Below are 72,089 nucleotides of genomic sequence, written 5' to 3'. Positions count from 1 at the left end.
TGATTTGGTAAAATGCTATGCCCAAGATTACTATCCGAGTGCCGGCGGTGGGGTGGTTCAAATAGCCTCGGCTATCGCCTCATTTTGTCCGGTCGTGATGGTCAAGTGGATTAAGGCGTCTTGTACATACCAGTTGCGTTGCTTCTGGGAGTATGGGTTCGAGTCACTTCTGGGGTGTGAGTTTTCAGTTGCATATTGTCCTGGGGACCATTCAGGCTTGTTCGCATATATATATATATATATATATATATATATATATATATATATATATATATATATGTATATATATATATATATATATATATATATATATATATATATATATATATATATATATACATATATATATATATATATATATATATATATATATATATATATATATATATATATATATATATATGAATATATATATATATATATATATATATATATATATATATATATATATATATATATATATATATGCGAACAAGCCTGAATGGTCCCATTCTGAATGGGACCATTCAGGCTTGTTCGCATTTGTGTTCCTCATGTGTGCCCCAAAGAATGAGGTGATTTGGTAAAATGCTATGCCCAAGATTACTATCCGAGTGCCGGCGGTGGGGTGGTTCAAATAGCCTCGGCTATCGCCTCATTTTGTCCGGTCGTGATGGTCAAGTGGATTAAGGCGTCTTGTACATACCAGTTGCGTTGCTTCTGGGAGTATGGGTTCGAGTCACTTCTGGGGTGTGAGTTTTCAGTTGCATATTGTCCTGGGGACCATTCAGGCTTGTTCGCATATATATATATATATATATATATATATATATATATATATATATATATATATATATATATATATGTATATATATATATATATATATATATATATATATATATATATATATATATATACATATATATATATATATATATATATATATATATATATATATATATATATATATATGAATATATATATATATATATATATATATATATATATATATATCTGGTTCAGATATATATATATCTGATATATATATATATATATATATATATATATATATATATATATATATATATATATATATATATATATATATATATATATATATATATATATATATATATATATCTGGTTCCTGGACGATGGCACCCTGGCAGGGGCACAGGAGTCCCTGCTAGAAGATCTACAGCTGGTGAAATCTAAGGGAGAGGAGTTAGGACTCACCCTAAACCCATTAAAGTGTGAAATCATCTCATCTAGCCAACCAACCATAGATGCAGTGCGAACCATATTGCCAGGAGCCCAAGTGATCGCTCCCACCGACATTGTGCTGCTAGGGGCACCTCTGGGCTCGAGCACCATTGAGGTAGTCCTCGAAGAAAAGCTGAACGACCTGAGGAGGATGGAGGGAAGAATAGGGGATTTGGACGCCCACGATGCTCTGTACCTTCTCACAAGGTGCCTGGCTTTGCCCAGACTGACCTATTTCCTAAGGTGTGCTCCCTCCTTCGACAGCCCCAAATTAACAGAATATGACACACTCCTAAGGTCACTAACCGTGAAAGTGTTAAATCTCTCCCTGCAAGATGACCAATGGGACCAAGCAACGCTCCCAGTTAGACTCGGGGGGATAGGTATTCGCAAGGCGACACAGTTAGCATTGCCGGCATTCTTATCCTGACCAGTGCAACAGGTGAATTAGTTAAGGAAATACTACCGGAACACCTAAGAGACTTCATTGGGATTCATGATCCCAAATTCGCGGAAGGAGCCGGTCAGTGGGACACTCTTGTCAACTCTCATCCTCGACCGACTTTTTCAAATGACTGCAAACAGTCCAAATGGGATAGCCCCATAGTGGAGAACATCGCCACATCATTGCTGGAGGCAGCTTCCAGGAAGGACAAAGCGCGTCTTCTAGCTGTGCAAGCTCCCCATGCCGGGGACTTCCTGTTGGCAGTCCCTAATTCCGCCTTGGGCACCCACCTGGACCATCGGACCCTAAGTATTGGTGTTGCTCTGCGCCTTGCCGCCCCTATCTCCACCGAGCACCGGTGTATTTGCGGCCATGCACGGGTAGACCAATACGGCAGCCATGGTCTCATCTGTCGTAAGACACAGGGAAAGATTGCCAGACATGAAGCAGTCAATGACATCATCAAGAGAAGTTTGGCTTCAGCTGGGTGCCCAGCACAAAGGGAACCTCAGTTGTGCAGGCCTGACAACAGCCAAAAACGCCCAGATGGAGTCACCCTGCAGCCGTGGAGGGAAGGTAAACAGGTCGTGTGGGACTACATGTGTGCATCCACATTGGCTGATACCTATCTACCTTACAGCGCAGCTGAGGGAGGCGGGGCGGCCACCTTCAGGGAGACCCAGAAAACTAACAAGTACAGGGACCTAGAACGTTGTTACAGGTTCGTGCCAATAGGCTCTGAGACTCTGGGCGCCTGGGGTAAATGTGCACTTAAGTTCCTGAAGGAGCTGGGCGAGGAACTCATTGGGAAGACTAGAGACCCAAGAGCAGCCAGTTTTATGTTCCAGCGCCTCAGTGTCGCTGTTCAGAGGGGAAATGCGTGTTGTATCTTGGGTACGCACCCGACCCCCGAGGAACTGGACGAGGTCTTCGAACACTGATTGGTATATTGTTATATTGTTATATAAGTGTGTGTTTTCTGTAAACTGTAACATTGCAATAAAATCAAATAAAAAAAAATAATAGGGTTGGTAGGAGAGGAAAAGATTAAAGTATTCAGTGAGAATCCACAAGGTCTTCTCTGAACACTATTTATTTTCTTCTTCGAGGATGTGGGTCCCTTTAATTAAACCAGTGGTGGTACCCCTATATATATATATATATATATATATATATATATATATATATATATATATATATATATATATATATATTTAAATATAAATATATATATATATATATATATATATATATATATATATATATATATATATATATATATATATATATGTCGTACCTAGTAGCCAGAACTCACTTTTCAGCCTACTATGCAAGGCCCGATTTGCCTAATAAGCCAAGTTTTACTGAATTAATATATTTTCTCTAATTTTTTTCTTATGAAATGATAAAGCTACCCATTTCATTATGTATGAGGTCAATTTTTTTTTATTGGAGTTAAAGTTAACGTAGATATATGACCGAACCTAACCAACCCTACATAACCTAACCTAACCTATCTTTATAGGTTAGGTTAGGTTAGGTAGCCGAAAACGTTAGGTTAGGTTAGGTTAGGTAGGTTAGGTTGTCGAAAAAACATTAATTCATGAAAACTAGGCTTATTAGGCAAATCGGGCCTTGCATAGTAGGCTGAGAAGTGAGTTCTGGCTACTAGGTACGACATATATATATATATATATATATATATATATATATATATATATATATATATATATATATATATATATGTCGTACCTAATAGCCAGAACGCACTTCTCAGCCTACTATTCAAGGCCCGATTTGCCTAATAAGCCAAGTTTTCATGAATTAATGTTTTTTCGTCTACCTAACCTACCTAACCTAACCTAACCAAGCTTTTTTTGGCTACCTAACCTAACCTTACCAATAAATATAGGTTAGGTTAGGTTAGGTAGGGTTGGTTAGGTTCGGTCATATATCTACGTTAATTTTAACTCCAATAAAAAAAAATTGACCTCATACATAGAGAAAAGGGTTGCTTTATCATTTCATAAGAAAAAAATTATAGTAAATATATTAATTCAGGAAAACTTGGCTTATTAGGCAAATCGGGCCTTGAATAGTAGGCTGAGAAGTGAGTTCTGGCTACTAGGTACGACATATATATATATATATATATATATATATATATGTCGTACCTAGTAGCCAGAACTCCCTTTTTGGCCTACTATTCAAGGCCCGATTTGCCTAATAAGCCAAGTTTTCCTGAATTAATATATTTTTTCTAATTTTTTTCTTATGAAATGATAAAGCTACCCATTTCATTATGTATGAGGTCAATTTTTTTTTATTGGAGTTAAAATTAACGTAGATATATGACCGAACCTAACCAACCCTACCTAACCTAACCTAACCTATCTTTATAGGTTAGGTTTAGTTAGGTAGCCGAAAATGTTAGGTTAGGTTAGGTTAGGTAGGTTAGGTAGTGGAAAAAATATTATTTCATGAAAACTTGGCTTATTAGGCAAATCGGGCCTTGCATAGTTGGCTGAGAAGTGCGTTCTGGCTATTAGGTACGACATATATATATTTATTTAAATATAAATATATATATATATATATATATATATATATATATATATATATATATATATATATATATAGGGGTACCACCACTGGTATATATATATATAATATATATATATATATATATATATATATATATATATATATATATATATATATATATATATATATATATATATATATATATATATATATATATATATATATATATGTCGTACCTAGTAGCCAGAACGCACTTCTCCGCCTACAATGCAAGGCCCGATTTGCCTAATAAGCCAAGTTTTCATGAATTAATGTTTTTTCGACTACCTAACCTACCTAACCTAACCTAACTTTTTCGGCTACCGAACCTAACCTAACCTATAAAGATAGGTTAGGTTAGGTTAGGTAGGGTTGGTTAGGTTCAGGCATATATCTACATTAATTTTAACTCCAATAAAAGTAAATTGACCTCATACATAATGAAATGAGTAGCTTTATCATTTCATAAGAAAAAAGATAGAGAAAATATATTAATTCAGGGAAACTTGGCTTATTAGGCAAATCGGGCCTTGCTTAGCCTACTAAGCCAAGTTTCCCTGAATTAATATATTTTCTCTATTTTTTTTTCTTATGAAATGATAAAGCTACTCATTTCATTATGTATGAAGTCAATTTACTTTTATTGGAGTTAAAATTAATGTAGATATATGACTGAACCTAACCAACCCTACCTAACCTAACCTAACCTATCTTTATAGGTTAGGTTAGGTTCGGTAGCCGAAAAAGTTAGGTTAGGTTAGGTAGTCGAAAAAACATTAATTCATGAAAACTTGGCTTATTAGGCAATTCGGGCCTTGCATAGTAGGCTGAGAAGTGCGTTCTGGCTACTAGGTACGACATATATATATATATATATATATATATATATATGTCGTACCTAGTAGCCAGAACGTACTTCTCAGCCTACTATGCAAGGCCCGATTTGCCTAATAAGCCAAGTTTTCATGAATTAATTGTTTTTCGACTACCTAACCTACCTAACCTAACCTAACCTAACTTTTTCGGCTACCTAACCAAACCTAACCTATAAAGATAGGTTAGGTTAGGTTAGGTAGGGTTGGTTAGGTTCGGTCATATATCTACGTTAATTTTAACTCCAATAAAAAAAATTGACCTCATACATAATGAAATGGGTAGCTTTATCATTTCATAAGAAAAAAATTAGAAAAAATATAATAATTCAGGAAAACTTGGCTTATTAGGCAAATCGGGCCTTGAATAGTAGGCCAAAAAGTGAGTTCTGGCTACTAGGTACGACATATATATATATATATATATATATATATATATATATATATATGTCGTACCTAGTAGCCAGAACTCACTTCTCAGCCTACTATGCAAGGCCCGATTTGCCTAATAAGCCAAGTTTTCATGAATTAATGTTTTTTTGTCTACCTAACCTACCTAACCTAACCTAACCTAGCTTTTTTTGGCTACCTAACCTAACCTTACCTATATATATAGGTTAGGTTAGGTTAGGTAGGGTTGGTTAGGTTCGGTCATATATCTACGTTAATTTTAACTTCAATAAAAAAAAATTGACCTCATACATAGTGAAAAGGGTAGCTTTATCATTTCATAAGAAAAAAATTATAGTAAATATATTAATTCAGGAAAACTTGGCTTATTAGGCAAATCGGGCCTTGAATAGTAGGCTGAGAAGTGAGTTCTGGCTACTAGGTACGACATATATATATATATATATATATATATATATATATATATATATATATATATATATATATATATATATATATGTCGTACCTAGTAGCCAGAACTCACTTCTCAGCCTACTATTCAAGGCCCGATTTGCCTAATAAGCCAAGTTTTCCTGAATTAATATATTTACTATAATTTTTTTCTTATGAAATGATAAAGCAACCCTTTTCTCTATGTATGAGGTCAATTTTTTTTTATTGGAGTTAAAATTAACGTAGATATATGACCGAACCTAACCAACCCTACCTAACCTAACCTAACCTATATTTATAGGTAAGGTTAGGTTAGGTAGCCAAAAAAAGCTAGGTTAGGTTAGGTAGGCTAAAAGCTAGGTACCTAACCTACCTAACCTAACCTAACCTAGCTTTTTTTGGCTACCTAGCCTAACCTTACCTATAAATATAGGTTAGGTTAGGTTAGGTAGGGTTGGTTAGGTTCGGTCATATATCTACGTTAATTTTAACTCCAATAAAAAAAAATTAACCTCATACATAGAAAAAAGGGTTGCTTTATCATTTCATAAGAAAAAAATTATAGTAAATATATTAATTCAGGAAAACTTGGCTTAATAGGCAAATCGGGCCTTGAATAGTAGGCTGAGAAGTGAGTTCTGGCTACTAGGTACGACACATATATATATATATATATATATATATATATATATATATATATATATATATATATATATATATATATATATATATATATGTCGTACCTAATAGCCAGAACGCACTTCTCAGCCTACTATTCAAGGCCCGATTTGCCTAATAAGCCAAGTTTTCATGAATTAATGTTTTTTCGTCTACCTAACCTACCTAACCTAACCTAACCTAGCTTTTTTTGGCTACCTAACCTAACCTTACCTATAAATATAGGTTAGGTTAGGTTAGGTAGGGTTGGTTAGGTTCGGTCATATATCTACGTTAATTTTAACTCAAATAAAAAAAAATTGACCTCATACATAGAGAAAAGGGTTGCTTTATCATTTCATAATAAAAAAATTATAGTAAATATATTAATTCAGGAAAACTTGGCTTATTAGGCAAATCGGGCCTTGAATAGTAGGCTGAGAAGTGAGTTCTGGCTACTAGGTACGACATATATATATATATATATATATATATATATATATATATATATATATATATATATATATATATATATATATATATATATATATATATTATTAAATATGACCGAAAAAGTAAGATTAATAATTCTAACACGAATTTTCTCAATCTTTCGTACATTTCGTTTCACTGTTGGAGGTAAATCAAAAATCAATTCTCCAAAATTCATTTTTATTTCTAGTCTGACGCGACACGAGCGCGTTTCGTAAAACTGATTACATTTTCAAAGACTTTAGTTCACAAATACACAACTGAATAGAACTTACGCATCTCCGATTTTATATCTACATTTGAGTGAGGTGGAAGGGGTGATGTGGCCCCTTCCACCTATATATATATATATATATATATATATATATATATATATATATATATATATATATATATATATATATATATATATATATATATATATATGTCGTACCTAATAGCCAGAACGCACTTCTCAGCCTACTATTCAAGGCCCGATTTGCCTAATAAGCCAAGTTTTCATGAATTAATGTTTTTTCGTCTACCTAACCTACCTAACCTAACCTAACCTAGCTTTTTTTGGCTACCTAACCTAACCTTACCTATAAATATAGGTTAGGTTAGGTTAGGTAGGGTTGGTTAGGTTCGGTCATATATCTACGTTAATTTTAACTCCAATAACAAAAAATTGACCTCATACATAGAGAAAAGGGTTGCTTTATCATTTCATAAGAAAAAAATTATAGTAAATATATTAATTCAGGAAAATTTGGCTAGCTAGGCAAATCGGGCCTTGAATAGTAGGCTGAGAAGTGAGTTCTGGCTACTAGGTACGACATATATATATATATATATATATGTCGTACCTAGTAGCCAGAACGCACTTCTATGCCTACTATGCAAGGCCCGATTTGCCTAATAAGCCAAGTTTTCATGAATTAATTGTTTTTCGACTACCTAACCTACCTAACCTAACCTAACCTAACTTTTTCGGCTACCTAACCTAACCTAACCTATAAAGATAGGTTAGGTTAGGTTAGGTAGGGTTGGTTAGGTTCGGTCATATATCTACGTTAATTTTACCTCCAATAAAAATTGACCTCATACGTAATGAAATGGATAGCTTTATCATTTCACAATAAAAAAATTAGAGGAAATATATTAATTCAGGAAAACTTGGCTTATTAGGCAAATCGGGCCTTGCATAGTAGGCCGAGAAGTGCGTTCTGTAGCCAGAACGCACTTCTCAGCCTATTATGCAAGGCCCGATTTGCCTAATAAGCCAAGTTTTCCAGAATTAATACATTTTCTCTATTTTTTTCTTGTGAAATGATAAAGCTACCCATTTCATTATGTATGAGGTCAATTTTTTTTATTGGAGTTAAAAGTAACGTAGATATATGACTGAACCTAACCAACCCTACCTAACCTAACCTAACCTATCTTTATAGGTTAGGTTAGGTTAGGTAGCAGAAAAAGTTAGGTTAGGTTAGATTAGGTAGGTTAGGTAGTCGAAAAAACATTAATTCATGAAAACTTGGCTTATTAACTTAACTTATGTGCTTATGCTTATGCTTATGAAAACTTATGTGCTTTAATATACTGTACCTACAATTTTCTCTCATCTTTTTTTTCATTTCATGTAATCTGTTATCATTTTTTGTCTATAATTTTGCAAGTATTTACCTCCTTAAAATTTTCTTAGATTAAGGACCTGCCCGAAACGCTGCGCGTGCTAGTGGCTTTACAAGACTGTAATTACCATATTTGTATCCTCACATTCCTTATGTACATTCTTGTATATGCATAAATAAAAATAATAAATAAATTAGGCCCCAGTTAGGTTAGGCTCAGTGCCTGAGCCTAACCTAACTTAATCTAACTTTGTCTAAGGTGTTGTCTCTGCCTTACCATTTACCTAATGTTCTCTCATTTATATAATTTCCTAAATAATCCATCAAGTCTCCATGCACTTATGCAATCATCTACCTCAGTTTCATTGTAAAATTTTACTCATAAATCTAATCTTACCCTATTCCATTTAAATTGTAAATTTAATTGTATTGATCTATGTCATTTATTGAAATCAATTATTGATCTCATTTTGTTCTTTTAATTAAGTTCATTCTAATTATAGGTTAAAACTAAGCTAATTAAAATTTATTATCTTTAAGATTATTTTACTTTACAATTATCATTTATCAAATTTTTTTTATATATTCATCTTGACAGTCTCTACTGATTTGTTTGCTCTCTCCACCAAACTTGTGTATCCTCCATGGCTATCTAGTGACCTTTATTCTACCTCTAATTGTTTCAATTCTTTTGTTTACTTGCATTTATTGTTGTGTTTTGCAATAATTATTCTCTAATTTTAGCAGACTCAATACTTTGTAAGCTCTTATTGTATTGTTTTATTATTATATTGTTGTGTTTTGCTATAATTACTTTTTATTTTACAGCAGTTTTAGTTTTCATCTGTTCCTGAAATTGCTTATCTTATTGTATCGTGACATTATCTTATCTATATGCTTACTGATATTGATCCAGATCGAAATCTTCTGTCCCATATCCACACAAATCAGCACATTGAGCATCATTATTGCAGGTATTACACAGCAAATCTTGCAAAAAACAAACTCCTAAATAGCACCTGCTTATCAGTTTACAACCAAAATGTTAGGTCACTTGGTAAACATTTTGATGATATAAATGCACTTCTTACAGCACTAGGTACTAAATTATCTTTCATCATTTTAACAGAAACTTGGCTAAGTAATGACTATACCCAACTCTACAATTTAGCTGGTTATAAAGCCATTCATAACTGCAGGCCTAATAAAAAAGGTGGCGGTACAGCAATATATTACAAAGATACCTTCACTTGCAATAGTGTCATTAGTGATAGAGACGACTATTGTGAATATACCTTTGCCAAGTTCTCCAGTAAATCCCTTAAATCCTCCCTGATAATCGGTGCCATCTATAGATTTCCTAATACCAACATAGCTTTATTCTCTGACAATGTAAGGAATCTTATCATAAATAACAATCTCAACAAAAATCACATCATTCTGGGAGGTGATTTCAATATTGACCTGGGTCTTCAAAACAACCCTCAAGTTGACTATTTCCGTAACAGCATGCACTCCTGTATGCTAATCCCCACAATCACCAAGCCCACCCGAGTCACTCAAACATCTGCCACTACCCTGGATCACCTATGGACTAATATAACAGCTCCCCTTACTTCTGGGGTAATTTATGACAGAACAACTGACCACTATCCTACTTTCTTCATAGCAAATATTGACACATCACCACCAGAAACCAAAAAACTTTCATTCAGGCTACATAGTGAATCAGCTTTAGGCAATCTCTCTAATGCACTCCACAATATTAACTGGGACTCTGAATTTAATAATTCACAGGATATAAACTCATCAACTAACCTCTTTCTCTCCAAAACTCTAAGCCTCTACAACACTCACTGTCCCCTCCTTACCAAACAAGTAACTGATAAAAGAAAAAATAACCCGTGGCCCACAAGTGGCATAATTAAATCAATCAACAAAAAACATGAATACGAAAAGAAATTTAGGAGTGGCCTAGTTGCAATGGAAGTAGTTAAGAGGTACTCGTCAGTGCTTACCAGTATCATAAGAAAAGCAAAACTTTCATATTATGAGACTAGATTCAAAGAAGCAAATGGCAACATGAAAAGCACATGGAATACCATCTCTAACATCCTGGGAACTAAACAACACTCCCACAACCAGATAACACTCTCTAAGGATGGCCTTACACTGTCATCTGACTTAGAAATGGCGAATGAATTTAATACCTTCTTTTCATCGATTGGTGCTAACCTTGCAAGTAAAATCCTACAGACTCAGACACATATCAACACATATCTCTCAGGCAGCTATCCAAACTCTCTTCTCCTCTCACCAGTCAGCCCGTCAGATGTTGTGTCCATCATACACTCACTAAAACCAAAGCAGGGAACATCAGTGAAATCCCATCCATTGTATACAAGAGCACCTCCCATGCCCTTGCGCCACCTATAGCTCTGCTGTTCAACAAATCCCTTGAGTGTCATACCTTCCCTGATATCCTTAAAAAAGCAAGAGTAACGCCAGTTCATAAAGGAGGTAATCCGTCAGACATAAACAACTATAGACCAATATCGAACCTACCCATACTATCAAAAATATTTGAAAAAATTATCTACAAACAGCTCTACTCCTATCTCGTAAAATTCGAAATTTTTAGCCCCTGTCAGTTTGGATTCCGCCCTCAAAAGAGTACCAACGATGCAATTATTAGTCTCCTTGATATAATTTACTCAGCTCTTGACAAAAATGAGTTTCCAATTGGACTCTTCATTGACCTGAGAAAGGCCTTTGATACTGTTAATCACGATTACCTCTTAAGTAAACTCCATCATTATGGAATCCGAGGCCATGCACTGGACTATATCCAATCCTATCTTAGTGATAGACACCAATGTGTAGCCATCAATAATATAATCTCTCCCATTCTACCAATAACTGTTGGAGTGCCACAGGGCAGCATCTTGGGACCTCTTCTTTTTCTTATATACATTAATGATCTGCCTAATGTCTCTAACATTCTGAAACCTATTTTGTTTGCTGATGATACTACCCTCATCTACTCCTACCTCAACCCACATACACTAAATGGTGTTGTTAATAATGAACTAAAAAAAGTCCACTTATGGATGTCAACCAACAAACTAACACTTAACATAGAAAAGACCTACTACATCCTATTTAGAAGCAAATCTACAAATGCAATTCAGCTTCAGATTGACAATGTAAACATTAGCAATGAAAATGATGGAAAGTTTCTTGGCATATTCCTAGACAAGAGACTCAACTTCAGTACCCACATACAACACATAACTAAGAAAGTCTCTAAAACAGTTGGTATACTCTCCAAAATCAGATATTATGTTCCTAACTCTGCTCTCATCTCTCTATATTATGCACTAATCTATCCCTATCTCAACTATGCATGAGTTGCATATCTCAACTATATCTGTGCATGGGGTTCAACCACTGCAAACCACCTCAAGTCCATCATCATCCAGCAAAAATCTGCTATCAGAATAATATCAAATTCTGCTTTTAGACAACACACAGCCCCCTTGTTTGACTCCCTAAACATGCTAAACATAATCTCACTCCACAAATTCTCTTGTGTTAACTACATTTACAAAACCCTGTTCTTAAATGCAAATCCTTGTCTGAAACTCTTCTTGGACAGATGTAATAGGACCCATTATCACCACACCAGAAATAAATATCTCTTTGATATCCCCAGAGTTAAACTTAATCTGTGTAAACACTCTATGCAAATAAAGGGACCCAGTTTATGGAACTCACTCCCTACTGAATTGAAAAGCTGTCCAACTTTTACATCATTCAAAATCAATACTAAAAAGTACCTAATTTCATCTTCATAGTTTTTCACTTTTTGCCTTAAAATTGCACTGTATCAATTGCTACCCAATCTCCCAATCTTTATGTTCCCAATTTGAACATCTTTACCATTGTGATTATTGCTGTTTTCTTATATGTGCTGCCAATCTGTTGTATGGTGTTTATAAATCTTGTTTATCTGTATCTTTTGCTATCCAGTCTCCCAATCTTTATGTACCCAATCTGAATATGTTTACCATTGTGATCATTGCTGTCTTATATGTGCTGTCAATCTGCTGTATGGTGTCTATTAACCTTGTTTAAATTACTAATCAAGCTGTCAATGTAATTAATCAGAGCTTTAATATAACAATGTGCTTTAATATACTTACTTATCTCTCTCATCTCATTTTTCTCTTGTAATGTATCTTTATCATTTATGAATTCTGATTGAAATTACCTACTTAAAATTATCTGCTAGATTAAGGACCTGCCCGAAACGCTGTGCGTACTAGTGGCTTTACAAGAATGTAAATACTGTACTATCCAATGTATTCTCACAAACCCAATGTACCTTCTTGTATATATATAAATAAATAAATATATATATATATATATATATGTCGTACCTAGTAGCCAGAACGCACTTCTCAGCCTACTATGCAAGGCCCGATTTGCCTAATAAGCCAAGTTTTCATCAATTAATTATTTTTCGACTACCTAAGCTACCTAACCTAACCTAACCTAACTTTTTCGACTACCTAACCTAACCTAACCTATAAAGATAGGTTAGGTTAGGTTAGGTAGGGTTGGTTCGGTTCGGTCATATATCTACGTTAATTTTAACTCCAACAAAAAAAATTGACCTCATTCATAATTAAATGGGTAGCTTTATTATTTCGTAAGATAAAAATTAGAGAAAATATATTAATTCAGGAAAACTTGGCTTATTAGGCAAATCAGGCCTTGCATAGTAGGCTGAGAAGTGCGTTCTGGCTACTAGGTACGACATATATATATATATATATATATATATATATATATATATATATATATATATATATATATATATATATATATATATATATATATATATATATATATATATATATATATATATGTCGTACCTAATAGCCAGAACGCACTTCTCAGCCTACTATTCAAGGCCCGATTTGCCTAATAAGCCAAGTTTTCATGAATTAATGTTTTTTCGTCTACCTAACCTACCTAACCTAACCTAACCTAGCTTTTTTTGGCTACCTAACCTAACCTTACCTATAAATATAGGTTAGGTTAGGTTAGGTAGGGTTGGTTAGGTTCGGTCATATATCTACGTTAATTTTAACTCCAATAACTAAAAATTTACCTCATACATAGAGAAAAGGGTTGCTTTATCATTTCATAAGAAAAAAATTATAGTAAATATATTAATTCAGGAAAACTTGGCTTATTAGGCAAATCGGGCCTTGAATAGTAGGCTGAGAAGTGAGTTCAGGCTACTAGGTACGACATATATATATATATATATATATATATATATATATATATATATATATATATATATATATATATATATATATATATGTATATATATATATATATATATATATATATATATATATATATATATATATATATATATATATATATATATATATATATATATGTCGTACCTAATAGCCAGAACGCACTTCTCAGCCTACTATTCAAGGCCCGATTTGCCTAATAAGCCAAGTTTTCATGAATTAATGTTTTTTCGTCTACCTAACCTAACCTAACCTAGCTTTTTTTGGCTACCTAACCTAACCTTACCTATAAATATAGGTTAGGTTAGGTTAGGTAGGGTTGGTTAGGTTCGGTCATATATCTACGTTAATTTTAACTCCAATAAAAAAAAATTGACCTCATACATAGAGAAAAGGGTAGCTTTATCATTTCATAAGAAAAAAACTATAGTAAATATATTAATTCAGGAAAACTTGGCTTATTAGGCAAATCGGGCCTTGAATAGTAGGCTGAGAAGTGAGTTCTGGCTACTAGGTACGACATATATATATATATATATATATATATATATATATATATATATATATATATATATATATATATATATATATATATATATATATATATATATATATATATATATATATATATATATATATTGTGACGATAATCTCTTTCAAGAGAGATTGAGCCTGCTCTTCCCTACAACATTTACGTCATTCAAGTACAAGATACTATATTGAAGATACGTCCACCTGTATCGCCAAACGTTTTGCCCAGGAAGCAAAGCGTACCTTGCACCACCAGACACACCGGCTCCCGCCCGCCGTCAAACCAGCAAACTACTCATTCTCCGCCTGCCTGTTCCTGATTGGCTGGTGTGTCGTTGCACCTGCACTCACGCCACTACCTGAGTTGACGTCTGGGCCAGCACACGCCGTACTCCTCAGAATATCTCTGTGCTCTTTGGAGTTGACATCTCTCTCTAGTAGACAAAGCTCTGGCTGTCGTGTACTAAGGGAGGTGGCAGCTTGAAGCCAGTATTCTCAGCACCTGATTTGATTTACCACTATTATTACGTGCACTTTATTTTGTCTTAGAGTAAATTTTTACTGCCATTAATTATTCATGTTGTTTTGTTTGTTGATTTGTTTTGAATTTTACGTAAGCCAAGAGATTGTCTTTATTCATATCTTGTTTTCTAGAGTAATTAAAATTTCATTGTTTATACTTTGTGTTTTGTGTGTCTTCCCATTACCTTACCACAGACAAACGGGCAAACGATCTTTTTTTTTCTCTGTAAGTGTGACGAGGCCTTGCCCCCAGCTATTGAACAGCCGAACATCAACACTCCAATACTTTACCGTCACATTTCATGGGGGCCTGTCCACGGAGCTTCACTCAGGTACTGGTACCAGATCGTAAATTTGTGGTAAGCGTACTTGGCTTTGGTAAAGTAGCTTCTCACTATTTTCAATATTCAATTTTATTTTCATATGGTGCTGTGTGTAATTGTGCATTACGAGAGTAGCATATGGTGAAGGTGAGACAACTTTGGATTACGTGGTGACTGTAGGCCTCAGTCATTCTCTTAATTGGTCATCTCTCCCTCCGTGTTATTACTCGTGTTTACCATCTTTTGTCCCTAGGATATTTCTCATATTTTCGGCAGATCATCATATTGGTACCCTGGTACTGTGGTCTGTCCCCGGGTCAAGAGCATCTAATCTTCTGCAATCCGACGGTAGGAGGATAAAGAGGGCCATAGTTCCTCTCGCACGAACTTTAGTTGCTGAATTGGGACCTCAGCAGCAGTTCTCGTCACCAGTTGACTCCTCGCACCCCTACACGTCGGTCAGAGATGATGATATTTACATTGGTAGGGAATTAGCCTTCTTTTTCAGAGCACAAAAGTTCGCTAATTCTGTAAGTATCATATTTCATTTCAGTGGGAAAAACTTGCTTATGTCCTATAGAGACTCGGCAAGGTATGCTTACATTCTTGGACTACCTAAATTCACTTTTGAGGCAATTCACTGTTTCATTTGTCTTAGAAACTCAGTTTCGCTTATTTAATAGGATTTTCTTGCCCTTATCCTCTTACATTGAGTACCGGGTACAAGATTTCCTGCGATCTTGATTTATTAATCATTTACCATCTTTAAATTAACATTAATTGTTAACGATTCCACAGGATAGGTACCAGTTGCCACGTTGTCCTGTTTCTGACATTCACCATATCACAACAGTATATTCGTTGTGCATTTATTTGCTAATTTCACCATGTTTCGTCTCCAAGCTTTCCGTGCAGATCCAGCAGGTGAAATAGGGACCTTAAGTCGTGCCAAGAGGACTGAATTACAAACTCTTGCACATGAGTATCAACTAGAAGTTCCCTACCAAGCCAACAAAAATGAACTACATAACCTGTTACTGGATCATCTCTTAGAGGAAGGTAAGATTAACTCTGAAACTCACGAAACTTACTTTATTGCAGATAAACCTGATTTGGCAACTCTGAAACTCAAACTAGAGCTTGCCAAGATCGAACGAGAACAGCAACGAGAAGCAGCTGCCATACAAAAAGAAGCTCTACAAATAAAAAGAACGAGAAGCTGCCATGAGGAAAGAAGAACAGGAACGTGAGATTGCAACACTCCGTGAACGTGAGCGAATACAGCTTGAAACAAAACAACGCCACCTGGAGATGCAACGCGAGCATGACAAACAACAAGCTGCTATGGCTATGGAATGTCGTCAACAAGAATTCGCGTTGGAAACTACACACCTCGCTCAACGCCAGCAAGCTACCGCCAGTGTTCCTGTCAGTTTCAATATCTCACATGCAAGTAAGTTAATGCCACCATTCGTAGAGACAGAAGTTGATGTATTTTTCACCACCTTTGAGACCCTTGCTAATCAACTTAGTTGGCCTGCCGACCAATGGGCAACCCTTCTCAGAGTACGTCTCACAGGTAGAGCTGCAGTTACACTCAGTACTTTGGCGTCTGAGAATGACTACCAGACTCTGAAACAAGCAGTGTTGGACGCCTACCTTCTCTCCACCGAAAGCTATCGAAGAAAATTCCAGGGGCTCTGGCTGCCAGTAGCTGTTTGTCGCTGACTGGTGGTGGTTGCTCGTTGGTGTGGGGCGCCAGCTGACTGGGGCAGAGGTCAGCAATATGGCGGCGGCTGGTGGTGGCCGCATCCGCCGTGTGAATACGGCTCGGCTGGAGTTCTCTGCGCCGGTGGATTGGAAACTTGTGGCGGCTGCGCTTTTGGATGTCCTGAAGGTGGATATTAAGGATCTCCTCGGTCTCGAGAAATTTTCTCCCACTCGCGTGGCGGTGACGTGGCAAACGTCACCTGGATACGAGCGGTTTGTGGGGTGTTGGAACGAGCGGACGACTCTCCTTCCTCATTCGGCTGTGTCTGTGACTGTCTCTGATCCGTGGGGTCCGCTGACCTTTGTAAGCGTGCACGGCGTACCTGTTGCGTTTCCTGAGGTGGAGCTTTCTTCTGTGTTTGCGAGGTATGGTACGGTGTTGCGTCATCGGTTCAACTTGTTTAGTGCCTAGCGGCTGCGGGGCCTCCGTCTGGGTATTCGCACGCTGCATATGCGCCTCAAGGAGTCCATCCCCTCTAAGGTTATGTGCTGTGGTCTTCTGCTCCGAGTTTTCTATCCAGGGCAGGCCCGCACGTGCTTCCGCTGTGGGGAGGAGGGCCATGACACTGCCCAGTGTGAGGTTCCTCGATTGGAGACTGCTTCTGTGTTCAGTGTGGGGGATTTTCCCCCCCTCCGTGAGAATGGTGCATCCCTGAACGGTCCTCGGCATGGGGGTGTGACTAGTGGGGCACCTGTGACTGTTGTGACTAGTGGTGCACCTGTGACTGTTGTGCCTGGTGGTGCACCTGCGACTGTTGTGCCTGGTGGTGCACCTGCGACTGTTGTGCCCGGTGGTGCACCTGCGACTGCTGTGCCTGGTGGTGCACCTGCGACTGCTGTGCCTGGTGGTGCACCTGCGACTGCTGTGCCTGGTGGTGCACCTGCGACTGCTGTGCCTGGTGGTGCACCTGCGACTGCTGTGCCTGGTGGTGCACCTGCGACTGCTGTGCCTGGTGGTGCACCTGCGACTGTTGTGCCTGGTGGTGCACCTGCGACTGCTGTGCCTGGTGGTGCACCTGTGACTGTTGTACCTGGTGGTGCACCTGCGACTGTTGTGCGACGACACGCAGATGGTCTCTGCGTGTCGTCGACGTCTTCGTCTTCCTCGTCTCCTGCTGCTGCATCTGGCCCTGCGCCTTCGCCGGGTGTTTCGGCTGAGCTGGGTGCTGGGGGGGGGGGGCTGCGGAGCGTCCTGTTGTGTGCAGCCTGGTTCCCCCTGCGGTTGAGGCTGCTGCCGTCATGCGACGGGCATCGGTTCGCACGGCTTGTGAAGCCCGTGGTTCTGGGTCAGCCTCTGGCTCTGAGGATGTGCGGCCAGAGCCCAAACGGTCCCGGCGATCTTCTACTGCTTGGGCTGATGTGGGGGATTTCGACGCCGGTGGATCTTGAGGCGATGATGTGGTAGATCGCGAAGCACCCGGATCCAAGTCGATGGTGGTTGCTGACGTCCATGTGCCTGCTGATGACGACGATTGTGCATATGATTCACCTCATGTTCTTTTTTCTGCAGAAAGTTCTCCGCAGTGGGGGGTGGTCGCTCCTACGGACGTAGGTGGTGAGGGTGCTGGTGCGGGCCGCGACCTTGTGTTGTTGCTGAGGAAGGATGTTCGGCGTGGGGGGCCCCTGCAGGTGACACGTCCGGTGGTTGCCGCGGAGCCCTGTGGAACTGCCAAGGAGGCTGCTAGTGCGTTGTCCGTTGCCCGGCCCCGTGGGGGAAAGCCCCTACCAATCGTCTTGGCCTCCGGCGTAGCGTATGATAGGAAGAATAACCCTTTGTCGTTTTACTTTGTTGACCGCGTGCAGCCTGTTCCGTGGTGCCCCTCGACCGTCTGGGTTCCGCAGGCTCGGTGTTTTGTTGTGGGTGTGCCGGACTTGATGCCTGATTCTCGTACGGCCCATGCTCACCCTGTTCCGGACAACATCATGTTGCTTTGGGAGGCGTATTGTATTCGTTTCCCGGCGGCGGAGTGGCCGGAGAAGTATGAGCAATCTGAGTAGTTTGTGTGATTGCTGTGTGTCTAGTGTATGCATGGGACCTGTGGTATGTTCTGCTATACGTTTTATTTCTTGTGCGCCCTTCAGGCCGGTGTTATTTTTAGTTTTCTCAATGTCCCTGTTTATTGTGTTCCTTACATGTTTTAACATACTTTGTGTGTAGCTATACCTTTTACTGCTTCTCTGTTCCTTTGATTAAGTAATATGTGCCCCTCTGGCTATGATGTTTGCCCTAGTGTGTTCTGTGCTTGTGCCTCTTCTTTTATTTCTTGCACCGAAAGTGGTTAGTTGTGCATGTTATTGTTTATTGTTTGTGTTGTTCTTGTGCCATGTATGGCTTATGTTTCTGTTTCTTGGCTTGTTGTATATTTTATGATTTTATAATTTTGTATTTTTATGTTTGTCTTTTTTTGTTATTTGTTCTCCTTATGCTTTCCCTGTGTGTTATGATGTTTGTTTGTTTTGTTTTATGTGTTATTGTGTTTTGTGTATTGCTAGTCTGTTTACACTATTTTCTCTTGTGTTCTGTTGATGTTTGTTGTTTTTGTACTGTGCTGTCGGTCCTTCTGGCCGGTGGTTTTTTGTTTTGCTTATTTTGTTTATTCTTTTTTTTTATTGTATTTATTGCCTTATACTTGCATGCTTGCATGTAAAAATAAAATTAAAAAAAAAAAAACTTCCCAGATGTCTTGACAGAGTACCACCAGTCTTCCTCTCCCAAGGCCCGTCAGCCCTTACACGTGGCTCTTGGATCACGCCACCTGGGAAACAATCATAATGGTGGTTAGAGTGAACTGGTTCCCGTTATGACGACATCAGCGCCACCTGGACGGCCGTCGCTCCATATATATATATATATATATATATATATATATATATATATATATATATATATATATATATATATATATATATATATATATATATATATATATATATATATATTAGTATATTTTGGTAGCAGTCTTTCCTGTAGACATATATTATTAAATATGACCGAAATAGTAAGATTAATAATTCTAACACGAATTTTCTCAATCTTTCGTACATTACACTTCACTGTTGGAGGTAAATCAAAAATTAATTCTCCAAAATTCATTTTTATTTCTAGTCTGACGCGACACGGGCGCGTTTCGTAAAACTTATTACATTTTCAAAGACTTTAGTTCACAAATACACAACTGATTAGAACTTACGTATCTCTGACTTTATATCTACATTTGAGTGAGGTGGTAGGGGTGATGTGGCATTAACACAAGACAGAACAAGAGGGGATATTAATAGGGTATTAAAAGTATCAACATGTTGATACTTGACGTCAACGTCAAGAACAAGAAGCTGAACTTCAACGTCAACGTCAAGAACAAGAAGCTGAACTACAACGTCAACGTCAAGAACAAGAAGCTGAACTACAACGTCAACGTCAAGAACAAGAAGCTGACTTACGTCGTCGAAGAGAAGTAGAACTACTGCAAATCCTAGCTGAAATGCTTCAACTCAAGAAACAACTAGAGGAGGATGGAGTTGGCGTCACGTTATGCTTGGAACAAGGTAGATCAGACACCGCGCTCGAGTTCCGCCGCCAGGAGTTAGAACTTTAAAGTACCCACCTCTCTCAGCGCCGTGAAGCAGAAGCCAACTTACCAGTATGTTTTAAGCCTACAAATTGTATTAATATGATGCCGCCTTTTGTAGAGGCAGAAGTAGACTCATTTTTTGTGTCATTCGAGGCCTTGGCCACCCAGTTACAATGGCCTAGGAATCAATGGTCTATATTTCTCAGGTCCCACCTTACAGGAAGAGCTGTCTTAACCCTCATTACTCTTGCAAGCGAGACTGACTACGATGTACTCAAACAAGCAGTCCTTGACGCCTATTTACTTTCCACTGAGAGCTACCGACGACGCTTCAACGTTCAGGTTACAGAATTAACTTTTTAAAAACCTTTGCTCCAAAACGTTATATCATGACATTTAAAATACGTTTTATTAAAATGTTATGGCCTCACGTTTTAAAGTCGCCTTTACAAATTCTCAAAATACGTATTTGAAACGTAATTTAAAACGTGTCCAAAACAATGAAATGTCGTTTTTAGGACGTTTTGAGAACGGGAAAATGTTTAGTGGGAAGAGGCTGAATAAGCCCGGGAATGTGAACGAGAACAACGCCAGCTACAAGAAGAAAAAGCTGAAATACAACGTGCGCGTTAACAAGAACAATTCTGGCTCTACGAACAAAAAGCTGAATTACAACGTGCATGTGAACAAGAACGACTCCAGACCCTGCAACATGAAGCTGAACGTCAACAAGCTGACCTGCAACGCCAACGTCAAGAACAAGAAGCTGACTTACAACATCAACGTGAAGAACAAGAAGCTGAACTACAACGTCAAGAACAAGAAGCTGACTTACAACGTCAAGAACAAGAAGCTGAACTACACCGTCAACGTCAAGAACAAGAAGCTGACTTAACAACGTCAACGTCAAGAACAAGAAGCTGAACTACAACGTCAACGTCAAGAACAAGAAGCTGAACTACAACGTCAACGTCAAGAACAAGAAGCTGACTTAACAACGTCAACGTCAAGAACAAGAAGCTGAACAACAACGTCAACGCCAAGAACAAGAAGCTGAACTACAACGTCAACGTGAAGAACAAGAAGCTGACTTACGTCGTCGAAGAGAAGTAGAACTACTGCAAATCCTAGCTGAAGAGCTTCAACTCAAGAGACAACAAGAGGAGGATGGAGTTGGCATCACGTTTTGCTTGGAACAAGGTAGATCAGACACCGCGCTCTAGTTCCGGCACCAGGAGTTAGAACTTGAAAGTACCCACCTCTCTCAGCGCCGTGAAGCAGAAGCCAACTTACCAGTATGTTTTAAGCCTACAAATTGTATTAATATGATGCCGCCTTTTGTGGAGGCAGAAGTAGACTCAATTTTTGTGTCATTCGAGGCCTTGGCCACCCAGTTACAATGGCTTAGGAATCAATGGTCTATACTTCTCAGGTCACACCTTACAGGAAGAGCTGTCTTAACCCTCATTACTCTTGCAAACGAGACTGACTACGATGTACTCAAGCAAGCAGTCCTTGACGCCTATTTACTTTCCACTGAGAGCTACCGACGACGCTTCAACTTTCAGGTTACAGAATTAACTTTTTAAAAACCTTTGTTCCAAAACGTTATATCATGACAATTAAAATACGTTTTATTAAAACGTTATGGTCTCACGTTTTAAAGTCGTCTTTACAAATTCTGAAAATACGTATTTTAAACGTAATTTAAAACGTGTCCAAAAAACGAAATGTCGTTTTTAGGACGTTTTGAAAACGGGAAAATGTTTAGTGGGAAGAGGCTGAATTAGGCCGGGAATGTGAACGAGAACAACGCCAGCTACAAGAAGAAAAAGCTGAAATACAACGTGCACGTTAACAAGAACAATTCTGGTTCTACGAACAAAAAGCTGAATTAGAACGTGCATGTGAACAAGAACGACTCCAGACCCTGCAACATGAAGCTGAACGTCAACAAGCTGACCTGCAACGCCAACGTCAAGAACAAGAAGATGAACTACAACGTCAACGTCAAGAACAAGAAGCTGACTTACAACATCAACATCAAGAACAAGAAGCTGAACTACAACGTCAAGAACAAGAAGCTGACTTACAACGTCAGCGTCAAGAACAAGAAGCTGAACTACAACGTCAACGTCAAGGACAAGTAGCTGAACTACAACGTCAACGTCAAGAACAAGAAGCTGAACTACAACGTGAACGTCAAGAAAAAGAAGCTGACGTACGTCGTCGAAGAGAAGTAGATCTGATGCAAATCCTAGCTGAAGAGCTTCAACTCAAGAGACAACAAGAGGAGGATGGAGTTGGCATCACGTTATGCTTGGAACAAGGTAGATCAGACACTGCACTCGAGTTCCCTCGCCAGGAGTTAGAACTTGAAAGTACCCACCTCTCTCAGCACCGTGAAGCAGAAGCCAACTTACCAGTATGTTTTAAGCCTACAAATTGTATTAATATGATGCCGCCTTTTGTGGAGGCAGAAGTAGACTCATTTTGTGTGTGTTTCGAGGCCTTGGCCACCCAGTTACAATGGCTTAGGAATCAATGGTCTATACTTCTCAGGTCCTACATTACAGGAAGTCTGTCTTAACCCTCGTTACTCTTGCAAACGAGACTGACTACGATGTACTCAAGCAAGCAGTCCTTGACGCCTATCTACTTTCCACTGAGAGCTACCGACGACGCTTCAACGTTCAGGTTACAGAATTAACTTTTTAAAAACCTTTGTTCCAAAACGTTATATCATGACATTTAAAATACGTTTTATTAAAACGTTATGGCCTCACATTTTAAAGTCGTTTTTACAAATTCTGAAAATACGTATTTTAAACGTAATTTAAAACGTGTTCAAAACAATGAAATGTCGTTTTTAGGACGTTTTGAAAAAGGGAAAATGTTTAGTGGGAAAAGCCTGAATAAGCCCGGGAATGTGAACGAGAACAATGCCAGCTACAAGAAGAAAAAGCTGATATACAACGTGTGCGTTAACAAGAACAATTCTAGCTCTATGAACAAAAAGTTGAATTAGAACGTGCATGTGAACAAGAACGACTCCAGACCCTGCAACATGAAGCTGAACGTCAACAAGCTGACCTGCAACGCCAACGTCAAGAACAAGAAGCTGAACTACAACGTCAACGTCAAGAACAAGAAGCTGACTTACAACATGAACGTCAAGAACAAGAAGCTGAACTACAACGTCAAGAACAAGAAGCTGACTTACAACGTCAACGTCAAGAACAAGAAGCTGAACTACAACGTCAACGCCAAGAACAAGAAGCTGACTTACAACGTCAACGTCAAGAACAAGAAGCTGAACTACAACGCCAACGTCAAGAACATGAAGCTGACTTACAACGTCAACGTCAGGAACAAGAAGCTGAACAACAACGTCAACGCCAAGAACAAGAAGCTGAACTACAACGTCAACGTCAAGAACAAGAAGCTGACCTACGTCGTCGAAGAGAAAGAGAACTACTGCAAATCATAGCTGAAGAGCTTCAACTCAAGAGACAACAAGAGGAGGATAGCGTTGCATCACGTTATGCTTGGAACAAGGTAGATCAGACACCGCGCTCGAGTTCCGGCGCCAGGAGTTAGAACTTGAAAGTACCCACCTCTCTCAGTGCCGTGAAGCAGAAGCCAACTTACCAGTATGTTTTAAGCCTACAAATTGTATTAATATGATGCCGCCTTTTGTGGAGGCAGAAGTAGACTCATTTTTTGTGTCATTCGAGGCCTTGGCCACCCCTTTACAATGGCTTAGGAATCAATGGTCTATACTTCTCAGGTCACACCTTACAGGAAGAACTGTCTTAACCCTCGTTACTCTTGCAAACGAGACTGACTACGATGTACTCAAGCAAGCAGTCCTTGACGCCTATTTACTTTCCACTGAGAGCTACCGACGACGCTTCAACGTTCAGGTTACAAAATTAACGTTTTAAAAACCTTTGCTCCAACATGTATCATGACATTTAAAATACCTTTTATTAAAACGTTATGGCCTCATTTTTTAAAGTCGTCTTTACAAATTCTCAAAATATGCATTTTAAACGTAATTTAAAACGTGTCCAAAACAATGAAATGTCGTTTTTAGGACGTTTTGAAAACGGGAAACTGTTTAGTGGGAACAGGCTGAATTAGCCCGGGAATGTGAACGAGAACAACGCCAGCTACAAGAAGAAAAAGCTGAAATACAACGTGTGCGTTAACAAGAACAATTCTGGCTCTACGAACAAGAAGTTGAATTAGAACGTGCATGTGAACAAGAACGACTGCAGACCCTGCAACATGAAGCTGAACGTCAACAAGCTGACCTGCAACGCCAACGTCAAGAACAAGAAGCTGAACTACAACGCCAACGTCAAGAACAAGAAGCTGACTTACAACGTCAACGTCAGGAACAAGAAGCTGAACAACAACGTCAACGCCAAGAACAAGAAGCTGAACTACAACGTCAACGTCAAGAACAAGAAGCTGACCTACGTCGTCGAAGAGAAGGAGAACTACTGCAAATCCTAGCTGAAGAGCTTCAACTCAAGAGACAACAAGAGGAGGATAGAGTTGGCATCACGTTATGCTTGGAAAAAGGTAGATCAGACACCGCGCTCGAGATCCGGCGCCAGGAGTTAGAACTTGAAAGTACCCACCTCTCTCAGCGCCGTGAAGCAGAAGCCAACTTACCAGTATGTTTTAAGCCTACAAATTGTATTAATATGATGCCGACTTTTGTGGAGGCAGAAGTATACTCATTTTTTGTGTCATTCGAGGCCTTGGCCACCCAGTTACAATGGTTTAGGAATCAATGGTCTATACTTCTCAGGTCCTACCTTACAGGAAGTCTGTCTTAACCCTCGTTACTCTTGCAAACGAGACTGACTACGATGTACTCAAGCAAGCAGTCCTTGACGCCTATTTACTTTCCACTGAGAGCTACCGACGACGCTTCAACTTTCAGGTTACAGAATTAACTTTTTAAAAACCTTTGTTCCAAAACGTTATATCATGACAATTAAAATACGATTTATTAAAACGTTATGGTCTCACGTTTTAAAGTCGTCTTTACAAATTCTGAAAATACGTATTTTAAACGTAATTTAAAACGTGTCCAAAAAACGAAATGTCGTTTTTAGGACGTTTTGAAAACGGGAAAATGTTTAGTGGGAAGAGGCTGAATTAGCCCGGGAATGTGAACGAGAACAACGCCAGCTACAAGAAGAAAAAGCTGAAATACAACGTGCACGTTAACAAGAACAATTCCGGTTCTACGAACAAAAAGCTGAATTAGAACGTGCATGTGAACAAGAACGACTCCAGACCCTGCAACATGAAGCTGAACGTCAACAAGCTGACCTGCAACGCCAACGTCAAGAACAAGAAGATGAACTACAACGTCAACGTCAAGAACAAGAAGCTGACTTACAACATCAACATCAAGAACAAGAAGCTGAAATACAACGTCAAGAACAAGAAGCTGACTTACAACGTCAGCGTCAAGAACAAGAAGCTGAACTACAACGTCAACGTCAAGGACAAGTAGCTGAACTACAACGTCAACGTCAAGAACAAGAAGCTGAACTACAACGTGAACGTCAAGAAAAAGAAGCTGACGTACGTCGTCGAAGAGAAGTAGATCTGATGCAAATCCTAGCTGAAGAGCTTCAACTCAAGAGACAACAAGAGGAGGATGGAGTTGGCATCACGTTATGCTTGGAACAAGGTAGATCAGACACTGCACTCGAGTTCCCTCGCCAGGAGTTAGAACTTGAAAGTACCCACCTCTCTCAGCACCGTGAAGCAGAAGCCAACTTACCAGTATGTTTTAAGCCTACAAATTGTATTAATATGATGCCGCCTTTTGTGGAGGCAGAAGTAGACTCATTTTGTGTGTGTTTCGAGGCCTTGGTCACCCAGTTACAATGGCTTAGGAATCAAGGGTCTATACTTCTCAGGTCCTACATTACAGGAAGTCTGTCTTAACCCTCGTTACTCTTGCAAACGAGACTGACTACGATGTACTCAAGCAAGCAGTCCTTGACGCCTATCTACTTTCCACTGAGAGCTACCGACGACGCTTCAACGTTCAGGTTACAGAATTAACTTTTTAAAAACCTTTGTTCCAAAACGTTATATCATGACATTTAAAATACGTTTTATTAAAACGTTATGGCCTCACATTTTAAAGTCGTTTTTACAAATTCTGAAAATACGTATTTTAAACGTAATTTAAAACGTGTTCAAAACAATGAAATGTCGTTTTTAGGACGTTTTGAAAAAGGGAAAATGTTTAGTGGGAAAAGCCTGAATAAGCCCGGGAATGTGAACGAGAACAATGCCAGCTACAAGAAGAAAAAGCTGATATACAACGTGTGCGTTAACAAGAACAATTCTAGCTCTATGAACAAAAAGTTGAATTAGAACGTGCATGTGAACAAGAACGACTCCAGACCCTGCAACATGAAGCTGAACGTCAACAAGCTGACCTGCAACGCCAACGTCAAGAACAAGAAGCTGAACTACAACGTCAACGTCAAGAACAAGAAGCTGACTTACAACATGAACGTCAAGAACAAGAAGCTGAACTACAACGTCAAGAACAAGAAGCTGACTTACAACGTCAACGTCAAGAACAAGAAGCTGAACTACAACGTCAACGCCAAGAACAAGAAGCTGACTTACAACGTCAACGTCAAGAACAAGAAGCTGAACTACAACGCCAACGTCAAGAACAAGAAGCTGACTTACAACGTCAACGTCAGGAACAAGAAGCTGAACAACAACGTCAACGCCAAGAACAAGAAGCTGAACTACAACGTCAACGTCAAGAACAAGAAGCTGACCTACGTCGTCGAAGAGAAAGAGAACTACTGCAAATCATAGCTGAAGAGCTTCAACTCAAGAGACAACAAGAGGAGGATAGAGTTGCATCACGTTATGCTTGGAACAAGGTAGATCAGACACCGCGCTCGAGTTCCGGCGCCAGGAGTTAGAACTTGAAAGTACCCACCTCTCTCAGTGCCGTGAAGCAGAAGCCAACTTACCAGTATGTTTTAAGCCTACAAATTGTATTAATATGATGCCGCCTTTTGTGGAGGCAGAAGTAGACTCATTTTTTGCGTCATTCGAGGCCTTGGCCACCCCTTTACAATGGCTTAGGAATCAATGGTCTATACTTCTCAGGTCACACCTTACAGGAAGAACTGTCTTAACCCTCGTTACTCTTGCAAACGAGACTGACTACGATGTACTCAAGCAAGCAGTCCTTGACGCCTATTTACTTTCCACTGAGAGCTACCGACGACGCTTCAACGTTCAGGTTACAAAATTAACGTTTTAAAAACCTTTGCTCCAACATGTATCATGACATTTAAAATACGTTTTATTAAAACGTTATGGCCTCATTTTTTAAAGTCGTCTTTACAAATTCTCAAAATACGCATTTTAAACGTAATTTAAAACGTGTCCAAAACAATGAAATGTCGTTTTTAGGACGTTTTGAAAACGGGAAACTGTTTAGTGGGAACAGGCTGAATTAGCCCGGGAATGTGAACGAGAACAACGCCAGCTACAAGAAGAAAAAGCTGAAATACAACGTGTGCGTTAACAAGAACAATTCTGGCTCTACGAACAAGAAGTTGAATTAGAACGTGCATGTGAACAAGAACGACTGCAGACCCTGCAACATGAAGCTGAACGTCAACAAGCTGACCTGCAACGCCAACGTCAAGAACAAGAAGCTGAACTACAACGCCAACGTCAAGAACAAGAAGCTGACTTACAACGTCAACGTCAGGAACAAGAAGCTGAACAACAACGTCAACGCCAAGAACAAGAAGCTGAACTACAACGTCAACGTCAAGAACAAGATGCTGACCTTCGTCGTCGAAGAGAAGGAGAACTACTGCAAATCCTAGCTGAAGAGCTTCAACTCAAGAGACAACAAGAGGAGGATAGAGTTGGCATCACGTTATGCTTGGAAAAAGGTAGATCAGACACCGCGCTCGAGATCCGGCGCCAGGAGTTAGAACTTGAAAGTACCCACCTCTCTCAGCGCCGTGAAGCAGAAGCCAACTTACCAGTATGTTTTAAGCCTACAAATTGTATTAATATGATGCCGACTTTTGTGGAGGCAGAAGTATACTCATTTTTTGTGTCATTCGAGGCCTTGGCCACCCAGTTACAATGGTTTAGGAATCAATGGTCTATACTTCTCAGGTCCTACCTTACAGGAAGTCTGTCTTAACCCTCGTTACTCTTGCAAACGAGACTGACTACGATGTACTCAAGCAAGCAGTCCTTGACGCCTATCTACTTTCCACTGAGAGCTACCGACGACGCTTCAACGTTCAGGTTACAGAATTAACTTTTTAAAAACCTTTCTTCTAAAACGTTATATCATGACATTTAAAATACGTTTTATTAAAACGTTATGGCCTCACATATTAAAGTCGTCTTTACAAATTCTGAAAATTCGTATTTTAAACGTAATTTAAAACGTGTACAAAACAATGAAATGTCGTTTTTAGTACGTTTTGAAAACGGGAAAATGTTTAGTGGGAAAAGCCTGAATTAGCCCGGGAATGTGAACGAGAGCAACGCCAGCTACAAGAAGAAAAAGCTGAAATACAACGTGTGCGTTAACAAGAACAATTCTAGCTCTACGAACAAAAAGTTGAATTAGAACGTGCATGTGAACAAGAACGACTCCAGACCCTGCAACATGAAGCTGAACGTCAACAAGCTGACCTGCAACGCCAACGTCAAGAACAAGAAGCTGAACTACAACGTCAACGTCAAGAACAAGAAGTTGACTTACAACATCAACGTCAAGAAGAAGAAGCTGAACTACAAAGCCAACGTCAAGAACAAGAAGCTGACTTACAACGTCAACGTCAAGAACAAGAAGCTGAACAACAACGTCAACGCCAAGAACAAGAAGCTGAACTACAACGTCAAGAACAAGAAGCTGACTTACAACGTCAACGTCAAGAACAAGAAGCTGAACTACAACGTCAACGCCAAGAACAAGAAGCTGAACTACAACGTCAACGTCAAGAACAAGAAGCTGACTTACGTCGACGAAGAGAAATAGAACTACTACAAATCCCAGCTGAAGAGCTTCAACTCAAGAGACAACAAAAGGAGGATGGAGTTGGCATCACGTTATGCTTGGAACAAGGTAGATCAGACACCGCACTCGAGTTCCGGCGCCAGGAGTTTGAACTCGAAGGTACCCACCTCTCTCAGCGCCGTGAAGCAGAAGCCAACTTACCAGTATGTTTTAAGCCTACAAATTGTATTATTATGATACCACCTGTTGTAGAGGCAGAAGTAGACTCATTTTTTGTGTCATTCGAGGCCTTGGCCAACCAGTTACAATGGCCTAGGAACCAATGGCCTATACTTCTCAGGTCACACCTTACAGGAAAAGCTGTCTTAACCCTCATTACTCTTGCAAACGAGACTGACTACGATGTACTCAAGCAAGCAGTCCTTGACGCCTATTTACTTTCCACTGAGAGCTACCGACGACGCTTCAACGTTCAGGTTACAGAATTAACGTTTTAAAAACATTTGCTCCAACATCTGCCCGAAACGCTTTGCGTAATAGTGGCTTTAGGCATTGTATGTAGTAGCTCTATCTATAAAGCCAACAAACTTTGTAAAATCTCTTTATGTATGTACCTTTACCTTAATAAAAATTATTATTATTAATTATTATTATTATTATATGTATCATGACATTTAAAATACGTTTTATTAAAACGTTATGGCCTCACTTTTTAAAGTCGTCTTTACAAATTTTCAAAATACGCATTTTAAACGTAATTTAAAACGTGTCCAAAACAATGAAATGTCGTTTTTAGGACGTTTTGAAAACGGGAAAATATTTAGTGGGAACAGGCTGAATTAGCCCGGGAATGTGAACGAGAACAACACCAGCTACAAGAAGAAAAAGCTGAAATACAACGTGTGCGTTAACAAGAACAATTCTGGCTCTACGAACAAAAAGTTGAATTAGAACGTGCATGTGAACAAGAACGACTCCAGACCCTGCAACATGAAGCTGAACGTCAACATGCTGACCTGCAACGCCAACGTCAAGAACAAGAAGCTAAACTACAACGCCAACGTCAAGAACAAGAAGCTGACTTACAACGTCAACGTCAGGAACAAGAAGCTGAACAACAACGTCAACGCCAAGAACAAGAAGCTGAACTACAACGTCAACGTCAAGAACAAGAAGCTGACCTACGTCTTCGAAGAGAAAGAGAACTACTGCAAATCCTAGCTGAAGAGCTTCAACTCAAGAGACAACAAGAGGATGATAGAGTTGGCATCACGTTATGCTTGGAACAAGGTAGATCAGACACCGCGCTCGAGTTCCGGCACCAGGAGTTAGAACTTGAAAGTACCCACCTCTCTCAGTGCCGTGAAGCAGAAGCCAACTTACCAGTATGTTTTAAGCCTACAAATTGTATTAATATGATGCCGCCTTTTGTGGAGGCAGAAGTAGACTCATTTTTTGTCATTCGAGGCCTTGGCCACCCCTTTACAATGGCTTAGGAATCAATGGTCTATACTTCTCAGGTCACACCTTACAGGAAGAACTGTCTTAACCCTCGTTACTCTTGCAAACGAGACTGACTACGATGTACTCAAGCAAGCAGTCCTTGACGCCTATTTACTTTCCACTGAGAGCTACCGACGACGCTTCAACGTTCAGGTTACAAAATTAACGTTTTAAAAACCTTTGCTCCAACATGTATCATGACATTTAAAATACGTTTTATTAAAAAGTTATGGCCTCACTTTTTAAAGTCGTCTTTACAAATTCTCAAAATACGCATTTTAAACGTAATTTAAAACGTGTCCAAAACAATGAAATGTCGTTTTTAGGACGTTTTGAAAACGGGAAAATGTTTAGTGGGAAGAGGCTGAATTTGCCCGGGAATGTGAACGAGAACAAAGCCAGCTACAAGAAGAAAAAGCTGAAATACAACGTGCGCGTTAACAAGAACAATTCTGGTTCTACGAACAAAAAGCTGAATTAGAACGTGCATGTGAACAAGAACGACTCCAGACCCTGCAACATGAAGCTGAACGTCAACAAGCTGACCTGCAACGCCAACGTCAAGAACAAGTAGCTGAACTACAACGTCAACGTCAAGAACAAGAAGCTGACTTACAACGTCAACGTCAAGAACAAGAAGCTGAACTACAACGTCTAGAACAAGAAGCTGACTTACAACGTCAACGTCAAGAACAAGAAGCTGAACTACAACGTCAACGTCAAGAACAAAAAGCTGAACTACAACGTCAACGTCAAGAACAGGAAGCTGACTTACAACGTCAACGTCAAGAACAAGAAGCTGAACTACAACGTCAAGAACAAGAAGCTAACTTACAACGTCAACGTCAAGAACAAGAAGCTGAACAACAACGTCATCGCCAAGAACAAGAAGCTGATCTACGTCGTCGAAGAGAAGTAGAACTGATGCAAATCCTAGCTGAAGAGCTTCAACTCAAGAGACAACAAGAGGAGGATGGAGTTGGCATCACGTTATGCTTGGAACAAGGTAGATCAGACACCGCACTCGAGTTCCGGCGCCAGGAGTTAGAACTTGAAAGTACCCACCTCTCTCAGCGCCGTGAAGCAGAAGCCAACTTACCAGTATGTTTTAAGCCTACAAATTGTATTAATATGATGCCGCCTTTTGTTGAGGTAGAAATAGACTCATTTTTTGTGTCATTCGAGGCCTTGGCCACCCAGTTACAATGGTTTAGGAATCAATGGTCTATACTTCTCAGGTCCCACCTTACAGGAAGAGCTGTCTTAACCCTCGTTACTCTTGCAAACGAGACTGACTACGATGTACTCAAGCAAGCAGTCCTTACGCCTATTTACTTTCCACTGAGAGCTACCGACGACGCTTCAACGTTCAGGTTACAGAATTAACGTTTTAAAAACCTTTGCTTCAACATGTATCATGACATTTAAAATACGTTTTATTAAAACGTTATGGCCTCACTTTTTAAAGTTGTCTTTACAAATTCTCAAAATACGCATTTTAAACGTAATTTAAAACGTGTCCAAAACAATGGAATGTCGTTTTTAGGACGTTTTGTAAACGGGAAAATGTTTAGTGGGAACAGGCTGAATTAGCCCGGGAATGTGAACGAGAACAACGCGAGGTACAAGAAGAAAAAGCTGAAATACAACGTGTGCGTTAACAAGAACAATTCTGGCTCTACGAACAAAAAGTTGAATTAGAACGTGCATGTGAACAAGAACGACTCCAGACCCTGCAACATGAAGCTGAACGTCAACAAGCTGACCTGCAACGCCAACGTCAAGAACAGGAAGCTGAACTATAACGCCAACGTCATGAACAAGAAGCTGACTTACAACGTCAACGTCAGGAACAAGAAGCTGAACAACAACGTCAACGCCAAGAACAAGAAGCTGAACTACAACGTCAATGTCAAGAACAAGAAGCTGACCTACGTCGTCGAAGAGAAAGAGAACTACTGCAAATCCTAGCTGAAGAGCTTCAACTCAAGAGACAACAAGAGGAGGATAGAGTTGGCATCACGTTATGCTTGGAACAAGGTAGATCAGACACCGTGCTCGAGTTCCGGCGCCAGGAGTTAGAACTTGAAAGTACCCACCTCTCTCAGTGCCGTGAAGCAGAAGCCAACTTACCAGTATGTTTTAAGCCTACAAATTGTATTAATATGATGCCGCCTTTTGTGGAGGCAGAAGTAGACTCATTTTTTGTGTCATTCGAGGCCTTGGCCACCCCTTTACAATGGCTTAGGAATCAATGGTCTATACTTCTCAGGTCACACCTTACAGGAAGAACTGTCTTAACCCTCGTTACTCTTGCAAACGAGACTGACTACGATGTACTCAAGCAAGCAGTCCTTGACGCCTATTTACTTTCCACTGAGAGCTACCGACGACGCTTCAACGTTCAGGTTACAAAATTAACGTTTTAAAAACCTTTGCTCCAACATGTATCATGACATTTAAAATACGTTTTATTAAAACGTTATGGCCTCATTTTTTAAAGTCGTCTTTACAAATTCTCAAAATACGCATTTTAAACGTAATTTAAAACGTGTCCAAAACAATGAAATGTCGTTTGTAGGACGTTTTGAAAATGGGAAACTGTTTAGTGGGAACAGGCTGAATTAGCCCAGGAATGTGAACGAGAACAACGCCAGCTACAAGAAGAAAAAGCTGAAATACAACGTGTGCGTTAACAAGAACAATTCTGGCTCTACGAACAAGAAGTTGAATTAGAACGTGCATGTGAACAAGAACGACTGCAGACCCTGCAACATGAAGCTGAACGTCAACAAGCTGACCTGCAACGCCAACGTCAAGAACAAGAAGCTGAACTACAACGCCAACGTCAAGAACAAGAAGCTGACTTACAACGTCAACGTCAGGAACAAGAAGCTGAACAACAACGTCAACGCCAAGAACAAGAAGCTGAACTACAACGTCAACGTCAAGAACAAGAAGCTGACCTACGTCGTCGAAGAGAAGGAGAACTACTGCAAATCCTAGCTGAAGAGCTTCAACTCAAGAGACAACAAGAGGAGGATAGAGTTGGCATCACGTTATGCTTGGAAAAAGGTAGATCAGACACCGCGCTCGAGATCCGGCGCCAGGAGTTAGAACTTGAAAGTACCCACCTCTCTCAGCGCCGTGAAGCAGAAGCCAACTTACCAGTATGTTTTAAGCCTACAAATTGTATTAATATGATGCCGACTTTTGTGGAGGCAGAAGTATACTCATTTTTTGTGTCATTCGAGGCCTTGGCCACCCAGTTACAATGGTTTAGGAATCAATGGTCTATACTTCTCAGGTCCCACCTTACAGGAAGTCTGTCTTAACCCTCGTTACTCTTGCAAACGAGACTGACTACGATGTACTCAAGCAAGCAGTCCTTGACGCCTATCTACTTTCCACTGAGAGCTACCGACGACGCTTCAACGTTCAGGTTACAGAATTAACTTTTTAAAAACCTTTGTTCTAAAACGTTATATCATGACATTTAAAATACGTTTTATTAAAACGTTATGGCCTCACATATTAAAGTCGTCTTTACAAATTCTGAAAATACGTATTTTAAACGTAATTTAAAACGTGTACAAAACAATGAAATGTCGTTTTTAGTACGTTTTGAAAACGGGAAAATGTTTAGTGGGAAAAGCCTGTATTAGCCCGGGAATGTGAACGAGAACAACGCCAGCTACAAGAAGAAAAAGCTGAAATACAACGTGTGCGTTAACAAGAACAATTCTAGCTCTACGAACAAAAAGTTGAATTAGAACGTGCATGTGAACAAGAACGACTCCAGACCCTGCAACATGAAGCTGAACGTCAACAAGCTGACCTGCAACGCCAACGTCAAGAACAAGAAGCTGAACTACAACGTCAACGTCAAGAACAAGAAGCTGACTTACAACATCAACGTCAAGAAGAAGAAGCTGAACTACAAAGCCAACGTCAAGAACAAGAAGCTGACTTACAACGTCAACGTCAAGAACAAGAAGCTGAACAACAACGTCAACGCCAAGAACAAGAAGCTGAACTACAACGTCAAGAACAAGAAGCTGACTTACAACGTCAACGTCAAGAACAAGAAGCTGAACTACAACGTCAACGCCAAGAACAAGAAGCTGAACTACAACGTCAACGTCAAGAACAAGAAGCTGACTTACGTCGACGAAGAGAAATAGAACTACTGCAAATCCCAGCTGAAGAGCTTCAACTCAAGAGACAACAAAAGGAGGATGGAGTTGGCATCACGTTATGCTTGGAACAAGGTAGATCAGACACCGCACTCGAGTTCCGGCGCCAGGAGTTTGAACTCGAAGGTACCCACCTCTCTCAGCGCCGTGAAGCAGAAGCCAACTTACCAGTATGTTTTAAGCCTACAAATTGTATTATTATGATACCACCTGTTGTAGAGGCAGAAGTAGACTCATTTTTTGTGTCATTCGAGGCCTTGGCCAACCAGTTACAATGGCCTAGGAACCAATGGCCTATACTTCTCAGGTCACACCTTACAGGAAAAGCTGTCTTAACCCTCATTACTCTTGCAAACGAGACTGACTACGATGTACTCAAGCAAGCAGTCCTTGACGCCTATTTACTTTCCACTGAGAGCTACCGACGACGCTTCAACGTTCAGGTTACAGAATTAACGTTTTAAAAACATTTGCTCCAACATCTGCCCGAAACGCTTTGCGTAATAGTGGCTTTAGGCATTGTATGTAGTAGCTCTATCTATAAAGCCAACAAACTTTGTAAAATCTCTTTATGTATGTACCTTTACCTAAATAAAAATTATTATTATTAATTATTATTATTATTATATGTATCATGACATTTAAAATACGTTTTATTAAAACGTTATGGCCTCACTTTTTAAAGTCGTCTTTACAAATTTTCAAAATACGCATTTTAAACGTAATTTAAAACGTGTCCAAAACAATGAAATGTCGTTTTTAGGACGTTTTGAAAACGGGAAAATATTTAGTGGGAACAGGCTGAATTAGCCCGGGAATGTGAACGAGAACAACACCAGCTACAAGAAGAAAAAGCTGAAATACAACGTGTGCGTTAACAAGAACAATTCTGGCTCTACGAACAAAAAGTTGAATTAGAACGTGCATGTGAACAAGAACGACTCCAGACCCTGCAACATGAAGCTGAACGTCAACATGCTGACCTGCAACGCCAACGTCAAGAACAAGAAGCTAAACTACAACGCCAACGTCAAGAACAAGAAGCTGACTTACAACGTCAACGTCAGGAACAAGAAGCTGAACAACAACGTCAACGCCAAGAACAAGAAGCTGAACTACAACGTCCACGTCAAGAACAAGAAGCTGACCTACGTCTTCGAAGAGAAAGAGAACTACTGCAAATCCTAGCTGAAGAGCTTCAACTCAAGAGACAACAAGAGGATGATAGAGTTGGCATCACGTTATGCTTGGAACAAGGTAGATCAGACACCGCGCTCGAGTTCCGGCACCAGGAGTTAGAACTTGAAAGTACCCACCTCTCTCAGTGCCGTGAAGCAGAAGCCAACTTACCAGTATGTTTTAAGCCTACAAATTGTATTAATATGATGCCGCCTTTTGTTGAGGTAGAAATAGACTCATTTTTTGTGTCATTCGAGGCCTTGGCCACCCAGTTACAATGGTTTAGGAATCAATGGTCTATACTTCTCAGGTCCCACCTTACAGGAAGAGCTGTCTTAACCCTCGTTACTCTTGCAAACGAGACTGACTACGATGTACTCAAGCAAGCAGTCCTTGACGCCAATCTACTTTCCACTGAGAGCTACCGACGACGCTTCAACGTTCAGGTTACAGAATTAACGTTTTAAAAACCTTTGCTTCAACATGTATCATGACATTTAAAATACGTTTTATTAAAACGTTATGGCCTCACTTTTTAAAGTTGTCTTTACAAATTCTCAAAATACGCATTTTAAACGTAATTTAAAACGTGTCCAAAACAATGAAATGTCGTTTTTAGGACGTTTTGTAAACGGGAAAATGTTTAGTGGGAACAGGCTGAATTAGCCCGGGAATGTGAACGAGAACAACGACAGGTACAAGAAGAAAAAGCTGAAATACAACGTGTGCGTTAACAAGAACAATTCTGGCTCTACGAACAAAAAGTTGAATTAGAACGTGCATGTGAACAAGAACGACTCCAGACCCTGCAACATGAAGCTGAACGTCAACAAGCTGACCTGCAACGCCAACGTCAAGAACAAGAAGCTGAACTACAACGCCAACGTCAAGAACAAGAAGCTGACTTACAACGTCAACGTCAGGAACAAGAAGCTGAACAACAACGTCAACGCCAAGAACAAGAAGCTGAACTACAACGTCAATGTCAAGAACAAGAAGCTGACCTACGTCGTCGAAGAGAAAGAGAACTACTGCAAATCATAGCTGAAGAGCTTCAACTCAAGAGACAACAAGAGGAGGATAGAGTTGGCATCACGTTATGCTTGGAACAAGGTAGATCAGACACCGTGCTCGAGTTCCGGCGCCAGGAGTTAGAACTTGAAAGTACCCACCTCTCTCAGTGCCGTGAAGCAGAAGCCAACTTACCAGTATGTTTTAAGCCTACAAATTGTATTAATATGATGCCGCCTTTTGTGGAGGCAGAAGTAGACTCATTTTTTGTGTCATTCGAGGCCTTGGCCACCCCTTTACAATGGCTTAGGAATCAATGGTCTATACTTCTCAGGTCACACCTTACAGGAAGAACTGTCTTAACCCTCGTTACTCTTGCAAACGAGACTGACTACGATGTACTCAAGCAAGCAGTCCTTGACGCCTATTTACTTTCCACTGAGAGCTACCGACGACGCTTCAACGTTCAGGTTACAAAATTAACGTTTTAAAAACCTTTGCTCCAACATGTATCATGACATTTAAAATACGTTTTATTAAAACGTTATGGCCTCATTTTTTAAAGTCGTCTTTACAAATTCTCAAAATACGCATTTTAAACGTAATTTAAAACGTGTCCAAAACAATGAAATGTCGTTTTTAGGACGTTTTGAAAACGGGAAACTGTTTAGTGGGAACAGGCTGAATTAGCCCGGGAATGTGAACGAGAACAACGCCAGCTACAAGAAGAAAAAGCTGAAATACAACGTGTGCGTTAACAAGAACAATTCTGGCTCTACGAACAAGAAGTTGAATTAGAACGTGCATGTGAACAAGAACGACTGCAGACCCTGCAACATGAAGCTGAACGTCAACAAGCTGACCTGCAACGCCAACGTCAAGAACAAGAAGCTGAACTACAACGCCAACGTCAAGAACAAGAAGCTGACTTACAACGTCAACGTCAGGAACAAGAAGCTGAACAACAACGTCAACGCCAAGAACAAGAAGCTGAACTACAACGTCAACGTCAAGAACAAGAAGCTGACCTACGTCGTCGAAGAGAAGGAGAACTACTGCAAATCCTAGCTGAAGAGCTTCAACTCAAGAGACAACAAGAGGAGGATAGAGTTGGCATCACGTTATGCTTGAAAAAAGGTAGATCAGACACCGCGCTCGAGATCCGGCGCCAGGAGTTAGAACTTGAAAGTACCCACCTCTCTCAGCGCCGTGAAGCAGAAGCCAACTTACCAGTATGTTTTAAGCCTACAAATTGTATTAATATGATGCCGACTTTTGTGGAGGCAGAAGTATACTCATTTTTTGTGTCATTCGAGGCCTTGGCCACCCAGTTACAATGGTTTAGGAACCAATGGCCTATACTTCTCAGGTCACACCTTACAGGAAAAGCTGTCTTAACCCTCATTACTCTTGCAAACGAGACTGACTACGATGTACTCAAGCAAGCAGTCCTTGACGCCAATCTACTTTCCACTGAGAGCTACCGACGACGCTTCAACGTTCAGGTTACAGAATTAACTTTTTAAAAACCTTTGTTCTAAAACGTTATATCATGACATTTAAAATACGTTTTATTAAAACGTTATGGCCTCACATATTAAAGTCGTCTTTACAAATTCTGAAAATACGTATTTTAAACGTAATTTAAAACGTGTACAAAACAATGAAATGTCGTTTTTAGTACGTTTTGAAAACGGGAAAATGTTTAGTGGGAAAAGCCTGAATTAGCCCGGGAATGTGAACGAGAACAACGCCAGCTACAAGAAGAAAAAGCTGAAATACAACGTGTGCGTTAACAAGAACAATTCTAGCTCTACGAACAAAAAGTTGAATTAGAACGTGCATGTGAACAAGAACGACTCCAGACCCTGCAACATGAAGCTGAACGTCAACAAGCTGACCTGCAACGCCAACGTCAAGAACAAGAAGCTGAACTACAACGTCAACGTCAAGAACAAGAAGCTGACTTACAACATCAACGTCAAGAAGAAGAAGCTGAACTACAAAGCCAACGTCAAGAACAAGAAGCTGACTTACAACGTCAACGTCAAGAACAAGAAGCTGAACAACAACGTCAACGCCAAGAACAAGAAGCTGAACTACAACGTCAAGAACAAGAAGCTGACTTACAACGTCAACGTCAAGAACAAGAAGCTGAACTACAACGTCAACGCCAAGAACAAGAAGCTGAACTACAACGTCAACGTCAAGAACAAGAAGCTGACTTACGTCGACGAAGAGAAATAGAACTACTGCAAATCCCAGCTGAAGAGCTTCAACTCAAGAGACAACAAAAGGAGGATGGAGTTGGCATCACGTTATGCTTGGAACAAGGTAGATCAGACACCGCACTCGAGTTCCGGCGCCAGGAGTTTGAAATCGAAGGTACCCACCTCTCTCAGCGCCGTGAAGCAGAAGCCAACTTACCAGTATGTTTTAAGCCTACAAATTGTATTAATATGATGCCGCCTTTTGTGGAGGCAGAAGTAGACTCATTTTTTGTCATTCGAGGCCTTGGCCACCCCTTTACAATGGCTTAGGAATCAATGGTCTATACTTCTCAGGTCACACCTTACAGGAAGAACTGTCTTAACCCTCGTTACTCTTGCAAACGAGACTGACTACGATGTACTCAAGCAAGCAGTCCTTGACGCCTATTTACTTTCCACTGAGAGCTACCGACGACGCTTCAACGTTCAGGTTACAAAATTAACGTTTTAAAAACCTTTGCTCCAACATGTATCATGACATTTAAAATACGTTTAATTAAAAAGTTATGGCCTCACTTTTTAAAGTCGTCTTTACAAATTCTCAAAATACGCATTTTAAACGTAATTTAAAACGTGTCCAAAACAATGAAATGTTGTTTTTAGGACGTTTTGAAAACGGGAAAATGTTTAGTGGGAAGAGGCTGAATTAGCCCGGGAATGTGAACGAGAACAAAGCCAGCTACAAGAAGAAAAAGCTGAAATACAACGTGCGCGTTAACAAGAACAATTCTGGTTCTACGAACAAAAAGCTGAATTAGAACGTGCATGTGAACAAGAACGACTCCAGACCCTGCAACATGAAGCTGAACGTCAACAAGCTGACCTGCAACGCCAACGTCAAGAACAAGTAGCTGAACTACAACGTCAACGTCAAGAACAAGAAGCTGACTTACAACGTCAACGTCAAGAACAAGAAGCTGAACTACAACGTCTAGAACAAGAAGCTGACTTACAACGTCAACGTCAAGAACAAGAAGCTGAACTACAACGTCAACGTCAAGAACAAAAAGCTGAACTACATCGTCAACGTCAAGAACAGGAAGCTGACTTACAACGTCAACGTCAAGAACAAGAAGCTGAACTACAACGTCAAGAACAAGAAGCTGACTTACAACGTCAACGTCAAGAACAAGAAGCTGAACAACAACGTCATCGCCAAGAACAAGAAGCTGATCTACGTCGTCGAAGAGAAGTAGAACTGATGCAAATCCTAGCTGAAGAGCTTCAACTCAAGAGACAACAAGAGGAGGATGGAGTTGGCATCACGTTATGCTTGGAACAAGGTAGATCAGACACCGCACTCGAGTTCCGGCGCCAGGAGTTAGAACTTGAAAGTACCCACCTCTCTCAGCGCCGTGAAGCAGAAGCCAACTTACCAGTATGTTATAAGCCTACAAATTGTATTAATATGATGCCACCTTTTGTTGAGGTAGAAATAGACTCATTTTTTGTGTCATTCGAGGCCTTGGCCACCCAGTTACAATGGTTTAGGAATCAATGGTCTATACTTCTCAGGTCCCACCTTACAGGAAGAGCTGTCTTAACCCTCGTTACTCTTGCAAACGAGACTGACTACGATGTACTCAAGCAAGCAGTCCTTACGCCTATTTACTTTCCACTGAGAGCTACCGACGACGCTTCAACGTTCAGGTTACAGAATTAACGTTTTAAAAACCTTTGCTTCAACATGTATCATGACATTTAAAATACGTTTTATTAAAACGTTATGGCCTCACTTTTTAAAGTTGTCTTTACAAATTCTCAAAATACGCATTTTAAACGTAATTTAAAACGTGTCCAAAACAATGAAATGTCGTTTTTAGGACGTTTTGTAAACGGGAAAATGTTTAGTGGGAACAGGCTGAATTAGCCCGGGAATGTGAACGAGAACAACGCCAGGTACAAGAAGAAAAAGCTGAAATACAACGTGTGCGTTAATAAGAACAATTCTGGCTCTACGAACAAAAAGTTGAATTAGAACGTGCATGTGAACAAGAACGACTCCAGACCCTGCAACATGAAGCTGAACGTCAACAAGCTGACCTGCAACGCCAACGTCAAGAACAAGAAGCTGAACTACAACGCCAACGTCAAGAACAAGAAGCTGACTTACAACGTCAACGTCAGGAACAAGAAGCTGAACAACAACGTCAACGCCAAGAACAAGAAGCTGAACTACAACGTCAACGTCAAGAACAAGAAGCTGACCTACGTCGTCGAAGAGAAAGAGAACTACTGCAAATCCTAGCTGAAGAGCTTCAACTCAAGAGACAACAAGAGGAGGATAGAGTTGGCATCACGTTATGCTTGGAACAAGGTAGATCAGACACCGTGCTCGAGTTCCGGCGCCAGGAGTTAGAACTTGAAAGTACCCACCTCTCTCAGTGCCGTGAAGCAGAAGCCAACTTACCAGTATGTTTTAAGCCTACAAATTGTATTAATATGATGCTGCCTTTTGTGGAGGCAGAAGTAGACTCATTTTTTGTCATTCGAGGCCTTGGCCACCCCTTTACAATGGCTTAGGAATCAATGGTCTATACTTCCAGGTCACACCTTACAGGAAGAACTGTCTTAACCCTCGTTACTCTTGCAAACGAGACTGACTACGATGTACTCAAGCAAGCAGTCCTTGACGCCTATTTACTATCCACTGAGAGCTACCGACGACGCTTCAACGTTCAGGTTACAAAATTAACGTTTTAAAAACCTTTGCTCCAACATGTATCATGACATTTAAAATACGTTTTATTAAAACGTTATGGCCTCACTTTTTAAAGTCGTCTTTACAAATTCTCAAAATACGCATTTTAAACGTTATTTAAAACGTGTCCAAAACAATGAAATGTCGTTTTTAGGACGTTTTGAAAACGGGAAAATGTTTAGTGGGAAGAGGCTGTATTAGCCCGGGAATGTGAACGAGAACAAAGCCAGCTACCAGAAGAAAAAGCTGAAATAATACGTGCGTGTTAACAAGAACAATTCTGGTTCTACGAACAAAAAGCTGAATTAGAACGTGCATGCGAACAAGAACGACTCCAGACCCTGCAACATGAAGCTGAACGTCAACAAGCTGACCTGCAACGCCAGCGTCAAGAACAAGAAGCAGAACTACAACGTCAACGTCAAGAACAAGAAGCTGACTTACAACATCAACGTCAAGAACAAAAAGCTGAACTACAACGTCAAGAACAAGTAGCTGACTTACAACGTCAACGTCAAGAACAAGAAGCTGAACCACAACGTCAACGTCAAGAACAAGAAGCTGAACTACAACGTCAACGTCAAGAACAAGAAGCTGACTTACAACGTCAACGTCAAGAACAAGAAGCTGAACTACAACGTCAACGCCAAGAACAAGAAGCTGAACTACAACGTCAACGTCAAGAACAAGAAGCTGACTTACGTCGTCGAAGAGAAGTAGAACTACTGCAAATCCTAGCTGAAGAGCTTCAACTCAAGAGACATCAAGAGGAGGATGGAGTTGGCATCACGTTATGCTTGGAACAAGGTAGATCAGACACCGCACTCGAGTTCCGGCGCCAGGAGTTTGAACTTGAAAGTACCCACCTCTCTCAGCGCCGTAAAGCAGAAGCCAACTTACCAGTATGTTTTAAGCCTAAAAATTGCATTATTATGATCCCACCTTTTGTTGAGGCAGAAGTAGACTCATTTTTTGTGTCAATCGAGGCCTTGGCCACCCAGTTACAAAGGCCTAGGAACCAATGGCCTATACTTCTCAGGTCACACCTTACAGGAAAAGCTGTCGTAACCCTCATTACTCTTGCAAACGAGACTGACTACGATGTACTCAAGCAAGCAGTCCTTGACGCCTATTTACTTTCCACTGTGAGCTACCGACGACGCTTCAACGTTCAGGTTACAGAATTAACGTTTTAAAAACCTTTGCTCCAACATGTATCATGACATTTAAAATACGTTTTATTAAAACGTTATGGCCTCACTTTTTAAAGTCGTCTTTACAAATTCTCAAAATACGCATTTTAAACGTAATTTAAAACGTGTCCAAAACAATGAAATGTAGTTTTTAGGACGTTTTGAAAACGGGAAAATGTTTAGTGGGAACAGGCTGAATTAGCCCGGGAATGTGAACGAGAACAATGCCAGCTACAAGAAGAAAAAGTTGAAATACAACATGCGCATTAACAAGAACAATTCTGGCTCTAAAAACAAAAAGCTGAATTAGAACGTGTATGTGAACAAGAACGACTCTAGAGCCTGCAACATGAAGCTGAACGTCAACAAGCTGACCTGCAACGCCAACGTCAAGAACAAGAAGCTGAACTACAACGTCAACGTCAAGAACAAGAAGCTGACTTACAACGTCAACGTCAAGAACAAGAAGCTGAACTACAACGTCAAGAACAAGAAGCTGACTTACAACGTCAACGTCAAGAACAAGAAGCTGAACTACAACGTCAACGTCAAGAACAAAAAGCTGAACTACAACGTCAACGTCAAGAACAAGAAGCTGACTTACAACGTCAACGTCAAGAACAAGAAGCTGAACTACAACTTCAAGAACAAGAAGCTGACTTACAACGTCAACGTCAAGAACAAGAAGCTGAACAACAACGTCAACGCCAAGAACAAGAAGCTGACCTACGTCGTCGAAGAGAAGTAGAACTGATGCAAATCCTAGCTGAAGAGCTTCAACTCAAGAGACAACAAGAGGAGGATGGAGTTGGCATCACGTTATGCGTGGAACAAGGTAGATCAGACACCGCACTCGAGTTCCGGCGCCAGGAGTTAGAACTTGAAAGTACCCATCTCTCTCAGCGCCGTGAAGCAGAAGCCAACTTACCAGTATGTTTTAAGCCTACAAATTGTATTAATATGATGCCGACTTTTGTGGAGGCAGAAGTAGACTCATTTTTTGTTTCATTCGAGGCCTTGTCCACCCAGTAACAATGGCTTAGGAATCAATGGTCTATACTTCTCAGGTCACACCTTACAGGATGAGCTGTCTTAACCCTCATTACTCTTGCAAACGAGACTGACTACGATGTACTCAAGTAAGCAGTCCTTGACGCCAATTTACTTTCCACTGAGAGCTACCGACGACGCTTCAACGTTCAGGTTACAGAATTAACTTTTTAAAAACCTTTGCTCGAAAACGTTATATCATGACATTTAAAATACGTTTTATTGAAACGTTATGGCCTTACGTTTTAAAGTCTTCTTTACAAGTTCTCAAAATACGTATTTTAAACGTAATTTAAAACGTGTCCAAAAGAATGAAATGTCGTTTTTAGGACGTTTTTAAAACGGGAAAATGTTTAGTGGTAAGAGGCTGAATTAGCCCGGGAATATGAACGAGAACAACGCCAGCTACAAGAAGAAAAAGCTGAAATACAACGTGCGCATTAACAAGAATAATTCTGGCTCTACGAACAAAAAGCTGAATTAGAACGTGCATGTGAACAAGAACGACTCCAGACCCTGCAACATGAAGCTGAACGTCAACAAGCTGACCTGCAACGCCAACGTCAAGAACAAGAAGCTGAACTATAACGTCAACGTCAAGAACAAGAAGCTGACTTACAACATCAACAACAAGAACAAGAAGCTGAACTACAACGTCAAGAACAAGAAGCTGACTTACAACGTCAACGTCAAGAACAAGAAGCTGAACTACAACGTCAAGAACAAGAAGCTGACTTACAACGTCAACGTCAAGAACAAGAAGCTGAACTACAACGTCAACGCCAAGAACAAGAAGCTGAACTACAACGTCAACGTCAAGAACAAGAAGCTGACTTACATCGTCGAAGAGAAGTAGAACTACTGCAAATCCTAGCTGAAGAGCTTCAACTCAAGAGACAACAAGACGAGGATGGAGTTGGCATCACGTTATGCTTGGAACAAGGTAGATCAGACACCGCACTCGAGTTCCGGCGCCAGGAGTTAGAACTTGAAAGTACCCACCTCTCTCAGCGCCGTGAAGCAGAAGCCAACTTACCAGTATGTTTTAAGCCTACAAATTGTATTATTATGATACCACCTTTTGTAGAGGCAGAAGTAGACTCATTTTTTGTGTCATTCGAGGCCTTGGCCACCCAGTTACAATGGCATAGGAACCAATGGCCTATACTTCTCAGGTCACACCTTACAGGAAAAGCTGTCTTAACCCTCATTACTCTTGCAAAAGAGAGTGACTACGATGTACTCAAGCAAGCAGTCCTTGACGCCTATTTACTTTCCACTGAGAGATACCGACGACGCTTCAACGTTCAGGTTACAGAATTAACGTTTTAAAAACCTTTGCTCCAACATGTATCATGACATTTAAAATACGTTTTATTAAAACGTTATGGCCTCACTTTTTAAAGTCGTCTTTACATATTCTCAAAATACGCATTTTAAACGTAATTTAAAACGTGTCCAAAACAATGAAATGTCGTTTTTAGGACGTTTTGAAAACGGGAAAATGTTTAGTGGGAAGAGGCTGAATTATTCCGGGAATGTGAAAGAGAACAACGCCAGCTACAAGAAGAAAAAGTTGAAATACAACATGCGCGTTAACAAGAACAATTCTGGCTCTACGAACAAAAAGCTGAATTAGAACGTGTATGTGAACAAGAACGACTCCAGACCCTGCAAAATGAAGCTGAACGTCAACAAGCTGACCTGCAACGCCAACGTCAAGAACAAGAAGCTGAACTACAACGCCAACGTCAAGAACAAGAAGCTGACTTACAACGTCAACGTCAAGAACAAGAAGCTGAACAACAACGTCAACGCCAAGAACAAGAAGCTGAACTACAAAGTCAACGTCAAGAACAAGAAGCTGACCTACGTCGTCGAAGAGAAGGAGAACTACTGCAAATCCTAGCTGAAGAGCTTCAACTCAAGAGACAACAAGAGGAGGATAGAGTTGGCATCACGTTATTCTTGGAACAAGGTAGATCAGACACCGCGCCCGAGTTCTGGCGCCAGGAGTTAGAACTTGAAAGTACCAACCCCTCTCAGCGCCGTGAAGCAGAAGCCAACTTACCAGTATGTTTTAAGCCTACAAATTGTATTAATATGATGCCGACTTTTGTGGAGGCAGAAGTATACTCATTTTTTGTTTCATTCGAGGCCTTGGATACCCAGTAACAGTAGCTTAGGAATCAATGGTCTATACTTCTTAGGTCACACCTTACAGGATGAGCTGTCTTAACCCTCATAACTCTTGCAAACGAGACTGACTACGATGTACTCAAGTAAGCAGTCTTTGACTCCTATTTACTTTCCACTGAGAGCAACCGACGACGCTTCAACGTTCAGGTTACAGAATTAACTTTTTAAAAACCTTTGCTCGAAAACGTTATATCATTACATTTAAAATACGTTTTATTAAAACGTTATGGCCTTACGTTTTAAAGTCTTCTTTACAAATTCTCAAAATACGTATTTTAAACGTAATTTAAAACGTGCCCAAAAGAATGAAATGTCGTTTTTAGGACGTTTTGAAAACGGGAAAACGTTTAGTGGGAAGAGGCTCAATTAGCCCGGGAATGTGAACGAGAACAACGCCAGCTACAAGAAGAAAAAGCTGAAATACAACGTACGCGTTAACAAGAATAATTCTGGCTCTACGAACAAAAAGCTGAATTAGAACGTGTATGTGAACAAGAACGACTCCAGACCCTGCAACATGAAGCTGAACGTCAACAAGCTGACCTGCAATGCCAACGTCGAGAATAAGAAGCTGAACTACAACGTCAACGTCAAGAACAAGAAGCTGACTTACAACGTAAACGTCAAGAACAAGAAGCTGAACTACAACGTCAAGAACAAGAAGCTGACTTACAACGTCAACGTCAAGAACAAGAAGCTGAACTACAACGTCAACGTCAAGAACAAGAAGCTGAACTACAACGTCAACGTCAAGAACAAGAAGCTGACTTATAACGTCAACGTCAAGAACAAGAAGCTGAACTACAACGTCAGGAACAAGAAGCTGACTTACAACGTCAACGTCAAGAACAAGAAGCTGAACTACAACGTCAACGTCAAGAACAAGAAGCTGACTTACAACGTCAACGTCAAGAACAAGAAGCTGAACTACAACGTCAAGAACAAGAAGCTGACTTACAACGTCAACGTCAAGAACAAGAAGCTGAACAACAACGTAAACGCCAAGAACAAGAAGCTGAACTACAACGTCAACGTCAAGAACAAGAAGCTGACTTACGTCGTCGAAGAGAAGTAGAACTACTGCAAATCCTAGCTGAAGAGCTTCATCTCAAGAGACAACAAGAGGAGGATGGAGTTGGCATCACGTTATGCTTGGAACAAGGTAGATCAGACACCGCGCTCGAGTTCCGGCGCCAGGAGTTAGAACTTGAAAGTACCCACCTCTCTCAGCGCCGTGAAGCAGAAGCCAACTTACCAGTATGTTTTAAGCCTACAAATTGTATTAATATGATACCACCTTTTGTAGAGGCAGAAGTAGACTCATTTTTTTCATTCGAGGCCTTGGCCACCCAGTTACAATGGCCTAGGAATCAATGGTCTATACTTCTCAGGTCACACCTTACAGGAAGAGCTGTCTTAACCCTCATTACTCTTGCAAACGAGACTGACTACGATGTACTCAAGCAAGCAGTCCTTGACGCCTATTTATTTTCCACTGAGAGCTACCGACGAAGCTTCAACGTTCAGGTTACAGAATTAACGTTTTAAAAACCTTTGCTCCAACTTGTATCATGACATTTAAAATACGTTTTATTAAAACACTTTCGCGCATCCGAGCAGACCGTCGTTGTCACCAATATTATTAATCACACCGCACGCGTGCCACTGTCGGGAGTCACGAGAAAAAATATTTGTAGAAAATCCATTTATTATCCGATCAACTTGGGAATAGTTTACAAATGTTTGCCATAAAATGTACGTTTTTTCTAATAGCCGAACAGCTTGTTAAAGAGAACGTCGTGGCAGTGAATCTTCATGGTAAAACAATTGTATTATTGACACGACGAGTATAATCGACGTAGTTTTTATATATGTTGCCGGTCGAACGCACCCTTATGTGACCTTTAATACTTATGTTCTTATAGAACATTCAATTGCGAGCACATTGGTATAAAAATGAAATACATACATCGACAAATAAAGTCAGGACAGTGAATTGAATATACACTTTTCAAAGCGAGTTTCGCTGATATGCCGCCGTGGGTAACACTTCGGCCACTTCCCACACTCTTTTGGGTGGGCTACGACATTGAATATATATTTATATGCATATGTCCGTGTAGAGAATTTTATTTGGATTCCAATGATACCACAGTTAGCGATGTAGGACAACTGTAGGCTTCGCAACCATTAAGAGAGTGGAAACATTTTGTTGCTGTTTGGCGCTCTCGGCGAGTGATCTGAATAGTTTTTTATTTGGTGTTGATAATCCTTATGCTTTGGCGGCCTTTTATAGGTATGTTCGTATAGACAATTTTATTGCGAACACAGTGATACCAAATTTAAATACGTGCGCCTTCAATTATTGTCAGGACAGTCAAAAGAGTGTACACTTTTTCGGTCTTACCGCGTAGGCGCGCGAACCGCCAAAAGCACATTGGGTATGATTTTTTCTTGAACGCCGAGAGTGCGAAAGTGTATTAAAACGTTATGGCCTCACTTTTTAAAGTCGTCTTTACAAATTCTCAAAATACGCATTTTAAACGTAATTTAAAACGTGTCCAAGACAATGAAATGTCGTTTTTAGGACGTTTTGAAAATGGGAAAATGTTTAGTGGGAAGTGGCTGAATTAGCCCGGGAATGTGAACGAGAACAATGCCAGCTACAAGAAGAAAAAGCTGAAATACAACGTGCGCGTTAACAAGAACAATTCTGGCTCTACGAACAAAAAGCTGAATTAGAACGTGTATGTGAACAGGAACGACTCCAGACCCTGCAACATGAAGCTGAACGTCAACAAGCTGACCTGCAACGCCAACGTCAAGAACAAGAAGCTGAACTACAACGTCAACGTCAAGAACAAGAAGCTGAACTATAACGTCAACGTCAAGAACAAGAAGCTGAACTACAACGTCAAGAACAAGAAGCTGACTTACAACGTCAACGTCAAGAACAAGAAGCTGACTTACAACGTCAACGTCAAGAACAAGAAGCTGAACTACAACGTCAAGAACAAGAAGCTAACTTACAACGTCAACGTCAAGAACAAGAAGCTGAACTACAACGTCAACGTCAAGAACAAGAAGCTGACTAACAACGTCAACGTCAAGAACAAGAACCTGACTTACAACGTCAACGTCAAGAACAAGAAGCTGAACTACAACGTCAAGAACAAGAAGCTGACTTACAACGTCAACGTCAAGAACAAGAAGCTGAACTACAACGTCAACGTCAAGAACAAGAAGCTGAACAACAACGTCAACGCCAAGAACAAGAAGCTGACTTACAACGTCAACGTCAAGAACAAGAAGCTGAACTACAACGTCAACGTCAAGAACAAGAAGCTGAACAACAACGTCAACGTCAAGAACAAGAACCTGACTTACAACGTCAACGTCAAGAACAAGAAGCTGAACTACAACGTCAAGAACAAGAACCTGACTTACAACGTCAACGTCAAGAACAAGAAGCTGAACTACAACGTCAACGCCAAGAACAAGAAGCTGAACAACAACGTCAACGCCAAGAACAAGAAGCTGAACAACAACGTCAACGTCAAGAACAAGAAGCTGAACTACAACGTCAACGTCAAGAACAAGAAGCTGAACAACAACGTCAACGTCAAGAACAAGAAGCTGAACAACAACGTCAACGCCAAGAACAAGAAGCTGAACAACAACGTCAACGCCAAGAACAAGAAGCTGAACAACAACGTCAACGCCAAGAACAAGAAGCTGACCTACATCGTCGTTGAGAAGTAGAACTAATGCAAATCCTAGCTGAAGAGCTTCAACTCAAGAGACAACAAGAGGAGGATGGAGTTGGCATCACGTTATGCTTGGAACAAGGTAGATCAGACACCGCACTCGAGTTCCGGCGCCAGGAGTTAGAACTTGAAAGTACCCACCTCTCTCAGCGCCGTGAAGCAGAAGCCAACTTACCAGTATGTTTTAAGCCTACAAATTGTATTAATATGATGCCGCCTTTTGTGGAGGCAGAAGTAGACTCATTTTTTGTGTCATTCGAGGCCTTGGCCACCCAGTTACAATGGCTTAGGAATCAATGGTCTATACTTCTCAGGTCCTACCTTACAGGAAGTCTGTCTTAACCCTCGTTACTCTTGCAAACGAGACTGACTACGATGTACTCAAGCAAGCAGTCCTTGACGCCTATTTACTTTCCACTGAGAGCTACCGACGACGCTTCAGGGAGTATATAAAAACTCAGGCTCAAACCTACGTGGAGTTTGTGCAGACCAAAACTAGGTATTTTTTAAAATGATTAGAATCAGCTCAGGTGACCACATTTCAAGAACTTATCAATTTAAAACTGATGGAAGAGTTTACCCGCTGAGTACCAAACCCCATACGAGTATATATCTGGCAGATTACGAACCTCAGTAAATGTGCACAGTTAGCTGTTACTTACAGTTTAATTCATAAATCTTTTGACTCAGGTTACAGTAAACCATCTTGGTCCAGTCAAGCTTCACCTAAAGTAAGTCGTAAAGACACTAACTATGCACTTTACTGTCGTTACTACAAAACATATGGACACCTCATTGACCAGTGTCCAAATCCTAAGTGTAAAACCACTAATACAGTTTCAACTAAGCCAAAGCATCCACCCACTAAGCATACCAAACCTGTACTACATGTAAATGTTCCTGTTAGTGATCTTGCTTTATTTGACAGACATGTGTATCCAGGAACTGTGTCAGCCAATGGTGAAGATTTCGAGGGTAAGAGCCCAATACGCATCTTGAGGGACACAGCTTTGCTGCAGTCTATTGTACTAAAAGCCGCTGCACTTCAAGTCACCTACACTGGAGAAACTGTCCTGATCACTGACCTTACTGCAACTACACCATACCCGCTCCTCACAGTCTACCTGGAGTGTCCATTTATTCGTGGAAAGGTCCAAGTCGCTATTCGGGGAAAAACCTTTCCCCATGCCAGGAATTTAACTTCTCCTGGGGTAACGACTTAGCCAACCAGCAAGATTCCACGAATTTGATCATCTGTGACAAACTCAAGGTATGTGATTCGGCCACGGAAGAAGATCCCGCTATAATTTTTGCAGCAGAGGAAGAAGAAACCGTGACAGAAGAATCAGCAGACATCTCCCAGCCTGTTCTAGTGATTACCCGTGCTCAAACCGCTCAACCACAACAAGTAGCAGCAGCTGTCCCTCAAGACGTGCGAGGTCTCTCTCCTAATCTCAACCAGTTGGAGTTCCGTAAGGAACAACAAGGAGGTTTGTCACTAACTCCTCTTTTCTATCAAGCACAGATTAAGACCGATGCTATTCCAGAATTTTATAGACAGTAATCAATTATTGAATCGTAGATACAGACCCAGTAAGCTTAGGGCAGAGAATGATTAGGCTGACGTGAACCAACTAGTGGTTCCAACATCATTAAGAAAAGATATCATATCTTTAGCTCATGGCCCAATGTCTCATTATGGGATCCATAAAACTTATAATGCCCCTTTACAGGACTATTTTTGGCCAGGCATGGCACGAGATGTCAAGATCTATGTTACCAATTGTCATACGGGAAAACCAAATGTAGGTATTCCCAAAGCACCACTTATCCCTATTCCTGTGCCTTCTGAACCTTTTACTAGGTTAGTAATTGACTGCGTTGAGCATTTACCAAAAAAAAATGCTTCGAGAAGACTTTTCAAGTATGTACAAAGGAAGCCCCTTTCATCAGTCCACAAGGAGACATGTATTTACAAATAGACGGAGTAGCAATGGGCTCCCCCTTAGGAGTTTTATTTGCTAATTTTTATATGGGAACCATCGAAGATAGGGTCTTCAGTAGCAGACAAAAACCAACTGTATACTGCCGTTATGTAGATGACATATTCGTAATAGTAAAAGACTCAGATGAACTAATTGACCTAAAAAGACACCTGGAGAGAGAGTCAGTACTTCGATTTACACATGAAAATAGTGAAAATAACAGTCTGCCATTCTTGGATGTACTAATAACAAAAACAGGAACCTCTTTAAGCACCAACGTATATACCAAGCCCACCAACATAGGATTATGCCTGAACGGTAGAAGTGAGTGCCCCCAAAGATACAAAGCCAGTGTTCTCAATGCTTATATTCGTCGAGCGCTTACCCACTGCTCTGAATGGAGCAACGTGAGTAGAGAGTTTGAAAGAGTAACTCAGGTATTGGTGAACAACGGATATAGCAACGCGGAAATAAACGCTGCTATAAGAAGACACTTGGACCGTTGGTATAATTCAGAACCTAGAACAGAAACCACAACACCCCCAATAAAATTATATTACAAATCAACCATGCACAGTGAACATATAAAAGAGGAAAGAATAATGAAAGAAATAATCCGTAAAGGAGTAAAAAACACTACTCCTAACCAAAACATAAACCTGATAATATTCTACAAAACCAAGAAGACTTCCGAACTCCTTATCAAAAACAGCCCGAAGCCGACGGAGAACCCTCTACAGCAGTCAAGCGTTGTATACATGTACACTTGCCCCCACGAAGGATGTAACCTTCAATGTAAGTACATAGGTATGACGTCGACCAAGCTGACGAGGCGTTTGACATGCCATTTTCAATCTGGTGCCCCTAGGAATCACATGAGACAAGCCCATGACATTACTCTAACAAGAGAAATGTTGAACAAGAATACTTGCATAATAGACAAAACCCAAGATTCAAGAAGACTACAAATTCTTGAGGCAATTCACATAAGAATAGAGCGACCTACCATGAACACCCAAATCACGGAACTATTTACTCTACCCACCATGAGAGTAAGGACAAGACAAGAACATATCGATGCCAACACAGAAGACAATGTCCAACATAACAGGCCAATTACACTGGATTAATCTTTGTGTTTAGATAGGAGATGCCTCGTATGGGCCAATAAGCCTTCTGCAGCCTCTATGTTTCACCTCACATTTATCCCTTATGTATCCCCCCATGTTTTTCACCTTCATTGTATTATCACCTGACCTAATGCGGGTATAAAATCAACTAGTATTGTAAGATCTGTTCACTTGAGAATGAACCATGGAGGTTCGAAACGTCGTGCAAATTATACAAATAAGTGTAATACACTCTATAATAAATCACTTCTTTTCTTCACCTTAAAAGTACGAAAATGAGTTTTGGAGAACTCCTATTCCAATTAAGCCCTGATGCTAAGAAAATAGTTAGAGGGATAGAAGCCCTAAACCAGAAAATAATAAATACAGAATATGCGGTCATATTCAATGAAACATGTTTGAAAGAAAACCTGCTGCCAGTATACACCAATATATATATATATATATATATATATATATATATATATATATATATATATATATATATATATATATATATATATATATATATATATATATATATATATATATTATATATATATATATATATATATATATATATATATATATTATATATATATATATATATATATATATATATATATATATATATATATATATATATGTATATCTATATATATATATATATTGTGACGGTGTTCTCCCCTTATATTTCTCCCACGCCTGCAGTAAGAGTCATGTCCACTTTACCCGAGCGTTCTCTACGTCGCAGGCATCAGTTTGGTATATGTGGGAGAGTGGAGTGTTCTCGGAGTGCCGAGAAATTTGTAAAAGAAGAGTATTTTGGCCTGTGGTTTAAGCCCTTTAGGAAGCCAATATGGCGCTGGCTCTTCTGTTTTGCCGCCAAAACTATGTGACGTCAGTGACACCGGATTGGTCACCGACAGCGATGTGGCACAGGGAGCCAATGAAAACCTCCCATGGCGAATATGACGTCACGAAGGAAAGGGGATCCGGTCATCGCGCCGCGCTCGCGCCATCAGTCTAAGACAGCACGTCAAGGAGGTCGGACGTGCACTGGGGTGTCATGTCAGTTGGACAGTTTACCCCGTCTCCGGAGGACTTACGCATCACCCGTGGTCTACCATCACCTGTGGGGTCTTCCTTCGTTCATGTGTTGGACCAGAGAAGGAATTGACAGAATATTGAGCAACAAGTGCTCCAGGAACAGGTGTTGTGCAAGAGTGGAGTCTAGGCAGCGACGTATGCGACGGCTGATAGCTCCACAGTGATGACGTAGTTGCTGAGCCAATCCTCCGTGAGGGAAGCAGTCTGACACGACACGTCAAGGTGGTTGGACGTACGAAGATTGGTCCTGTCAGTTTGACAGTTGTTTCCCGCTCCCGTGGATTTTACGCGTCACCCGAAGTCTGCCAGTACTCTGTGAGGTCTTCTTTCGTTCATGTGTTAGACCAGAGAGGGAATCGACGGGATATTGAGCAACAAGTGCTCCAGGACAGGTACTGTGCAAGAAGAAGTGAAGTCTGTGCAGTGACGTATGCGACGTCTGAGGCAGTTCACCCGTTTGTGACGGCGTAATGACTGGACTGAGCCACCGGGAAGCAGTGGAAAAAGGAAACTATTCGGGAATCCGAACGGCTGCAGCCGAGACGTAGGCAGGCAGCCGTGGCTGGGAGGAGAAGTCGATGGCCGGGAGACCGACTCCAACCCTACAAGAAGTCGAGGAGGAGCACAGACCTGCAGTGAAAAGGCACGGAGATGACGCGCTTACGGTGGGACGTTGATTGAGTTCCTGGAGGACACGACAGTGTGTGTGTGGGGGGGGGGGGGGCGTTCCCTACACGAGGCAGGAGCCAGGACCAGGAGCTACAACTCAACTCTCATCGGAGGATAGGTGGAAGTAGGTGATTCTAGTTTCCCTCCCAAATTCCCCTTTAGTCAGCTATATTATTTAGCCTGAGTATTTTGTATGTCGTGAGCAAGGCTCACCTACGTCACGGAAAGGCACCAGTGTGCAGAGTGGTACTATAAAGAGTACCCACGATATTTACGATTATTATTGGTGTATGCAGGCACCCGGAGTAATTGATGAATTTACTGTGTGGATAATGTCTTTATTGAGACTTTAATATCATCATATAGTGAGAGAATATATATATAAACATGCCAGTATTTGGAATTAGGCTATGTGCCCAGTAACTATGTTATTTCCATTATTAATATCTATGACTCATCCATATATATATATATATATATATGTCTATGCTCGTGTATTGAATAATCATTCATGAGTGCAGTGATTAATTGTGTTATCGCCCACGAAAGGAATTACTGAGAACTCCAGTAATATATACTTGCATACGTTATCATTAAATGAAGGGCAGTGTGTAATACCATGACAGTGAATTATTGTCACCTTTAATATAGAAATGTTTGATTGAGCACAAGATCAGTGTAGCTAAGTGTTTACGTGCTGTTGTCGCAAATATTGTGCGTTCGATCTTCTAGTGATCTTTGAGAACTTAAAGAAACAGAGCGCGTGACGCCAGGAAAACAAGCAAACAGATAAAGTGACATTCGCGTGGGGGTAGTCGCCCAGCTGATTTTGACATTGACGAGAGGGGGAGCATTGCCGGCTTGGGGAGTTCATATTATATGTGTGGGAACGAGCGGCTCCCGCCTGAAACAGCTGTTTGCTTATTGATATAATCTTGTGATGTCTTTGAATGAGTTTTAAGTAAAATACAAAGTACATTGGTGTTTATATCATCCCCTCCATATTTCTTGTGGCTATGTAATACCTGAAAACAGAGAGCGATAGAAGTAAATACCTGCCTGATATCAAATCTATTGAGTGTGTCCTTGCCACTGTTACCACAATTCAACAAAACCACTGACGTGTTACTGGACACCGAAAACACCAGTTGGCGACCTTGTGGTTAGTAGTAGAGCCCTATGACGGAGCGGGCATACAACAGTTAAGTGAACAAGTTGTGTTCCCACTTCTTCTCGATCAGAGGCCGGTTGGGATTGACTGGGATACTCTCCTGGCGTACAGTGCGCAGCGAGGATAGAGTGAAGACCCGCAGGGCTACGGTGAGTGACCTTGAGTATACTATTGCTCGCCGAGTAAACCCCGACATTGGCGACCTCGCCAGGATCACGATCGAAATAAAGGTTGCAGTTGTGGTACTTGGCAGTGGTATTAGATATCAGGTACAGGTTATTACTCATAGCACAAGATGGAGGATGATAAAGTAACAAGGTTCATTGACACTAGAGATGAGCAGGTGCTGGAGGAGTGCACCAAGGCACAGTTACAGTCAATAGCAGACCATTTTGGGATAAAGCTGAGATCTTCCAGAGTGGGAGAGAGAAGACTCGAGATCATGGCACAGGTCAGAGCACGAGACGAAGCTTTGGGGGAGGAATGGCCACAAACGCCTGCCAGTGTGGGAGAACACCTGAGCATTGGTGGAAGCAGTAGGGGATCCAGCGGCAGCAGGCGCAGCGTTAAGCTGGAGATAATGAAGCTGCAGCTGGAAGTGCAGTTGAAGCGGGAAGAGCAAGAAGCAGAGGCACAGCAGCGCAAAGAAGAGCGAGAGGCACAGCAGCGCAAAGAAGAGCGAGAGGTACAGCGGCGCAAAGAAGAGCGAGAAGCACAGCTGAGGAGAGAGGAGCACGAGCGAGAATTTAGGCTGAGACAGCAGGAGATAGAAGCTAACAAGCAGGTGGAGCTGAAGCGAGCTGAACTAGGACTTGGTGCACCTGCTCCGCCGCAACGGGAAGACCGCCGAGTGAGGGAGCGAGATCTGCCGGTCTTTATACCAAATGAAGCTGAAGGTTTCTTCGACCACTTCGAGAAGATCGCTACCTTGAAGAAGTGGCCGAGGGCGGAGTGGGCGGAGCTGGTTCAGAGTAGGCTCACCGGTGAAGCTCGTGAAGCCTACAACATGCTCGACCTCGGAGAGTGCACCAACTACGATGCTGTAAAGAGAGCTGTGCTCCATTCTTTCAAGCTCACGCCGGAATGTTACAGGAAGAGATTCAGGGAGTGTACCCGTTTGCCAGGAAAATCTTATGCGGAGACGGCGAGAGACATGGAGAGAAAGTTCCTTAAGTGGCTGGAGTCTGAAGAAGCGAGGTCGGCTGAAGAGGTCAAGAGGCTAATGGTCATGGAGAAGTTTATGTCCGTGCTCTCTCCTGAGATCAGGGTTAGAGTAAAGGAGGCTGACATTAAGGACCTGAGAGCCGCAGCCGACAGAGCCGACATGCTGGAAGAAGCCCTGCGACCATACCGTGAGGGACGGCACCGACCGCCCATACGCTCTGGATATACAATACAATACAATACAACAATACAATTTTATTTAGGTAAGGTACATACATACAAAAATTTTTTACAAGGATTGGTTGACTTATAGGTAGAGCTAGTACATACAATGCCTAAAGCCACTATTACGCAAAGCGTTTCGGGCATGATAAACTTAAATGACAAGCTTAATACTAATTGAGCATAATGAGTAGAATGAAAACATGGATGAAAAAGCAGCACAAATACAATTATGTCGACAAACAGCGCTCTTTAAAGAAAAAAACAGACATTGGTTGACAATAGAAGGGTAAGGTAGGTTACAGGGAATTTATTAGGTATAGCTTCGTTTTTAACTTAAACTGGTTGAGAGAGGTACAGTCTTTAACATGGTTGGGAAGGTCATTCCACATTCTGGGCCCCTTGATTCGTAGAGCATTTCTAGTTTGATTAAGTCGTACTCTAGGAATATCAAAACTGTATTTATTTCTGGTGCGATACTCATGGGTTCTGATACAACCTTCTATGAAGCTTTTGAGATCAGGATTGGCATTATAGTTTAGCGTTTTATATATGTATAATACACATGAGAGAATGTGCAGTGACTTAATGTCTAACATATTCAGAGATTTAAGTAGGGGTACCGAGTGATGTCTGGGGCCAGAATTGGATATTGTCCTAATAGCAGCTTTGTGTTGAGTAATTAGAGGACGTAAGTGATTTTGGGTAGTAGAGCCCCAAGCACAAATACCATAGTTGAGATATGGATAGATAAGGGAGTAATAGAGAGTCACCAGGGCAGGGCGTGGTACATAATCAAGACGAATCAGACCAACTTAAGCTCCTTGATTCTGTCATCATCTCATCACAGGATTTTCCCCATGAAACTGACAGAGAAGACTGTACTGCCATCGTGATCCAGGAATTGCGTGCTAAGTTGAATTATTCAATCGAAGCAAGAGACATTAAGTCAGCTTATAGAGTGGGTACCAAATCATCTGGTGCAAACAACAGAAGGATACGCGTGAAGTTAGATAGCTGCTCCCGCAAGTCAGACCTTATCACTGCTGCAGTCGCTATGAAATCCAAGGTTTATGTGAACGAATGTCTTACCAGATTCAGACAAAATCTCTTATTTAAACTACGTGGAATTCGCAATAGATCCACTGCTATTAAACATTGTTTTGTGCGCGATGGTAAAATAATAGCTAGGAAGACTGACTCTGGAAAAACTTATGTCATAACCACTGAAGCACACCTCACTTCTTTCCTGGATGACTGTGGGATATCAGCTGAATAACCAGAACATTATTTGTAGTCTCACATACAACCAAAGTGTACTTAAGCTCTGCCATTCCTTTCCAAAGGTGTTTATTTTTATTTTTATTTTAATTTTTACTTTATTTTTTGTTTGTCATCTTTGCCTGTTTTATACTCTTAATTATTTGTTCTTAGTTAATCCCCTTGTCACTAAACCTAGGGCTTTTTATTACCCTGTTAATTAACCATTACTAAGCTAATTATCTTCAAGATCATTTTTTTTATGATTATTATTTTTCTTATTATTTTTTATTTTACATTTATATTGTCAGTCTACTGATTTTTTGTGTTTTATTTTATGTAACTTCTGTGTCCTCCCTGGCTATCTATTGGATCTTTATTTTACTTCTAAATTTGTACTATTTTATTGTATCTACTCTTATTCTTGTGTTTTGCTTTATCGTGTATCTTGTATCGTGATCCCTCTGCATCTCTATGCACACTGATATTGATCCTGATCAAAATCTTCTGTCTCATATCTATACCAACCAGCACATTGATCATCATTATTGCAAGTATTTCACAGCACACCAGGCTTAAAACAAACTCCAAAATAGCACCTATCTATCAGTTTATAACCAAAATGTTAGATCACTTGGTAAACATTTTGACGATTTAAATGCACTACTCACAGCACTAGGTACTAACCTATCGTTCATTATTTTAACAGAAACTTTGCTAAATAAAGACTATACCCAACTCTACAACTTAGCTGGTTATAAAGCCATTCATAACTGTAGGCCTAATAAAAAAGGTGGTGGCACAGCTATATATTACCGAGATACATTTATCTGCAACAGTGTTATTAGTGACAGAGATGACTACTGTGAATATACTTTTGCTCAGTTTACAATTAAATCCCTTAAATCCTCTTTGACTATTGGAGCCATCTATAGATTTCCTAATACTAACATAGCTTCTTTCTCAGACAACCTAAGGAATCTTATTATAAACAACAATCTCAACAAAAACCACATCATTCTGGGAGGAGACTTTAATATTGACCTGGGTCAACAAAATTGCTCTCAAGTTGACTATTTCCTTAACAGCATGAACTCCTGTATGCTAATCCCCACTATCACCAAACCTACCCGTGTCACTCAAACATCAGCCACTACCTTGGACCACATATGGACAAACATAACAGCTCCCCTTGTATCTGGTATAATCTACGACAGAACAACTGACCACTATCCTACCTTTCTCATAGCGAACATGGACATAACACCACCAAAAAGCAAGAAACTTTCATTTAGGCTACACAGTGAATCAGCTTTAGACAATCTTACAGAGGCACTTCACAATATTAACTGGGATTCTGAATTCAATAATACCCATGATATAAATTCATTAGCTAACCTCTTCCTCTCCAAAACTCTAAGCCTCTACAACCTTCATTGTCCCCTTCTTACAAAGCAAGTAACTGACAAAAGATTAAACAATCCATGGCTCACAAGTGGCATTCTCAACTCAATCAACAAGAAACATGAATATGAGAAGAAAGTTAGGATTGGCCTAGTTTCAAAGGAAGTAGCTAAAAGGTACTCATCAATGCTTACCAGTATCATAAGAAAGGCAAAACTTGCATATTATGTGAATAGATTCAATGAAGCAAAAGGCAACATGAAAAACACTTGGAAAACTATCTCTAGTATCCTAGGAACTAAGCAACACTCACATAACCAAATAAAACTCTACAAGGATGGGGATATACCGTCAACTGACTTAGAAATGGCAAATGAATTTAATAGTTTCTTTTCATCGGTTGGTGCTAATCTTGCCAGTAAAATCCCACAGACTCAGACACATATTAACACATATCTCTCAGGCAGCTATCCAAACTCTCTTCTCCTTTCACCAATCAGCCCGGCAGATGTTGTGTCCATCATACACTCTCTAAAAACCAAGGCAGGGAACACCAGTGAAATTCCGTCCATTGTGTACAAGAGAGCCTCCCATGCCCTTGCCCCACCCATAGCACTACTGTTCAACAAATCTATAGAGTGTCACACCTTCCCTGATATCCTCAAAAAAGCAAGAGTAACGCCAGTCCATAAAGGAGGCAATCCGGCGGACATAAACAATTATAGACCAATATCAAATCTACCCATTCTATCAAAAATATTTGAAAAAATTATTTACAAACAGCTCTATTCCTACCTCGTAAAATTCGACATACTCAGCCCCTGCCAGTTTGGCTTCCGGTCCCAAAAGAGCACCAACGATGCAATCATTAGTCTCCTTGACGTTATCTACTCAGCCCTTGACAAAAATGAGTTTCCGATTGGACTCTTCATTGACCTAAGAAAAGCCTTTGATACTGTTAATCACAACTACCTCTTACTTAAACTCCAGCATTATGGAATCCGAGGCCTTGCCCTTGACTACATCCGATCCTATCTTAGTGACAGACACCAATATGTAACCATCAATGATACAACTTCGTCCACTCAACCAATTTCCGTTGGAGTGCCACAGGGCAGCATCTTAGGACCTCTTCTATTTCTTATATATATAAACGATCTGCCTAATGTCTCTAATATTCTCAAACCTATACTGTTTGCTGACGATACTACTCTTATCTATTCAAACCTCAACCCACATACACTAAATAATGTTGTGAATAATGAATTAAAAAAAGTCCACTTATGGATGTCAACGAACAAACTAACATTAAACATCGAAAAGACTTACTACATCTTATTTGGAAGCAAATCATCAAATGCAATTCAGCTACAGATAGACAACATTAACATCAGTAATAAAGATGATGGCAAGTTTCTTGGCCTATTCCTAGACAAGAGACTCAACTTCAGCACCCACATTCAACACATAACTAAGAAAGTCTCTAAGACAGTTGGTATACTCTCCAAAATCAGATATTATGTTCCTAACTCTGCTCTCCTCTCACTATATTATGCACTAATTTACCCCTATCTTAATTATGGTATCTGTGCATGGGGGTCTACCACTGCAAACCACCTTAAGCCCATCATCACACAGCAAAAATCTGCTATCAGAATGATAACTAACTCAGCTTTCAGACAACACTCAGCTCCCTTGTTTAAATCCCTAAACTTGCTAAATATTAACTCCCTCCACACATTCTCTTGTGTCAACTACATTTACAAAACCCTGTTCTTAAATGCAAACCATGCTCTGAAACTCTCCCTGGACAGATGTAATAGGACCCATTATCACCACACCAGAAATAAATATCTCTTTGATATCCCCAGGGTCAAACTTAATCTGTGTAAACACTCTATGCAAATTAAGGGACCTAGTTTATGGAACTCACTCCCTAGTGAATTGAAAAACTGTAAAACTTTTGCCTTATTTAAAAGCAAAACCAAAAAGTACCTAACTTCATCTTCTTAGTTTCCTACACTGAGCTTTAAATTTGCTCTGTACCTAGTGTTACCCAATCTCCTAATTTTTATGTAATTTCAAACAACCTTATCATTGTGTTCATTGCTGTCTTCTTTTATGTGCTAGCCATATGCTGTATTGTGATTACCAATTTTTGTCAACTACCATTCAAGCTGTCATTGCAACCAATCTTATATTGTTTCTGCTGTATTATGCCTACCAATTTTTTTTTGTCAACTACCATTCAAGCTGTCATTGCAATCAATCTTAGCTACCTATGTGCTTTAATATACTGTACCTACAATTTTCTCTCATCTTTTTTTTCATTTCATGTAATCTGTTATCATTTTTTGTCTATAATTTTGCAAGTATTTACCTCCTTAAAATTTTCTTAGATTAAGGACCTGCCCGAAACGCTGCGCGTGCTAGTGGCTTTACAAGACTGTAATTACCATATTTGTATCCTCACATTCCTTATGTACATTCTTGTATATGCATAAATAAATAAATAAATAAATAAATAAATAATATCTGATCTTAGAAAGAATGCCCACAGTTTTTGAAACTTTTTTTGATATGTTTAGAATGTGTCCCTGGAAATTCAGCTTGCTGTCAATGAGAACGCCAAGGAATTTGCCATCTAATTTGTTACAAATTTGGGTATTGTTTATTTTGAGATTTATTTGATTAGAGGATTTATTGCCAAACAGAATATAGAAGGTTTTGTCAATGTTAAGGGTGAGTTTGTTGGCAGTTAGCCACAGATGGACTTTATTTAGCTCAGTATTTACTGTGGCATTTAGAGCAAGGGGATCAGGACTGGAGTAAATGAAGGTTGTGTCGTCAGCAAATAGAATTGGTTTGAGGTGTTGGGAGGCATTTGGAAGGTCATTAATGTGGATGAGAAAGAGGAGAGGGCCAAGTATGCTGCCCTGGGGAACACCAATGTTGATGGGTAGGGTGGGAGAAATTGTATTATTCACAGAAACATATTAGGCAAATCGGGCCTTGCATAGTAGGCCGAGAAGTGCATTCTGGCTACTAGGTACGACATATATATATATATATATATATATATATATATATATATATATATATATATATATATATATATATGTATATATATATATATGTATATATATACATATTATATATATATATATATATTTTATATCCACACACTAGGTTTCCACACTGCAGTCTACACTAAGGAAACGAACATTGGAATGTGCCTAAATGCCAACAGCGACTGCCCAGACAGGTACAAGAGGAGTGTTGTTAACGCATATGTCGACCGTGCTCTCAGCCACAGCTCAGAATGGAAGCAAGTCGACGAAGAACTCTGTAGGGTAAGGCAGGTCCTAGTCAACAAAGGCTTCTCCAATGGTTTCGTCGAAGACATCATAAGAAGGAAAGTGAAACGCCATGCAACCTCTGAAGAGACAACTAACACGACACCTATACCCCCTATTAGACTATTTTACAGGAACTTCTTTTCCACAGCTCATAAAACGGAGGAAAGGGTTCTGAAAGATATTGTTAATAGAAACGTTATCCCTACAGACAAAAATCAGAGGATACAACTGACGATTTACTATAAAACCAGAAAAACGGCCAGCCTACTCATGAGAAACTCTCCAGACACAAAACAGAACGCTTTAAAAGAGACTAACGTCGTCTATGCCTTCAAATGCCCTCTTGGGGACTGTAAGCTCCAAAAAACCCAGTATATAGGCAAGACAACAACATCTCTTTCTAGGCGTTTAACGATGCATAAACAACAGGGCTCCATTAAGGAACATATAATCTCTTCCCACAACCAAACCATCGCCAGAGAAATCCTAGTAAACAACACAGATATCATCGAGAGATACAGCGATAGCAGGCGGCTTGACATTTGCGAGGCACTACACATCAGGAAGTCAACACCAGCAATCAACAGCCAATTAATGCACAACTATATTCTACCCACCTCAAGACTCCGCTCCAATATAGAAGCATCAAGAAATATGGACCAATAGGCTTTCTACAATCACTTCTATTCGATACCCATTGTTTTGTGTTCTGTCTTGTGTTGATGAAATTTATACCCTATTAATGCCACCTCTTGTTCTGTCTTGTGTTGATGAAATTAATACCCTATTAATGCCACCTCACCCCATCCACCTCACTCAAATGTAGATATAAACGAAATCGGAGATGCGTAAGTTCTATTCAGTTGTGTATTTGTAAACTAAAGTCTTTGAAAATGTAATAAGTTTTACGAAACGCGCTCGTGTCGCGCCACACTAGAAATAAAAATGAATTTTGGAGAATTGATTTTTGATTTACCTCCAACAGTGAAAAGAAATGTACGAAAGATTGAGAAATTTCGTGTTAGAATTATTAATCTTACTTTTTCGGTCATATTTAATAATATATGTCTACAGGAAAGACTGCTACCAAAATAAACTAATATATATATATATATATATATATATATATATATATATATATATATATATATGTCGTACCTAGTAGCCAGAACGCACTTCTCAGGCTACTATGCAGAGCCCGATTTGCCTAATAAGCCAAGTTTTTATGAATTAATTGTTTTTCGACTACCTAACCTACCTAACCTAACCTAACCTAACTTTTTCGGCTACCTATCCTAACCTAACCTATAAAGATAGGTTAGGTTAGGTTAGGTAGGGTTGGTTAGGTTCGGTCATATAACTACGTTAATTTTAACTGCAATAAAAAAAATTGATCTCATACATAATGAAATGGGGGTATCTTTATCATTTCATAAGAAAAAAATTAGAGAAAATATATTAATTCATGAAAACTTGGCTTATTAGGCAAATCGGGCCTTGCATAGTAGGCTGAGAAGTGCGTTCTGGCTACTAGGTACGACATATATATATATATATATATATATATATATATATATATATATATATATATATATATATATATATATATATATATATATATATATATATATATATATATACACATATATGTATATCTATATATATAATATAAATATATATATATAAAATAAATATATATAGATATATATATATATAATATAAATATATATATATACATATATATACATATATATATATATATATATATATATATATATATATATATATATATATATTATATATATATAATATAAATATATATATATACATATATATATATATATATATATATATATATATATATATATATATATATATATATATATATATATATATATATGTCGTACCTAGTAGCCAGAACTCACTTCTCAGCCTACTATTCAAGGCCCGATTTGCCTAATAAGCCAAGTTTTCCTGAATTAATATATTTACTATAATTTTTTTCTTATGAAATGATAAAGCAACCCTTTTCTGTATGTATGAGGTCAATTTTTTTTTATTGGAGTTAAAATTAACGTAGATATATGACCGAACCTAACCAACCCTACCTAACCTAACCTAACCTATATTTATAGGTAAGGTTAGGTTAGGTAGCCAAAAAAAGCTAGGTTAGGTTAGGTTAGGTAGGTTAGGTAGACCAAAAAACATTAATTCATGAAAACTTGGCTTATTAGGCAAATCGGGCCTTGAATAGTAGGCTGGGAAGTGCATTCTGGCTATTAGGTACGACATATATATATATATATATATATATATATATATATATATATATATATATATATATATATATATATATGTCGTACCTAGTAGCCAGAACTCACTTTTCAGCCTACAATGCAAGGCCCGATTTGCCTAATAAGCCAAGTTTTCATGAATTAATATATTTTCTCTAATTTTTTTCTTATGAAATGATAAAGCAACCCATTTCATTATGTAAGATGTCAATTTGTTTTTATTGGAGTTCAAATTAACGTAGATATATGACCGAACCTAACCAACCCTACCTAACCTAACCTAACCTATCTCTATAGGTTAGGTTAGGTTAGGTAGCCGAAAAAGTTAGGTTAGGTTAGGTTAGGTAGGTTAGGTAGTCGAAAAGCAGTTAATTCATGAAAACTTGGCTTATTAGGCAAATCGGGCCTTGCATAGTAGGCTGAGAAGTGAGTTCTGGCTACTAGGTACGACATATATATATATATATATATATATATTTATATATATATATATATATATATATATATATATATATATATATATATATATATATATTAATTACACATGAGAGGATGTGCAATGACTTAATATCTAACATATTCAGAGATTTGAGTAAGGGTACCGCGTGATGTCTGGGGCCAGAGTTAGATATTGTCCTAATAGCAGCTTTGTATTGAGTAATTAAAGGATGTAAATGATTTTGGGTAGTAGGACCCCAAGCACAAATACCATAGTTGAGATAAAGATAAATGAGCGAGTAATAGAGTGTCACCAGGGCAGGGCGAGGTACATAGTATCTGATCTTAGAAAGAATGCCAACAGTTTTTAAAACTTTTTTGATATATTTAGAAAGTGTCCCTGGAAATTCATCTTGTGGGCAATGAGAACACCAAGGAATTTGCCATCTACTTTGTTACAAATTTGGGTATTGTTTATCCTGAGATTTATTTGATTTGAGGATTTATTGCCAAACAAAATGTAGAACGTTTTGTCAATATTGAGGGTGAGTTTGTTGGAAGTTTGCCAGTGATGGACTTTATTTAGCTCAGTATTCAGTGTGACATTTAGAGCAAGGGGGGTCAGGATTGGAGTAAATGAAGGTCGTGTCGTCAGTAAATAGAATTGGTTTGAGATGTTGGGAGGCATTTGGAAGGTCATTAATGTAGATGAGAAAGAGGAGAGGGCCAAGTATGCTGCCCTGGGAAATACCAATGTTGATGGGTAGGGTGGGAGAAATTGAATTATTCAGAGAAACATACTGGAGCGTGTCAGTAAGGTAAGACTTAAGGTATTGCAGGATTGACCTCTGACTCCATCATGATGTAATTTAAAAAGAAGGTTTTGGTGGTTGATAGTGTTAAAAGCCTTACACAGGTCCACAAATAACCCAGCAGGGAGCTCATTTTTATCAAGAGCTGCATGTATCAAGTTAATTATACTAATAAGCGCATCGTTAGTGCCTTTTGGGGGTCTGAAGCCATATTGACAAGGGCTAAGTATATTGAGTTTGGCTAGATAAGAGACAAGCTGCTTGTAGATTAGTTTTTCAAATATTTTTGACAAGTTTTTTTGACAAGAATTGATATAGGTCTGAAGTTGTTGACATCAGTGGGATCACCACATAGGTGGACAGGGGTTACTCTCGCGTTGTTTTTTTTGTTTGTAGAATATCTGAAAAGATTTGAAGTTCAAGTGACATGTTGAAGAGTAATGCAATGGCAGGAGCTAAAGATCTGGAGGCTTTTTTTGTAAATCAGAGTTGGTATCTCCTCTAGGGCACTAGACTTGGTTTTAAGGGAAGGGATTATGTCAGTAACATCAGTGGAATTAGTAGGCAATAGGTACAGAGACTTTGGATAGTTACTTGTAAGATAGTCCTGAATATTAGTACTGGAAGATGGAATATCATTTGCAAGGGATGACCCAATGGAAGAGAAGAACCTATTGAACTTAAAAGCAGTATCAGAGGCTGAAAGCTGACCATTGTTATTTGACAGGAGCATTGGTTTGTTATTTAAAATCTTCTTAGATCCCAATATTTGTTATATTGTGCTCCATGTTTTCTTAATGTTGCCCTTTGTGTGGGTAAATTTATCTTCGTAGTATTTAATTTTGGCTCTTCTAATTATTTTAGATAGCAATGATGAGTAATTCTTTGAAAATTCTTTGGAGACGATTCCTAACCTATACTTCTTCTCAATCTCATGTTTTTTATTAATGAATTTAAGTATCTCCTTTGTAAGCCATGGATTGTTTAGCCTTTTAGTTGTGACTTGTTTCGTTAGCATAGGACAGTGGTTGTTATGAAGGCTGAGGGTTTTTTGTAGAAAAGATTGCACTGCTAGGTTGATGTCCACTATGTTCCCTAATTCGGATTCCCAGTTATATTAGGATATTAACAGCAACAGCTATAAAATTGCCTATTGCAGTTTCATTATGCAGCCTAAAGCTTATCTCCCTTGTCTCTAAAAGATGGTTTGTTAATGTTGGTTAGAAGAAATGTGGGGTAATAGTTTGTAGTGCTGTCGATGATTATCCCTGAAGTAAGAGGAGAGGTTATGTTAGTCCAGATATGTTCAAAAGCCGTGGCATTTCTATCAGTGATTCTAGTAGGTCTAGTAGATTAAGGGTATGAGGAAGCAGGAATTCATACAGTTGAGGAAACTAACTGCAGGAGAGTTATCAGGCTCGCAGAGGTGAACGTTAAAATCCCCAGAAATAATTCTTAAATTAAGTGGTTTTTGTTCAGTCTGTTCTCTAGTATTAGATTTCTAAGGTTAGAGTTAAATTCAGTCACATCAGTGTTAGGAATTCTGTAGACTGCTCCCACAGTCAGGACAGCCTCGCTACTCCGGAATCTGAAACAGGCAAATATATACTCTCCATAAGGGTCTCTAGATTTAATTACTTTTAAGCAAGTCAGTGCATGGTGGTAGTAAAGAGAAGTACCACCACCCTCTTTGTATAGGACGACAGTTGTGAATAGCTGAGTAGTTAGGTATGTTGTAGAGTTGAGAAGTGTCCTCCCTTTAACCACGTTTCAGTAAACACAATCAAACAGAATTTGTTGTCAACTGTTTGAATCAGGGCATTAACATCATCAAAGTGTTTGCTTAGAGATCTTACATTCAAGTTAATTACAGAAACATTGTGATTACACGCTATAACATTGTTTACATCATATGCTGTATAATACCTACAATTTTGATCATTAAATTGATGATTGTCATAGATACTAGATAAGAGATTAAGGTCTGGGTCTATAATAGTTTGCATAAGAGGGCTGTTTTAGAGAAAAACCAAAAAAGACAATTAATAATAAAAGAACTAGCTATAAAAAAATATAAAACTATACACAAAAATGAGGTAGGTTGCTTAAAGGTACTTTCAGGTACACTGAAGTTAATAATTTGCACTAATGATCAAAATTGCACAGACAATATATACAATATATACAGGCAGTATATATATTGCACAGGCAATATATACATCAGTGATCTGCCTAATGTCTGTAACATGCTTAAACCTATATTATTTGGTTGATGATATTACCCCCTCATCCACTCTGACCCCAACCCACTCATATTAAATAATGTCGAAACAATGAATTGAAAAAGTCCACTTGTGGATGTCAACCAACAAACTCACACTAAACATGGAAAAGACCTACTACATCTTATTTGGAAGCAAATCAACAAATGCAATTTAGCCTCAGACCGACAATGTTAATATTAGCAGTAAAAATGATGGAAAGTTCCTTGGCCTATACTTAGACAAGAGACTTAACTTCAGTAACCCCATATAAAATGTTACTAAAAAAGTTTTAAAACAGATGGTATTCCCTTTGTAAGCCAGGGATTGTTGAGCCTTTTGGTGGTGACTTGTTTTGTAAGCATAGGACAGTGGGTATTATAAAGGCTAAGAGTTTTTTGAAGAAAAGATTGCACTGCTAGGTTGATGTCCTCTATGTTACCTAACTCGGACTCCCAGTTGACATTATCAGCAGCAGTTATAAAATTGTCTATAGCAGTTTCATTGTGCAGTCTAAAACGTATCTCTCTTGACTCAAGAGGTGGTTTGCTAATGTTAGTTAAGGGAAATGTGGGGTAGTGGTCTGTAGTGCTATCGGTGATTATACCTGAAGTAAGCGGAGAGGTTATGTTTGTCCAGATGTGATCTAGGGTCATGGCAGTGCTATCAGTGATTCTAGTAGGCCTAGTGATTAAGGGTATGAGGAAGCAGGAATTCATACAGTTGAGGAAGCTAACAGCAGTAGGGTGTTCTGGCTCGCAGAGGTCAATATTAAAGTCCCCTCGATAATTAGGTGGTTTTTGTTCAGTCTGTTATCAAGTATTAGATTTCTAAGGTTTGAGTTGAATTCGGACACATCAGTGTTAGGAATTCTATAAACTGCACCCACAGACATAACAGACTCGGCACCTTTGACTTTGAAGCTGGCGAAGATATACTCCCCATAGCAGTCTCTAGTTCTAATTTCTTTTAAGCATGTTAGTTCTTGGTGATAGTAAAGAGCAGTGCCACCACCTCTCTGAAGTTGACGACAGTTGTGAATTGCTGAGTAGTTAGGCATGTTAAAGAGTTGAGTAGTATCCTCTTTCAACCATGTTTCAGTAAGTATAATAAAAGAGAATTTGTTGTCAATAGTTTCAATCAAGGCACTAACAACATCGAAGTGTTTACCTAGGGATCTAACGTTCAAATTGATTACAGAGATATTGTGATTATGAGTTAATACATTGTTTACATCATGTGCTGCAAAATATCTGCAATTTAAATCATTAAAGTGATTATTGTCATAGATAGTGGATAAGAGGTTAAGTTCTGGGTCTATACTTGTCTGCATAAAAAAAGCTGATTGCAGGAAAAACAAGGAAAGAAAGGCAAATTACAAGGTAGAAATAAGCTATAAAAAAGGGAAAAAATATGTACACAATACTGTACAAAACAAACACAAAATGAATAAAAAAAAAAAAAAAAGTTAGCTTACAAGGGGCTTACAGGGGTACAATGGAGTAAGGGAGTATGGCTAATCTAGGCAACCTAGGTAATAAATGAGGTTAAAGAAAAAACATATAAACATGGACTATACAAAACACAAGTTATAGAAATACAAAACAAAAATATAAACAAGACTAAGCAATACAAAAACAAATTGAGCAAAAATGAAAAATGAGGTAGATTGCTTACAAGTACTCTCAGGTACACTGTAAGTAACAATTTGCAATTTGAGATGCAGGCAAAGCCAGGGGTACAATGGAGTAAGGGAGCATGGCGAGGCTAGGCAACCTAGGTAATAAATGAAATCAAAGAAAAGTTGAATAATAAACATAGGCAAATTTAAGCTAATGACTATTAACTATAAATAATTCAGTTATGACTGTATAATTAATAAGT

General features: G+C 39.5%; 4 protein-coding genes across 4 annotated transcripts; all 4 read left to right on the top strand.

Moving 5' to 3' along the window:
- The first annotated feature begins 20,530 nt into the window (after nucleotides 1-20,530).
- Nucleotides 20,531-30,375, top strand: LOC138351132 (trichohyalin-like). The gene is made up of 14 exons (XM_069302769.1): nucleotides 20,531-20,688; nucleotides 21,012-21,147; nucleotides 21,508-21,643; nucleotides 21,817-22,005; nucleotides 22,947-23,230; nucleotides 23,809-23,977; nucleotides 24,110-24,400; nucleotides 25,024-25,449; nucleotides 26,339-26,622; nucleotides 27,244-27,369; nucleotides 27,567-27,792; nucleotides 28,416-28,885; nucleotides 29,023-29,157; nucleotides 29,464-30,375. Exons 1-14 carry the CDS (start codon nucleotides 20,531-20,533, stop codon nucleotides 30,373-30,375), a joined length of 3,942 nt encoding a protein of 1,313 aa, XP_069158870.1.
- Nucleotides 30,376-35,193: 4,818 nt separating this feature from the next.
- Nucleotides 35,194-35,565, top strand: LOC138351124 (ribosomal RNA-processing protein 8-like). Its single transcript, XM_069302758.1, has one exon. It carries the CDS (start codon nucleotides 35,194-35,196, stop codon nucleotides 35,563-35,565), a length of 372 nt encoding a protein of 123 aa, XP_069158859.1.
- A 4,077-nt stretch (nucleotides 35,566-39,642) lies between these two features.
- Nucleotides 39,643-40,014, top strand: LOC138351118 (ribosomal RNA-processing protein 8-like). Its single transcript, XM_069302750.1, has one exon. The coding sequence runs from the start codon at nucleotides 39,643-39,645 to the stop codon at nucleotides 40,012-40,014; it is 372 nt and encodes a 123-aa protein (XP_069158851.1).
- A 3,072-nt stretch (nucleotides 40,015-43,086) lies between these two features.
- Nucleotides 43,087-50,942, top strand: LOC138351110 (putative uncharacterized protein DDB_G0274435). Its single transcript, XM_069302741.1, has 7 exons — nucleotides 43,087-43,191; nucleotides 43,497-43,617; nucleotides 44,578-44,861; nucleotides 46,650-47,054; nucleotides 47,677-47,796; nucleotides 48,294-48,437; nucleotides 50,643-50,942. The coding sequence occupies exons 1-7, from the start codon at nucleotides 43,087-43,089 to the stop codon at nucleotides 50,940-50,942; spliced, it is 1,479 nt and encodes a 492-aa protein (XP_069158842.1).
- Nucleotides 50,943-72,089: the final 21,147 nt, after the last annotated feature.

Source organism: Procambarus clarkii, chromosome 5 (assembly GCF_040958095.1).
Source record: "Procambarus clarkii isolate CNS0578487 chromosome 5, FALCON_Pclarkii_2.0, whole genome shotgun sequence".
Classification (NCBI taxonomy): domain Eukaryota; kingdom Metazoa; phylum Arthropoda; class Malacostraca; order Decapoda; family Cambaridae; genus Procambarus; species Procambarus clarkii.
The sequence above is the reverse complement of the archived record's forward strand: the minus strand, read 5'-3'. Positions and strand labels throughout refer to the sequence as shown.

Bases quoted from the DNA above. Each gene is read 5' to 3' on its own strand.
- LOC138351132 (XM_069302769.1), top strand. From the start codon at position 20,531: ATGTTGATACTTGACGTCAACGTCAAGAACAAGAAGCTGAACTTCAAC. The intron at 23,231-23,808 runs GTATGTTTTAAG...GAACAATTCTAG, and splicing joins AAGCAGAAGCCAACTTACCA to CTCTATGAACAAAAAGTTGA. The intron at 29,158-29,463 runs GTTACAGAATTA...GAACAATTCTAG, and splicing joins GACGACGCTTCAACGTTCAG to CTCTACGAACAAAAAGTTGA.
- LOC138351124 (XM_069302758.1), top strand. From the start codon at position 35,194: ATGAAGCTGAACGTCAACAAGCTGACCTGCAACGCCAACGTCAAGAAC.
- LOC138351118 (XM_069302750.1), top strand. From the start codon at position 39,643: ATGAAGCTGAACGTCAACAAGCTGACCTGCAACGCCAACGTCAAGAAC.
- LOC138351110 (XM_069302741.1), top strand. From the start codon at position 43,087: ATGAAGCTGAACGTCAACAAGCTGACCTGCAACGCCAGCGTCAAGAAC. The intron at 43,192-43,496 runs GTCAAGAACAAA...CTTCAACTCAAG, and splicing joins AGCTGACTTACAACATCAAC to AGACATCAAGAGGAGGATGG. The intron at 47,797-48,293 runs GTAAACGTCAAG...CTTCATCTCAAG, and splicing joins ACAAGAAGCTGACTTACAAC to AGACAACAAGAGGAGGATGG.